Source organism: Halichoerus grypus, chromosome 4 (genome assembly GCF_964656455.1).
Source record: "Halichoerus grypus chromosome 4, mHalGry1.hap1.1, whole genome shotgun sequence".
NCBI classification, from domain to species: domain Eukaryota; kingdom Metazoa; phylum Chordata; class Mammalia; order Carnivora; family Phocidae; genus Halichoerus; species Halichoerus grypus.
The window spans coordinates 51,091,521-51,157,634 of record NC_135715.1 but is presented as its reverse complement, the minus strand read 5'-3'; the positions used below and the strand labels follow the sequence as shown (position 1 = coordinate 51,157,634).

General features: G+C 45.4%; 1 protein-coding gene across 4 annotated transcripts; it reads right to left on the bottom strand.

The window, feature by feature from the left end:
- Positions 1–6,742: 6,742 nt before the first annotated feature.
- Positions 6,743–32,357, bottom strand: CNMD (chondromodulin). Of its 4 annotated transcripts, XM_078070287.1 has the most exons (8): positions 32,301–32,357; positions 31,394–31,522; positions 30,855–30,995; positions 25,982–26,122; positions 18,912–19,025; positions 14,603–14,756; positions 10,659–10,825; positions 6,743–7,281 (listed from the first exon to the last, which is right to left on the bottom strand). In XM_078070287.1, exons 2-8 carry the CDS (start codon positions 31,463–31,465, stop codon positions 7,066–7,068), a joined length of 1,005 nt encoding a protein of 334 aa, XP_077926413.1. In that variant the 5' UTR covers positions 31,466–31,522; positions 32,301–32,357; the 3' UTR covers positions 6,743–7,065. The 4 variants fall into 4 exon arrangements, with proteins under 4 accessions (XP_077926413.1, XP_077926411.1, XP_077926412.1 ...); XM_078070285.1 differs by lacking the exon at positions 32,301–32,357 and having other exon boundaries at positions 31,394–31,612; XM_078070286.1 differs by lacking the exon at positions 32,301–32,357 and having other exon boundaries at positions 6,743–7,278; positions 31,394–31,612.
- Positions 32,358–66,114: the final 33,757 nt, after the last annotated feature.

The following is a 66,114-nucleotide window of genomic DNA, read 5'->3' as shown; positions in this document are numbered from 1 at the left end:
GGAAATTGATCACTTATTCATCAATATAGATAGAATAGTAATTTTTCAGTAGGTTTTTAACTCATGGCCATGAGAACTAAATCTAATTTGTTTTTATCTACATTACTAGAGGGAATAGCAGTTATTATGTAAGTAATCAAAACCAAAGTGATATCCATGTGTTTTTTGTTTTGTTAATTAATTTTTAGATTTCTTTTTCTTTTGTCCTAATTGTTTAAAACCAAAATGTATATGTTTTCTTAAAGATGGGACTGAAGTTTACTTTCTAACTGGGTTAGTCATTCTTCCAGAATGACTCAAGAGCCCAGGGAACTTGGGTAGAGTTAAAGAGGCAGAGAGGCCAGAGATTTATAAACCCAGGCATGGAATTGGTTTGGGCATATGGAAAGGTCTGGAAACCAAGAGCGAGTCAAGCAGTTTCATTTATAAACATACCAATTTCTGGATACAAAAATTTGAACTACTTGTATATTTTTTTTCTCAAAAACCTCCAAAGAAATTTTGAGATATTAAATACCATGTGACCCTCTTTGATGGGGGTTGCATACTTTATTTTTTAACAGTGTGAACACCTTTGAGATCTTTCTGTCAAAAGCTATGTATTTTTTAAGTGGGTTTTCACTTTAATACAGGTATTAGAAAAATATAGGTACGTGAAAAATATATAATTCAAGATATACCCATTCATTAATTCGTTGAATGCCAAGTATGTGCCAGACACTGTTCTAAGCACTAGGGATGCACTGGGGAGGAACCCAAAATTCCCTGCCTTTCATGGATCTTTGCTCATTAGAGAAATAATCAAAATGTGTGTTAAATGATGTTATGCTAAGGAAGACTAAATGTTTGAAGAGGACAAACTGGAGATAGAAGATCAAGTAAGAACCCAGCAGGTGACATTTGAACACAGACTTGAAGGAAGCAAAGGAGGGAGCTGTGCAGATCCTTGAGAAAGCGTACTCCCTGCAGAAGGAATGGCAGATGAGAAGGCCCTGATGCAGGAGTGAACCAGGGGCTGAGATTCCTGAGGGGGGGAGAAGGTAGAGTGGGGAGGTCTGGATCTGGTAAGGCCCTGCACAAGGGAGTACAGATGAGACGGTGGTTGCCAAGCCAGGGCTTGTTCTAGCTGATTATAAAATCCTGTTGTCCTCACTCAAAATTCTATCAGTTGTCATTCTTTTTGAAAATGTTCTTATTTTTACCAAGTGTGCATACAGTCAAGTTAAATTTACTTTATAACTCTAATAGGGATTGTTGTGGAGTTTTACTCTGAATATCTGGAAGTATTGATGTGAATGGATTTCAGTTTTGGTATATGACTTTATGGGTATATGGTCAGTCTCCATACTCACCTGCCCTTTCCTCTTCACATGTTAAATTACAGTAATATCCCATTTTAGTGTAATCTGTGTTTAGCAAAGCTATTTCTTATCTGGAATGTAAGTATAGTTTATAGCAGAATAGATATGGAGTCAAAATTGAATTAAATAAAATGACTGGTTATGAACAGGGACTTAGGAATAAGTGTGGTATGGAGTTTTATGTGTAATAGAATTGTAAAAATCAGATCAGCAGGGCATGTTTTTATGGCCCATCTACCAAGACTAGAAATAGCTTTGGTACCTATTACTCCCTTAAACATGTATTTGCATTTCATCCCCTGTCAATACGAGGAGACAAAACAAATAAAAACGAAATCAGAAATTTAGAGCTGGAATGAATCTTAAATACTATCTAGTCCAAACCTTTGGTTTTACAAGAGCATTTTTTCCAGAGTGCACTCATAATACTGTTTTTTTTTTTTCCCATAACAGTTCATTAACACAGCTCACACACATAGTTGGTGATAGAATCAGAATCTAACTCACTTAAAACTTTATTTCTCCTGGGCGCCTGGGTGGCTCAGTCGTTAAGCGTCTGCCTTCGGCTCAGGTCATGATCCCAGGGTCCTGGGATCAAGTCCCACATCGGGCTCCCTGCTTGGCAGGAAGCCTGCTTCTCCCTCTCCCACTCCCCCTGCTTGTGTTCCTGCTCTCGCTATCTCTCTCTCTGTCAAATAAATAAATAAAATCTTTAAAAACATGTACTGGCTTTCTGACAGTTGCCCCAAATATCAGGCAACTCAAAATTAGAGCATTAGTCAGATATTCTGTATAATATATAGCATAGTGGTTCTCAATGGTGAATAACCCTCACCTGGGAAGCTTGTTTTCTCGGGTTCCCTCCTGAGATTTTGCATCTGTAGGTTTGGAATAGGGCTGGGAAAAATCCATGTTTTTAATGACCTGGTGATTTTGAAGTGTGAAGGGCAGTGCCCTTAAAAAACACTGATTTCAAGGTGGTAGAGGAGAGACCATAGAAGTGATGTTAGCACTTAATGTTCTCTAATGCCTTATTTCCTATAAATTTCAGCTGCTTGGGTGCTTGTTCCTTTGTAGGATTTGTTTCCCTCTTATATGGATGTAAAGGCAGAGGAGAGACAGTCAATGATTATTTTTATTCCTCTGTCATTAGAACCTTAGGGTCATTATGATAAACTCATTGAATCCATATAACTGTGTGGTGTTGTACATGATGAAAGGAAATCTGTTTCAAAGTGAAACAAATTGAGAATAGTTGGACAAGATGCTAGCTTGTCACTGCTGAGATATTATTAAAGTCAAGCAGAGAATATTAGAAAACTCAATATTCATGGAGAGCCATGGCATAGTACTGGTGTATAATGAGGCACTATTTCTTCTTTAGCAACTGGAATGTTCTCAGATGCTGCCTGTCTGATTATGCATAGGTGCTAAGTGAATATTAAAAATTACGGGGCTGGTTGAGTAGGTCGAGTACCATGTGTTTTAGGTTGAGTATCATATATCCTGTGGAGATCTTTTAGCTAACTCAGTAACTAACAGGCAGGAATATGATTTTAATTGAAAAGAAAACACTTGCCTTTAAAAGCATTATGTTCTGCTAAAGGAAAGTTCATGCTTGACTAGTTTATTCCAGGTCTTTGGCTATGTCAGTATAAAGTGAATTCATTATATAAAAATGGATAATAGTCTGGGTTAATGGAATAGAACAGTTGAAAAGAGAACTTTTTACAGTGAAATAATTTACCCCTTGGAAGTCTGAAGGACAGGAAGCCACCAAAATCATGTTTGGGGTTTTTTGTGGGTTTTTTGGTTTTTGTTTTTTTAAGTAATTGTAAGTAAATTTACAAATACAATCCTAGTTTTAAAAAAGTATATAGAGGTTATTTCAAGCTGTCTCATTGATATTCAAATTTTTGTAGCCATCTGAGAAAAAAAAGGTTGAATTTTCTGGGGTTCTAACTCAATTGTAGGAATTTGATGTGAAGAGAATTTTTGTAAAGGAGCAGGCACAGAGAGAACAGGACTATGACAAGAACATCTGTAAAGTTATTACTAAGCTCATACAAGGAACTTAGTGGGGAATACCTCTTAAAACAGTTTTTAATAATTTGGTTTTTTAATCTAATGACTTATTTACAGCTTAGTGGGTATACTGTTTCTAGTCCCATTACTGATTTTTATCACTCTGATGATAACATATATCCTAATAATGACTGACTCCTATATATTTGATTTTAAAAACTATTAAGACATGGAAAAGATTCAGTAAGCCTAAAATCAGCTATTTGCTAGGTTTAGGTTATCCATGCAATAAATGTATATATAGATGTACTTATCTTTAAGAGGTAAGTACCTAAAAACTGTATGGAAGTTGATTACTTCTGAATGTAAACAGTATAAATAAAATCTGTAGCGATCCCTTTTATTGTTAAAAGTCAGACAACACTAACTTAACCTGTTTGTAAATTTGATTCTGAATACTATAGTGGGCTTTTTCCAAGTGTAACCTGTATATGCATATAGGATATGAGCATGCATATATGTCCAAAAGCCCTTCAGAAAGAGTTCACCTTCCTTTTATAAACTTCAAAACTCAACTGTGCCTGTAAAATGTTTTTGCTCACGTTTGCATCATTGACTCAAATTTACACCTTCATGTTTGAGATCTGCTACTAGGACTATCTATGCATGTAGACTTTTGTCAGCTCCCTCTTCCACCCCTCAATAAGGCAGTTAACTCTAAAAAATATTGTGACCCTTTCTATAAAATGTTCATAAAAATCAGCATATTCAGCTTATACAGAAATTAATTCATCCCCTACACACAAGGAATTTCTATTTTGTAAGAATGTAGCTTGTATATCAGAGCGCAATAAAATCTGGTGTGAGAAACAAACTGTTGAGTGGGTTAAGTGGTTATTCTGAATGTATTTACTTTTCTAGTGTCATTTATTTGAGGTGGTGGTGGAAGGAGGCATAAGGCGGAGGTTTTGACACGTTTTTAAAATTGCAGTGGACGTATGTTGGCATATTTTAGTGAGATATGTTAATGTAACAAACTACTGGAACCCAGCATGACCATTCATTTTCTTTGTGCTTATGCAGCAGCAACTATGACATCTAAGGCTGTACTAGCCCTGCCAGTCGAAGTGAGGACTTTGAAAATTAACCTCTGATGGCCAGAGGATTTGTTTACAACATTGCTGAAAATTAAATGAGTACCCATAAAATAATATCACATATCATAGATATAACATATACATACACAGTGCACACACACAGTTAAAATTCAGCACAGCAAACTGGGCTACATTTGCAGCTTTTAGATTGGCCTGGTTAAAGGTAATCCGGGGATTAGTACCAATTTGTGAAAAGTTTATATTCTGCAGTGTCTTCTTTTACTAAGTGTTCTTCCTTTGTACACTTGATTCTTCTCTTTCAGAGTAGGCCTTTCATTTTCTTCCTTGAACATAATTTGAGTCTGTCATTTCTACCCTTAATCCAACCTTGAATCTCCCCTCTGCCCTTAAAACATCAGTATTTTTTTTTCTATTAAGTTGACTTCCTTGGGTATTTCGTGGCTTTTCATAACACAGCATAACTCTTACTAATTATGAAGTAGACTATTCACTTCCCATATTTCTGTTTAATTATGGTACTTTGAAAAGGGAGTACCTTTTCAAGAGACAGCCTTCCTTCTCAAGACATGCTTTGCTCCTTACTAAGTCTGGCACCTGCTTCGTTCTGTCAAGGAAAGCTACCAAGTTTGGTCCATCTAAAAATGGAGACTTAACCAGCTCCCTCCGTGCCAGCAACCTTTATTGGTTTCCTGTTCCTTATCCACCAAATAAATAAATTCAAAGTTAACATGCAATGTAAGATATCTTCTGTCTACATTTCCATCTTAATATGTTCTACCTCAACCAGAATGCTCCGTTTGCCTGATTATATCATGCATCTTCACACCTCTGACTTTACTGAACTCCCTCTGCCTGGAATGCCCCTCCTCTGTCACCTTTACCTGGCTAACTCCTGCTCATCCTTGAAGACCTAGCAAAGGCATTCTCTTCCTCCAAGAAGCCCAGTGCTCCCATCTTTGTCAAGGCTTTTTGTGTACTAAGTCCCAATTATCCTCTGTCTCTCATGAGACCACAAGCTCTTCTGGGCTGGGATCACTGAGTCTTTTTGGTGGTGGTGTGTTTTTTTTTTTTTTTCCCTTTTTATTTAGTTCTAGAATCAAGTACAGGTTGCTGGACAGTGAGGTTGGAGATGGTAGGCAGAACCATTGACACATATTTGCTTAGTTAATAGAGTAACAACCGTTTTAAAGACTAAACATGTAAAATTCCTATCTGTGCCAGAAGTAGCTGCTGCCTGAGAACAGTGTGACCATTAGACATATAATTCTGCATGTATCTTTCCTTTATATCTTTTTCATGCAGAGACCTAATTTACTGTATATGTTCCATTAAATGCAGACATACAAATGTTCATCTGATAACCAGGTTTGAGAAATTTTAAGATTTTACCAACTTAATTTGGCAGACACTAGATGTACAATAATAAGGTTTATTTAGAATAAGTGAGATCATGGTATCAAGACCTTTCTGTCATCTCTGAATCAATGTATTGTTTTGGAAAACTTTTTTATTTTCCTTGAGAAGGTTCTTTGTCTCTCAAACTGTGGGATTCAAAACTAAAATGTCAAAAATACGAAATACCTGCTCATTTTCCTGATCTAATATTTCAGTTTCTAAAGTTTCTAAAGACAGTCCTTGTTCCTAAGAGACTTTATGTCATTATAAATAAGCCATTCCTCTCAGCCAGATCTGCCAAGCAGCACTGTCAGTCCTATTACTATGAGAGTAACTTAACTGGTAATTGGACTACATCACCAGCCTGATTTGTACTACAAAGGTAGCTATCACTCTGCTTCATGCCCAGTGACCACTTCCTGAACAGATTGAAAAGGATGTGAAGACCTGCTTTTCAGAATGTCAATGGAAGTCCTTTCCCACAAGTCAGATTTATCTTTGACTTCATTTTCCCACTTTATACTAATGCTCTTTTCCATGGGGTGACTCCTGACATAGGGCAGCCACCTGTTAATCACATGCCAGCACAAACTGTAAATTATAGATTTCCTGTGAGCTACCACCTTGAAGTTTATAGTGCTTGCTCTCGGGTAAATTCCATTATATGTCCCCTTTTACTTTTTTGTTTGTGTTTTTATGTGGGAACTTTGGAGCACATATGCAAGACTGGGAAGAACAATAAAGGTTAAGACCAATGGAGGAATTCTGTATAAATAACAACCAAAACCAATTTAATTACTTCAGTGACTTGATTAAAAAGAACTCAAGTGTACAACTGAGATCTTTGACATTGTGATTTTTCATGTTTATTTCAAAGTAGCTTGGGAAGTTAGTCTTATAAGTAGGCCTTATTGGCAAAGCAAAGCAAATAAAAAATAGCAAGTAATAAAAGGATGGTTATGGCATTTGAGAGTTAAACTACCCTTTCAGTACATTTGCACCTTCTGGATAAAAGTTCTACAAAGCAATTGAGAGCTTTTGTTAAAAGTATCTCGAATAACATGGCATAAAATACTTTGTGGTTCCTTCAGCATCAAGATGCCTCGTACTCTGGTTGTCTCTTGAGCTAGTTTTTATGGTGCGAGCACCTGGTAGATGAAGTGATTTCACACCATGCCCAAGATGCGGGCCACCCACCAGCTACATGGCATGACGACTCTGCACGCTGAACGGCAACCCTGATAATTATAAGGCCATGGGTAGTAGCCCCCCAGGGGTTCACAGATCTTCTGGCAATGAGTGTAGCTCCGTCTGCATTCTATACAGCAGATGCCTTCGTGGTCCAGTCTCGGGTCAAATGTCATGCCTTCCCCCTCCTGCTGCTGTCAAATAAAAGGTAGTTATTTGTGTTTTCTTCATAATGAGAATTAGGTAGCATGCACATTATTTTAAAATAAGATCCTGAATGTTACAGTGGTATAAGAAATGAGCATAATTCTCTGTAAGAGGTTTTCAATCTTGATTATAACCTTATAATTCAGAATTCCTTCTAAAACATCAAGGAACCTCCATCTGTCACTGGCAGGAAGTTGGTTTTTTTGTTTTTAATATTACGAAGTTTCTCTATGCTTTTAATGAGCCATGATTCCCACTCAGTAGTGACTCAGCTTGTCTTAAGTTAGGCAAACAAAAAGGAAACATTCAAAAGTAGCATTTCTGCCACTACTAACTGAGTGAGTGGAACACTGGTGCCATTTTGTACTGGTGGCCTCCAGGGCTCTGGGAGCACCTTTTGAAAAGTCCTTGATCTAGGCTAACAGATTGCTGTTATAACTGCACTGGCTGAGAACACTGACATCATTTAGATTCTGCCGTCATTTCAGCCTGAAGGTGTCTGTAACACTCAGGAAAAGGCTCCATATAATGTCTAAAAATTCAAGACCACAAACTTTATTTTCTAGTTTCTATGTGCCATTATTACTACATAAACAAAATCATGGAGTAAAAATCACCTACACAATCCCTATTTTCACTGCCGGAGATACCACAGAACTGGAAGGAACTTGCCCTCTGGCAAATCTATGTATCTGGTTTTCCCTTTCATAGGTTCCTAGGGGTTTAGATTCTGCATTCTCTTTAATATGTTATTGAGTTATATTGCCAAGAAGCCCTTAATGTGTATTCTTTATTCACTTGAAGTCTCTCTCCTTGAGGGACTTGAACCTGGGGAGATGTAGCACCAGACATAGGTCAGGCTTGAACAAAGTGAACCTTGCAACCCTATCACCTTTGCTGGTACACAAACAAGTCTTAACCTTTTTGGGGGGGTGCTTTTTATTATTTGGAATATCAAACACTGGAAAGTGGAGAGTGTACTGAACATCATCTAGTTTTGATAGTTGCTAACCTTTTGTCAAATGTGCTTGACCTTTTCTGAAGTATTTTAGATTTGAAGTGACTTTAAAGAGAATTGAAGGTACTGTGACATTTCACCCATAAATACATTAGAGTGCACCTCTAAAACAGTATTTTGCCTACACAACTACAATGCCATTATCATATCTAACAAAATTGGTAATTGCTTAACACCATCTGATAGAGCTTATGTTCAGATTTTATCGTCAAAATATTTGCCTTACTCTCTCAAACCATTTTTTTCTTTATTCTTCAGACTTTCCATTTTTTCCCCCTTATCTCTTGAACTAGGTTCATCTGGGACAGCAAAAAGAAAACCACCTCATTCACTGATTGTAGCTGACTCTTCCAGGGTAGGGGGAGTCAAAAACCTGTCGGTTGAGACATTGCCTCATCTGAGGGTTCAACAAAGGTTTGTTAGGATTTGAAAGTTGGGAGGAAATCTCAGGTTATTGCCCCAGGATATTTCCTTAAAAGGAACATGTGAAGGACTGAGATCATGGGGAGATGTTTCTTAAAGCTGAGCATGAAATAAAGGAAAAACTGATAGAATTGGGAGTTTTTCAGAGAAAATGGATCATTCAAATCTGAAAGCAAGGCAAAGTCACATCCTGCCCTTCTGTGAAGGGGCTGATGCCCTCTCCCTTGAACCAGATTTAGCTAGCCCAGCTACCTAGGGAATAAACTATATTAAATTTTCTGTTTGCCTATTCAGATTTGTTTATTTTTTTACGTCCTGAATTTTCCAGTAAGCCTTGGGTCATTTAAAAAATACTTTTTGCTCTAAATCTTTCTAAAATATGTTAGTCTAAAATGATAACCTAGAAAATTAAATTGGTAACACATGAAACAGTATAGGACTGAATAGGGTATACAGGAAAAAATATGCAAATGAATTGGCCTATAAAAAGATGCTCAACCTTACACATAAAGACAGGCAAGATGAAACAAGAAGAGGATACACTTTAGACTGGTAAAGATTTTTTTTTTTTGAGGTTTGATAATAAATGAGTCCCTTTCATTACCATTGAAGACCTGTAGCTGGTTTAATTCCTTGGGAGATAATTTGGCATCCTCCATTAAATAATGTAAAATTCCCATCTCCTTTGACCCAGTAGACCCATACATCCGTATTTATGCTAAAAAAAAAAAAAAAAAATTCCGACACGTGTACAAGAGGTATAATAAGACTAATAGTTAATACCAAGCAAGGTCATGCCTACATTGTACCAAGCTGTGCTAAGAGCTTTGCCTGCGTTACCTCATTTACTCCATCCCATGACCGTGTGGGGCATGTACAATGTTGTATACTATTAACAGTATTTTATAGGAGCAAAAGATAGGGTAATAATCTACATGTCCACCAAAGTAGAACTAGTTAAATTTCCGTACATCTATCTGCACAATGGTATATGATGTGGCCATTAAAATGAATGAGGTAGATGTATGGAGGAGATACAGAACAATCTCCAAAATATTGTAACTGGAAAGAAAGCGTATAGAAGTGTTGTATGCTCTTTTGTGTTAAAAATGTATTTGTGTGGTACACTTTCTTGTGCAAAGAAAACTGGGCAAATAGCTATTATTAATGTATTGCTCTGGGGAAAGTGAGGTGGAAGGGAAACACATTTAATTGTATACCCTTTTTTACTTTAAGAAAATATATGCATGTATTATTTTTTCCTTTAAAACAGTAGTTACAAAAATTTACGTATTCTTTTGCTCCCTTCGCTTATGGTAAATATTTTTTGAGGATTTGAGAAGTTTTTAGCACGTTAATGCCATCCTTATAAACACCAGTGCCCAGTGTTTCAGTCTAAATTGTTTTATCTGTGTATATGAATCTGTCTCCCCCCTGGACTGAGAGCCTCCAAGTGCAGAAGTTAACTCCTGTCTGTGTGCACAGGGCCTGGGAAAGAGCAGGTTCTCAGCAAATGTCTGTTGAATGGGTGAATAAAGTGGATATAAAGGGAGAGAAAGAATACTTTCATTCCATGTCTTGTCCCCAGGGCACATTCTTGGAAACATTTTTTGAATAATCAAATTCCTGATATGAATTTGTCTTTACAGATTTGCCTGTGACTCAATAAAGGGAGAGCACAGAAAACAAGTTTGAATAAGGGTTACAACCAAACTGGATTTCACACTACAGAGACCATACTTAAGTGTCTTACCCTCATTTTGTAAACTCTGTGACAAATTCAGATGCATTTTTTTAAATAATTGAGTAAAAATCTAAGTTGACTATTAAGTGCTCATTTGAAGCCTCAAGTAGAAATAACCACCACTTCAATGTTACGTTCAAGGGATTCGTCTGAGCAGTCATGAAAACATCAGTACATACATGGTAAGGGTTGTCTGGATTGAAGGGTTCTGAATCCTCTTGAACACTGGGTCTGGTTTTGTTATTTGGTCCTCCGGGGCCTGGGTTGCCCCGTGGTCCACTGTGTGGTCTTCTTGTGGTAGTTGTAACAATTTTTCTTACCAATTCTCTTCTTTCTCTCTGGATTTCTTATTAAAAAAAAAAAAATTGCTCTAAGTTAATTCATTTATTTGGATAACTAAGGAAGTACTATGATTATATGGGTAAAAGCATAAAGGGGTATCAAAACACATTCTTGTCTAATTATTAAAATTTGTATTGAGGATTTTTAAAATAATAAATGGGTTAACATACAGATAACCAAGATTTGGTTTTATAGTCCCAACTGAGGCATTTTATATTGTGAGCTATCTAACAAAAATCCATTCTCAATCCTTTTTCCTTACCTGCCTCTCCTATAGGGGCTGAGGAAGTAAAATACCACTTGTTTCCCTAGCCTCCCTTCCAATTAAGAGAGACCAGATGGAACATTTCTGGCCAGTGAGATATAAGCAGAATATATTGGTTCAGTTTCTGGGAAAGCTTTTGCTTTCTTGGTAAAAGAGGACTGAAACAGTTTTCTCTGTCTTGTCTTCTTTTCTTGAACATAGACATACCTGGGTTATGAGAGCCAATTTGTGACCAGAGGGATAGGCACAAGGATGATAAACCAATATGGTATGGGTAGCAAAACATTAGGCTAGAAAAAGCCCTGGTGATATCGCTGAGTAGCTACTAATGCCAGAAACCAACCTCCAGACTTCTGACAAAAACCTTTATTTATTGAAACCACTGATGATCAGGTATTCAAGGCTACTTGAAGGTTTGAGCATTCTTGTCTTTTTTTAGTAAACTCCACACCCAACCTGGGGCTTGAACTCACAACCCTGAGATCAAGAGTCACATGCTTTACCAGCTGAGCCAATGAGGCACCCCAGCCCTGAGTGCTTTCTTAATGGATTGGCTGTATATGTATGAAGCTTTATAATTTTCAGGAGATTTGTTATCTTGGTTGAGTCTTTTAAAATGCTATGGGCGGGATAGAAAAAGCAGATACTTTTATACACAAGGGCATCAAGGCTTAGAAAGACCAAGAGACTTGGCCAAGATCACAGAATGGGTGGCAGAAACAGGAGGCAAACGTGAACTTCTCTGGCTCCCAGCCCAGTGCTCTAGTCCCATCACACCACCACAGGGGGCCTGCGGCATGACCCACGGCTGCCGAATAACACACATGGGAAGTACCACACGGCACTGGCTTTGGTGTCTCTGAGTCTCACTTTCTTCATCTGTAAAATGGAGATAATATATCCAATTCACAGAGTACTGATAGAGGATAGAGCTGTGTCTGAGGGTTTTAGCATAACATTTGGCATATAATAAGCACTCAAATGTTAGGTGGTGATGATTATATCATGCTGTGTTATTTCTGAGAACTTAGATGGGCTTTACAGCCATGGGGAGCTTCCACGGATAACTCCTAGGTTTCTGAGTTCATGGTTGGAGAGGCATCAGGGAGCCCTGGATTCAAATCCGAACACCACCACTTTATTGAACTGAATGACCTCAGGCAAGTTATTAAATCTCCATGAACCTTGGTTTCTTCATCTATGGGAATATTTGTAGTTACCTGGACAGTTGTTGCTAAAGAGTGGGGACAAAACCTAAAACTCTAGCACAGTGACTGGTAGCTGGCATGCAGCCAGAGCTCAGCAGCCACCAGCTGTCACCCTTCCCTCTGACCTTGTCCAGCTGCCACTGTCTCTGATAATACAGCTACATGATGCTGATGACCAGCCAGCTTACGGACCCAGCAGAGGTTGCTGGACCCTGGAGTTGGGGAGTTTTTATTAGAATTAGGTGTTAGGGACCAGGCATCTTCAGAGGGGATTTTATTTTCTTGATTTTATCGTTAAATGTGACTGCATTTATGAGAGACTGAAAAAAAAAAACCAAACCATCTTTAATGTGTGTAATATTCCACCCTATGGCTAACCCAACAGTTATTTAACCCTTTCCAACTTGGGGCATTTAGGTGGTTTCCACTTTTCTGGTGTTGTACGTAACATGTCATTCTGGGGTGGGTGTTGTGATGATTGAACACTTAAGCTGTGGTCATGCTGTGGGCGGTGAGGGGCCAGGCTACATCTCCGAAGTAGGGAGCACACTCCCAAAGGGTAAAGGTACTCATCCTATCAGTCAGACTAGCACCGGCTTCACGTCTTCACCCCCACCCTCTTTGCCCTGCTCTGTTATTTTTCCATAGCACCTTGTATCCTACCATACGATTTTCTTATTTTAATTTAGTGTGTGTTTACTGTTTCCCCTTGCTACAGTGTAAACTCCCTGAGGGCAGGGATTCTTGTCCCTTCTGCACCAATGCATCCCAATTACCGAGAGCATGCAAATGGCACGTAATAAGCCTTCAAAAAAGTGTGTTGAATAAATGAACTGGATAAGAGGCTTGTCTTCAAACAAAGTGATTACAGAGAGCTCTACATAGTAGCAGAGTCAGAGGCTTTTGTCCTTGAGTGGACAAGGTGACAAGTATTGGAGTAGTTCCTGGGAGGTGGAAAGCAAGAAGGCTTGTTCCATGTGGAGGCAGGTGAGGAATCAGAAGCCCCCACTTGGCAAAAGGCCATAGAATTGTGAGTTGCGAGCACACACTGCAGCAAGAGCAGGGATGGCAAAGTGACAGTCCCGTTTGGCAGCCCTCTCCAGCCCCTGCAGAGGGGACACACTGCTCATGCCACTCCTTACTGAGCCTGCGTGTGGCCTCAGGATCCTTCTCAACCCTCTCCTCCAAGAGGCCACTGCCAGTGGCTTATAAATTGGATCCTATTGGCTTTGCCTGGGTCAGAAAGTAACCATCTTATCCAAGCTTTGGGACATAAGGAGACTTGTGACCTGTAGGAATAAATTAGCGGTGACAGAATCAGAAGCCTGGACTTTCTAAGCCTGGTGAGATTTTTTTAATTGTGGTAAAATATAAAATTTACCATTTTGACCATTTTTAGTTGTACAGTTGAGGGGCATTCCGTGCATTCACATTGCTGTGCAGCCGTCTATCTCCATAACTTCTTTCATCTGGCGAAACTGTAACTGCTCTCTCTCTATAATCACTGCCCGCTGCCCCTCCTGAGCTTGGTGGTTTTAATGCCTGTATTTGATTTCCGTGCTGCTCTGTGTCCAATAAAATCTTTCAGAAGACAGAGTATATATCTCAGCTGCGCTGGGAGAAAGGCCTTCTACACTTGAGCCGTAGCTACAAAGTAGGCCTTTGGGGGATGGGTGCAGTGGGGCGACTGGTGGTGAGGAGTGAAAGGACCCCTGGGGACAGAGAAACTCGGGAAAGAGTTGGCCCTCAGGGCTCACTTGCCCTTCACCACCCACAGATAGCTCAAGGGTGTGTTCCAGGCTAGCTCTGAACCCCAGGGGCCCTTCATTTCTTTTCAACGGACCTGGAAGCCAATGCTCAAGCCTTGAACTTGAAGAATCTCAACCTATACCCAAAGCAGCTTTTGGCTGTCCCATAATTCTAGGTTTGAACATAATAAAGATTCAGCAGTATGACAGCTTCTTAGTCCCTTGATTCCCTGCCGTAGGAATAAAAAAAATGTAAAATTGAAAGTGCAAACAACTTAGATTAAGGGGCAGAGCAGAAAGAAGGGGGGAGTGTCATAAAAATGGCAGATAACGCAGTGGTATTCTGTCTCCCTGACCCACTTCCTGTTAACCCTGCTGCTCGTCCCTAAAACATTCATGACAGTCAACCTCCTTCTCTTTGATCTCTTTTGCCAATTACTGAGACACTGTGGCACGCATCCTGATGTGTCTTCCTTGTTACAGGCTCAGGCCTGCCGAAGGGCTCACAGGAAACACACAAACAGAATTCCCAGCAGCATTAAGAGGATTTAAAATGTTACCTTTTGGATATGTTGGCTTAAGCCAGAAAATAGGAAGGTCGCCACAGAGTTCTAAAACTTTAGAACTCAAGAAGCTGTTGTCCTTCACAGGCTGGTCTACAGCCACCCAGATAAGAGAATTTTCTTCATATTTAACTGGCATGATCTTGCCTTCCTGCAAGTAAGTAAAAATGAAATGCATTGAGCAAAGAGGACAGTGAAACATGCTGTGTATTAAGAGTCACGTGCTGGTAGATTATTTCACCTAATAACTTAATGAGAACTGTGTGTGTGTGTTGGGGGGATTTGTGTGTATGGGGGGGTATGGTATATGTGGGGGGAATGTAGAGTGTGGGGTGGGTGTGGGGGTGTGTATGTGTAGGGGGATATGTGGGGATATGGGGTGTGTATGTGGTGTGGGGATGTGGGGTGTGTGTGGGGGGGTGTGTGTAGGGGGTATGTGTATGGGGTGTGTGTGTGGTGTGGGGATATGGGGTGTGTGTAGTATGTGCTGTGTGGGGATTTATGGCATGTATGGGGGGGTATGGTATATGTGGGGGGTATGTAGAGTGTATGGGGTGGGTGTGGGGGTGTGTATGTGTAGGGGGTTATGTGTGGGGTTGCGGGGTATGTATAGTGTGTGTGGTGTGTGTGGGGTGTGGTGTATGTGGGGAGGTATGTAGGGTGTGTGGGATGGGTGTGTGGGTGTATATGTGTAGGGGGTATGGGGTTGGGTATGTATGTGGTGAGTGTGGGGATTTGGGGTGTGTGGTGTGTGGGGGTGTGGTGTATGTGGGGGGCATGTAGGGTGTGTGGTGTGTGTGTGGGGTGTGTATGTGTAGGGGGTATATATGGGGTTGTGGGGTGTGTATGTGGTATGTGTGTGGTGAGGGGATTTGCGGTGTGTAGTGTGGGGTATGTAGGGTGTGTGGGATGGGTGTGGGGGTGTGTGTGTAGGGGGTATGTGTGGGGTTGTGGGTTTTGTGTGTGGTGTGTAGTGGGGGGTTGGGGGGGTGGTGTGGTGTGTGTCTTTTGTCTTTGTAACTCTCTTCACAGTATTGTCTTTGCCCCTCTTGTCGCCCTGCCTTTGGATAACTGAAATGTGTGAATATTGAGTGTCCTGAGTGGAAGTGAAAATTACTTGATACCAACTTTGAGACTTAGGTTAATCTGATGTTTTTAATCAAAGATTTTTTTGAGGAAAAGCAATTGAACGGACTCTGAAATCCTATAAAGGATAGAGGAGCCCTTCATTTGAAGTGAAAATCCTTTGGGGTTTTGTTCTGCAGCTTCTGAACAACAATGGAAAAAGCAAGTGATTGGTTCTTTAATGTCTTCAGTTCAAAGTATTATTTAACATAAACCATTTCTACATTTCCCAGCTATAAAAAACACATTTCAGATGTTCCTTGCATCAAGCATACCACTGAGATTTCAAAGCTAAATCCTGGATTTTCTTCTACAGTGAGATGCTGAGAACCATCTGATAACCCAGGAGACAAATTTATTTTGCCAGGTTGTTCCTTTTATATATTTATTAGTTTGCAATAGGTTGGAGAAATTAAAATGTTTTCTTCATATTTTTAGCTAAAAGCAGCACTTCATTTATACTTTCTCGACCCCCAGGCTTATGGTTGCATTAAAACAACTTAAAAGTTATTGGAGGAAGCTAACACTCAGGTAATCCAGTTATTTACCTTAAATTAAATGGCTCCATCCAGGAAATGAATGCTCTTTGGGTATAGCAGCTTTTAAAGTTATACAAAACTGATGAAAAATGTATGAGATCAAGTGGTGCATAAATCTACCCCATCATAACCTAAAGTGTGCGGGGGAGAGAGTGGGGTGGTAGGGGTAATGCAGACCTATGCATCTTACAAGCTGGCAATGTGCAATCAACTTGGGGCACACGGCCTCAGCTGCCTGCCCCATCTCTCCTCTCCCTGCCCCTGCCACACAGTCCTGCTTTTGTGTGAGGTGGCAGTGTCCCCGCCCCCAGGAGAGACGCCAGCAGCTAGGGGTGCCCGCGTGACCAGTTCTAGACTATGCAGGTCACACTGAAGCATGCTGGGGGTGCTGCGAAGCCTTCTACTTTTCCTGATGAGGGGAAGTCATGGTTGACACTGCTCAACCTCTTCCTGACTTCCTTACTTGAATGCATGGTTGACGGTTGGAGCAGGGACGGAAAGGCCACAAACAGCAGTGCCGGCCCCCAAGCCGACGCCGGCAGCCCACTCCCTCCACATGGCCCACTATGGAGGAAAACAAATCCTTTTGTGTTTAAGTCACTCTGTAGTTTTCTGCTACTGACAGCTGGACACATTCCTAATTCACGCAAACATGTTGCCTGAATTTGGCTTTGTCCACCAGAGGATCCACCAAGCACAATAGAAACAACGCAAACACAGGAAAAATCAGCCTCTGGTCTGAGAAAAGAATCAGATGCAGACAAAGCTGCAAAATGCTAAACCGTTCATCACCGTGAATTATTTCTATATTCAAGTAATTATTTTGAATTGTTATTTGAAAGAGTGAAAAACTGAAGATGGCTGAAGTATTCAAGAACAAAAGACTTTCAAATTATAACCATCTGAATATGTAATATATCCATTATAATCTACATTTTAGAAGAACTAAAGTGAGGGTAATAAGAATGTAGAGCAATATAACTTCAATTATGAAAAGAATATCACACACCCGCACACGACAATAATTCACCAAAACATTAACATTAGTATTAACATGAACATCTGTGGAATTAAGCGACTGTGGGTGATTTTCTTCTCTATTCTTTTATGTATTTCCCAAATTTTCTGTAGTGACCAAGTATTGTTTTTAAAAAGGAAAAACAACAAAAAACACTTGCTTTTAAAAGGCCCTGGAAAAGTACTGCAAACTTAGGATTAGATATCGGTCAGCTGTGGCTAGAGAGCTGGCTCTTTTGGAAGGCAGGGGACGAGAACTGCTTCTAGGTCCGTTGATGGAGAACACGAGTAAAGGATTCCGCATTGCAGAAATTGAGTAATAGGACTATAACAAAATGGTAATGCACTAAGAGAAGCTCAAGGCTTAGAACGAAGGCGGGCTGGGTATCATTTTTACAATTTGTACTATAACGGCCAGCTTTAAAAACTCACCGGTTTGTTGTAGCTTGTGTTTTGTTTTGTTCTCAGACACCTGAGGCTGCTCTCTATGACAGCAAACAATCAGGCAGTTTCCAGGCACCTTTGCTTACCCTTATTTTTCTTCCTTTGCCTTAAGGGACCTGATGCTTTACCTCCCTCTCAGGGATGCAGGGAGAACCAAAGCTGATCATAATGGAATTAGTAATTTATAGCAGCAACTGAGTAGTCATTATCCAGTGGGTTCTAAGCCCCGGGGACAGGAGGCAGACCCTTAGTTTGTAGATGACAAAACTGAGGCGCAAAGAATTGAAGCCACATCCATAGCGAGCGTCAGAGCTGGGATTTGAACCCACATTTTTCTAACTCCACAAAGTCTATTTTCTTCCCACTACACCCCGCCACAACGCAAATGGAGGACAATAATGCATGTGACCGCTTCGTAAGCCCTAAAGCGTCGGATAAACTTTAAGGTATTAGATGTGTCTTTAGAACTCTGCGCAATTCTTAAAGTAAATTTTTATAAAATCAAGCTCAGAGGCAAGTTGTTCATAATAAATGGAAGAATTATGCTTAAAAAACCTCACGAGTCTGAGACGTAGGAAAGGAATTAATACATGTTAAGAAGCTTCACTGGGCTGCACTCGAGCCAAGGGGAAGAAACTGTAGGGGAGCCAGCTCAGCTCAGAGTAGGCACAAGGGTTTGAACTCCGCGCCCCCCCCCACTCCCCCGGCAAGTTGTCTGGCGCCCAGGGAAGGGGGCCCTGTCGCTGCTTTCCAGCACAGGTGTGGTGATCAGCCGCTGGAGATTTTCAGGAGGAATTCCCACACTGAGTGGAACTGAGGCTAGAAAGCTCCTGAGGCCCCTTTACTGAAGAGTCTGTCATGAGAAGTCCTTTATATTGTTTTCATCACTAATCAGACAGTCCCCCCCCAAAAATTAGGCAAACAAGGGCCATGTGAAGACTGAGCCCCTTTATGCGCTTTAAAATATGGTTTACCGAAACCTTTAAGGATACTACATCATATAAGTATGATCTCTGGGGATCAACAAGTAGGACCAAAATAGTTTTAATTTCTTCAGCAGAGAAGGAATAGAACTTATGTTCTGGTCATGAAGCTATCCAGGAACCAGAGACAGAAAGGGCCGTGGAGTCAAACGATGTCTGTCAGACCCCCTTGCTGTCACGCATGCCGAGGGTACCCACCAGTTCGGAGGAGATGCTCTGTTTGGTCACGGTGCCCACCTCTGGAACGCGAGCCTTCACCTGTGCTTTGATGTAGCACTTCTCTCCTCCAGCGAAACGGATTCCAGTGATGCCCTAGGAAAGAAAAGTTTATCCACCTATCCATTCGTTCATTTATTCACCAGGTATAAGGATGACCAGAACAGACGGGATGTCAGTACTCATGGAGCTTACCTCGTAGCGTTATTTACCAAAAATAAAGAACAGAGGCGAAGTCAGGTGGTGGTAAGTGCCACGGAGAAAAATAAAGCAGAGTGTGAGGCAGGAACGACAGGATGGTACTTTTGACAGTGTGGTCGGGGAGACCCCTGCCAGGGGCATGTGAGCTGGGACGGAGTGTGTTAGTTGCCTCATCAACCCTGGCAGGCTCCAGTGAAAGGCTGCCTTGTCCAGGCAGCCTCCTCAGATCCTCCCAGGCGAAGAAGCGGGCTCCTCCTCCCCCTGACTTCTGCAAACCTCCAGCCTTCAGTCCCTCATCTGGCGCTTAGCTCTCCGTGCCTGTGTGGCCACTTCTTGTCGAGGTTCTGTCCCCACTCAGTTATAAGCCTCTTGACATTAGTATCCGAATCTTTTTCTTTTTGGGGATCCCATAAAGGTTCTCGGAAGAGGTGGGCCCAATTCATTAATTCCATGAATTCAGATTTTTTTCCTAAGTCACCGAGCCAGGGAAATAGTAAAGCTTCCTACACCACCAGGAGCTGACCTTTGTTCCTAGACCTTCCCGGAGGGACTTGGATGCTTTGTTTTGTCCCCTGTGAGACTCAAACAATGTCTCCTCCTTGTCAGCCTAGCGACCAGCCTCAAGGGAAACGTCAGCTGCAGGGCTCCAGGCTGGGCTGACCGCTCAGCCCCCATACTACGGCAGGTGCACAGAGCCTGACAGTACATTCTGTCCCAAGAGTGTTTACTTCCACCCTGGTGGAAAGCTGGTGGATTTCGTGATGAGTGAGTGGCCAGAAACAGTGGTAAGGGCCTACAGATTTTATGCAGCAGACACCCACAGAAATCCAAACATCTCAACTTGTTGATCTTCCGTTCAGTTGAGACAAATGTCAGGAAGATACGGGACTTGTTCCAGTGTCAGTGCAGCAGAGTGGGGGGAAGAAAAGCATCAGAAATGTCGGGGTCCTGGCTCAGGACTCAGCCCCGTTCCGTGAAGAACAGAGGACATTCACGGCAAGTTCTACCCTATGTAATCTGAGAGCCAGCAGCCCTACAAGGGCTGAGCCCCAGGGGGCGTGCCGGAGCGTGGAGGAGGAAAGGCTCCTTCTTCCTAAAGCTCCTCATGCTCCGCCTTGTGGCCTAACGGGCCGTGTTCACATATGTGACACATGAGTCCTAGCATCACCTCTCACCAGGGAGAGGGGCTAGCCATATCCTTGCCCACTCCAGGAGGAGGGACTCCCTGCACCAAAACCACCTGGAGAGATTTAAAACCATCGATGCCTGGGGCTCTCGGCAGAGACTCCCATTTAATTGGCCTGGGGCAGTGCCCAGACAGCAGTGGGCTTCAAAGCTCCCCACGTGGTTCTAAGGTATAGCCAGGGTGACCGACCACCAGTTTAGGGAGAAAAGAACTTATTCAGGGTAACAAAGTTGTTAAATGACTGAAATAGCCTGCTACAGACTGAATGTTTTTGTACCCTCACCCAAATTCCTATGTTGAAACTCACTCCCCCGCAATGGGATGGTATTTGGAGGTAGGGCCTTTGGGAGGTGATCGGGTCATAAAGGCAGAGCCCTCGCGAATGGGATTAGTGCCCTCCTAAAAGGGACCCCAGAGAGCTCCCTCATGCCTTTGGCCCGTGAGGACACAGAAGATGGGCCCACTGTGAACCAGAAAGCCGGCCCACAAGAAACACTCATCTGCTGTGCCTTAATCTCGCACTGCCCGGCCTCCAGAACCGTGAGAGATTTCTGGTGTTCCGAAATCACCCAGGCGCTGGGCGTTTGTTACAGCAGCTTGAACGGGCTAAGATACAGCCTTCGAATCCAAGTTTCTTCTGTACCATCAGCTCACAAACTTCCCCTTGCATCAGAATCACCTGGAGGACTTGATCAATAAAACAGTGTTGGACCCCACCCCCGGAGTTTCTGACGCGGTCGGTCTGAATAGGGGCGACACTCCGCATTTCCAGCAAGCTCTTCGGTGCTGCTGCGGCCACTGGTGGCCCAGGGAACACATCTGAGAATCACTGCTCCCTGCTCTCTGCTGAACACCTGCTGCTCTTATTCTGCATGTAAATCTAGGGCTCACAGTTTGAAAAACAGAACGCAGTGGCGGGAGGTGACGCGCTGTGTTCTCTTCACTTGCAGCCCTCATATCCTCTGAATGTGAGCTGCAAGGGAGGAAACACCATGTCACCATTACCATATCCCCAAAGGACTGAGCTGGTTCTGTTGAAGGATTCACAGCCCCGAATGTGAATCTAGTATTGAGTTAGTCCTGACGGTCTACATGCTGCAAAGAGAACTGAAATCCCACAGGGATGGGTCCTGTGGGACGGAATTCACACATATTAACCACCTTGTCTGGTTATAGATCCATATCAAGCAGCCAGATATATTAAGAGATTAAACAGAGGGAATGGGAAAGCACAGGAAAGCCAAGCAAACCTCGTGTTTCTGCAAACAAACAAGGCCTTAGAAGCTGGTGATAATGAAGAAATTTGCTACGAAAGATAATGAGTGCAGAGTCCAATGCTCTAGCATTTTTTTTTTTAAGTAAGAGTCAGGCGATCTCATTTTAGCTGCCCGTTTTTTCTGTCTAGAGGATCTCATGGATTTCTGTGGCTTAGACCAGAAGGTTCCAAGAAGGGCTCCTTCCCCCAAGAAGGCACTTTGGAAATCTTCCAGGGAGTTTTTGGTTGTCACAAAGACGGGGGCTCTCCTGGCCTTCCGTGGGCAGGGCCCGGGGCAGGGGGCCGGGTCGCACAGAGCCCAGGGAAGTCCTGAAGAACTGCGCGCCCCGGGGCCTGGCTGGAAAACCAGGTTAGAAGGATCTGTGCCTAGAATCTAACACACTTTTACGTATCAACGCAACGTGACTTCTGGCACAGTCTCAACGCACGAGGGCATTCTGAAGAATGCAGTTACTATGAAAATGGAGACAAAACGGTAGTTTGTTCCCTGTTTGAGAAAATAGCCTGGTATTTAATTTGCCAGCACACACTTCAGTCGGGCTGCATTTTCGGCTGTGGCACTGACAGTAATGTACCTACCGGAGCAAGCCCATGACGTCATGATGTTTCTGAGTTACATCAGGCTGAGCATTCGCATCCGGAAGTCCGAGCTCTGGTATAAATTACTTCTGTTTTCTTTTTCTTTGGTGTTATAGTTGGGGCCATATTGATTTTTTAAACTTTTTTTTGAGTATAGCTGACACACAATGTTACCTTAGTGTCAGGTGTGCAAGATAGCGGTTCAACAAGGTATGCGTGATGCTGTGCTCCCCACGAGTGTAGCCGCCCTCTGTCACCGCACAACCTATCACATACACAGTATATTCCCTGTGCTCTGCCTTTCGCCTCCGTGACTTACTCATTCTGTAACCAGAAGCCTGTTCTCCCTCTCTCCTTCACCCATTTTGCCCATCCCCTCATCCCTCTCCCCTTTGGCAACCATCAGTTTGTTCTTTGTATTTATAGGTCGGATTCTGTTTTGGGTTTTTTTTTTTTTTTTTGGTTTGTTTATTCATTTGTTTTTTAGATTCTACATTGTAAGTGAAATCATACGGTATTTGTCTTTCTCTGACTTATTTCACTTAGCATAACTCTGTCTAGGTCCATCTATGTTGCTGCAAATAGCAAGATCTCATCTTTTTTTATGGCTGAGTAATATTCCACTATATATATACCACATCTTCTTTATTAACTTATCGATGGACACTTGGTTTGCTTCCATATCTTGGCTATTGTAAAAAATGTTGCAATAAACATAGGGGTGTATATATCTTTTTGAATTAATGTTTTCATATTCTTTGGGTAAATACCTAGTACTAGAATTATTGCACCAAATGGTATTTCTATTTTTAATTTTTTGAGGAAGGGTTATATTGATTTTTGAAATCACTAACCTATCTACCAGGTAGTTTACATTATTCTTTTTTTTTTTTTTTATCTTTTTTTTCTCCAGCTTTTTAAATTCAAATTTTCAAATATACACAATTAAAAGAATTGGGTAGTGAACACTTGTATATAATTTCTAACCAGGTTTTATGTTATATAAATGAGTCATTATGCCAGATGGGTTGGCTTAAACCAACAGCATTGACGCTTCTGAGGGTAAAACTTTTTAGAATGCAACTCATACACTCTGAACAAACCTCTTTTTGTATTCCTTGGGGTACTAACAAAGACCCTCCTTGACCCACCTCTAGTCAGTCTCCTCTGAGTCTTCCTTTTGACTAGGCCCCAACCATGGGCTCTGCCTTGGCCAGTTTATTCCAGTTTTAGCAAGAATCCTGCTGAGTTGGCCTTGGTCTGACCACGCTTGATATCTGATCACCCTGGCTTGCCTTTAGCAAAAATCCTGTTGGTTCAGTTTAGTAAAGAACCACTCTATCTCTTAGTAATTTTCTATCCACCAATACCCCTACTCTACTCCTTGGCTATAAATTCCCACCTTTCCTTATCGTATTCAGAGTTGAACCCAATCTCTCTCTCCTACTGTAAAACCCCACTGTAGTAGCTCCCTTTGAATATGATCTGCCTTCCCTTTTTTAACAAGTGGACTGAATAATTTTTTCTTTCACAGTGTACAGCCTGGAGCCCTTTGTTCAGGGCTATTCCCTCTCAGGAGGGTTTTTTTTTTTTTTCCCCATTGGCTCTACTAGAATCTTGGTGGGGTCCTAGGTTAGCAGGGGAGACTGTTCACGGTTCACAATTTAGAGCCTTTCCTAATCTGCCCCCACCCCTCTTCTCCCCTTCCCCACCTTCCACCACACTAGGCTACTTAGAACTCAAGAGTGGGGCTGTGCATTTGTATTCAGCACTCCTCTCTGGGTCTGGAAAGCCCTGCTCCTACGTCTCTGCTAGTTGAAATCCTAATCATTCTTCAAGACCTGATTCAGCTGTCATCACCTCTGTAAAACCTCGGCTCCAACCCCCTAGTTACCAGCAGCTAGCTCCCCGCAACCATCAGTTTGTTCTTTGTATTTATAAGTCTGATTCTGTTTTGGGTTTTTTTTTATCACCCCCCCCCCAAGTGTGGCGGACCTGAAGTCACTTCTGCATGGCAGGTCTGCCTCCTGGCCTAGACTGTAAGGTCCTTGAGGGAGGGACCAAGTGTCAGTCATTTTTGCATCCCCCGTGCTTAGCACGGTCCCCTGCACACCGTAGGCCTTGATAAACACCTCTTGAATCTGATGGGTGGTTTAAAATATAAGAGAAAGTAATAGTGCGGGTACCGTCGTGGCTGACTCATGTTTTCAAAAGCCCAGGCTTGTTTAAACCCCTAACTGGTTCTATCCATCAGAAAAATGTCCTACTCACCAGTTCTGACTTAGAGAAATGTGGAAGCTATCAAAGAGAATTGATCAGTTTATAAAATATTTGTGGTCCTGTTGGCCTATGAGAACAAAACACAATCAATACCATTATTAGAACCGAAGGATTATAAAACAGAAATATAGGTTTGGGATTAAAATATTTTAAAAGTGTATTCCTGATTCATGCACGTTTGAGAGAGATGGATCTTTTCTTATTCATCTGTGTAACTCCCTTTGCATATCTTGATCTTGTGACACATCATAGGTATTTAGTTCTGTTCTGGATTGAATGATGTGTGTGTGGGAGCCACATTTTGTCATCTTTCGTTGAGCAGTACAAAGAAAAAATGCTTTTACCTTGTCCTGGATCTAGCAGTAAAAGCCTTTAACAGGTCCAGAGAAATTATCTTTGTGTACTGACCAGAACCATTTGCAAAGCTCCGACTAACAGGTCACATCCAGTGCTGCAGAGCCCACCCCTCCCCCCTCCCCGCCAAGCAGAGCCCACTCTGAAACACAGCCAGTCCTTGCCATCAGCAAGGAATACCTAACATCACCTATCACCGGACCTCGAAGGTTAGCATCTGTTTGGTATTCAACAGGACTTGTGAACTGCGTTTTGGCATCAGCAAGGGGAGTTCTTTCATTCAACTGAAAAGCATCTCTAGTTTTTCTCATCAATTGGAGCAAGGTGGGTCGATGAGATGTTTGTAGGCCAATAAACTATCAGAAGAGTCATTATTTTCAAGTGCCTTTTTTCATTATCGAGTCTCACCTACTCCATCTGCAGGTGTAACAGAACACAGTGATGCCTTTTCCTCATCTTTGAACATGAAGAGAATAAGACATTTACGTGGGCCAACAGGAGAGAGGCCCCGAGTGCCACAGTGTTGCGGACGTATGCCGAGGCACCAAAGCGCCGTCACAGAGCTTGACGTCTCAAACTGTCTGTAAGCTGAACTTCGGAAAACAAATGTGTTTGCCCCTTTCAAAGGAGACTCGAATGTTTTATCTGTAATTGGCCATGGTCAGAAAACATAGGATTATGACAGGGAATTTCTCCATGCTAGTTTTCTGGATTAAATGGGAAATCTGAAGAATGGAGAGAAGTATGTAAGTGGATCCCACCTGTTGTTGATGAGACTGTAGGGTCATTACAATTTCCCTCCTCTCTGCAGGTTCACATTTCAGACCTTGGAACATTCTGGGATGCTTTGAGCATTTTATTCACTGTGTTACAGAAAGCTGCTTGGAAAGAAATAGCTCTTTCCAGTCCTTCTGCCAAGACTTTTTATAGAGTTCCAAGTACCTGTTCTTTTCAGTGCCAGGGTGTTGTTTTTTTCATTTTGAAACTATAAAGGACAAAGAGTGGTCCTTTCTCAGAGACAATATGCTGCATAATGTATGTGAATTAGTGGCGCCATGACTGCCATAAAGGACAGTTACCATTTGGTTGTGTGTGAGAGATGTTGCTTCTCCCTGGGTTGGGAAAGCCTTCCAGGCTTGCCTGGTTAAACTCTCTAAATGCATGAAATATACTTACATTCTGGAAATCATTAACTTCAATTGCTTCTTCAGCTCCACTTCCCATTTTAAAGGTCTCCAGGTTGTTCCCAGTATCTATTTCCATTGACCCGTCTTGTAATTTCCCATTGATACTCATGGTATAATGGACATTGTAAATCTGGAAGTGAACACAGGAGTCAGGGATGCTTCCCTTTTAGAGCAATTCAGGGCTTGTCTTTAGACCTGCAGTACGTGAGGTAGCTTTCACACTGGTGAGAGATACACCGAATCATCGTTAATAGTAATATATTTATATATGAGGGCTTCATCCATACACCAATCACTTAATACAATAATTTCTTTAAGAAATACCTTAAAAGTAAAAGCTTTGGTAGTCTCCGATACTTATTCAAATAGCTCAGTGATTTGCGATCCTGGCCGCGCATACAGGTATCTGAGTAGAATCTCCAGCTACCGCGCATGCGTGTCCCGCCTGGATGAATCAAATCAGACCCTGTGGGGATGGGGTTTGGACATAGATCTTTCTTTTCCTAGGTCAATTCTACTTTGCAGTCTGAGTTGAGAGCCATCGATGGATACATGGTTAACTGAGCTGTTAACCGAACAAGTCTGCAGTGGCACCTCAATTTGAAAGGTTTTTAAAAATCCTCTGGCTAAGACTCGACCCGGGGTATGGCATATAGTGAGGACTACAGACAGGGCTGGGATATGCCTGAGAGAGAGCAACATTTGTGGACAGCAAGGTCAATGTGCACATCTGTTTCAGCTCAAAGTGGGAGTTAGTCATTTTAATGACTGTGGGACAGGCATCTGGTGTTGGAGGGCATATTGTTAGGAGGCGTGTGGGGGAAGAAGGGAGGGAGACTTGGCATCAGAGAAGAGCACTGGTCCACGAATCAGAAAAACGAGTGGCCACACCACTTATCCCTGGGTCTTGGGAGTTGCTTTGGGTGTAAAGTGAAGAAGCTGGGCCTCAGAGATGGTTTTCATTTACGTCCTTCGAGCTCTAAGGTTTCACAGAGGTGGCCCAGAGGTGATGGTGGCAGAGCAGGTGGGACTGTGAGGGTCGTCCTTTCTCTCCTGTCCACCTACAACTTAGCCAGAGCGGCTCTACTTGTTATCTGTGTTATGTGTTGGATTTCTGAGTAAAATCTTAAGAAAAATAACTCCATGAAATAGTTGTTTTTTTAGTTTACCACTGAATTAGATCATCCAAAGGGCTCTCTTAGTTTAGACATCTTGTTAGTACACTAACTTACAAAATAATTCACAGACTGCTCCTGCTCAGTGTGTTGCTGCCCTGCTAGAACTTTCTCTGTGTTGTGGGGTAGTAGGTGGGTCTTCCCTTCCCTTGCCTTCCCTCTTCTTTTTTCTGACTTAGAAGCATATGTGTGTGTGTGTATCTCTCTATATCTTATATAACATATAAGATATAAAATCTTTACGGGCCCCTGGGTGGCTCAGTCGGTTAAGTGTCTGCCTTTGGCTCAGGTCATGATCCCAGGGTCCTGGGGTCGAGCCCCGCATCAGGCTCCCTGCTCTGCGGAGAGTCTGCTTCTCCCTCTCCCTCTGCCTGCCTCTCTGCCTGCTTGTGCTCTCTCTCTCTCTGTCATATTTAAATCTCTGTCATAAATAAAATCTTTTAAAAAAATAAAATAAAATCTTTAAAGAGGAAGGACTGAGAACTGATGAGAGACACTTGCTACTTAGTGTCAGGTCAGTAGGTCAGAACTGCCAATAGCTCAGATTCAATTCAAGTCTGATTTTCTCCTCATTATAAAGAAAGACTGCTACATGGACAGACACTGGAAGAAGTATCTTATTACCAGATCATTACTTGTGGAAAACTCATTATCACGAGACCCACAGAGCACAGTTTTATTTTACCAGCAGAGATGTAGAAATGGCTTTGCAAGCCAGTTCCCTTCCGGGCAACAGCCTTCATTCAGCAGTACAGAAAATACTGGCACGCTATTTCAGCCGGCCCATCTCTCCGTGCCCTTCCCTCCCCCCTGCACTTGGATCCCTGCGGTATGTTCTCCCCCACACTGGCCTGATCATAAGAACCACTTCTAGCGATTCTGATTTAGCGGAATTGGAGCAGAGCCCACCAGTCTGTTTGCACTTTGCATCTCAGGAGGTCCTCGTGATCAGCCCAGTTTGGGAAACCTGTTTTCTTTGGCTGAGCTGGTGCTTTCTGCAGGTAAGGTTTAGAAAGCGGGCTCTGTTCTGTCCCTGGGCTCTCTGAGCAGCCACTCTTCACATGGGCTGAGTATGACCGTCAAAAGGAGTATGGCAGACAACATTTGTGTGAGTTCCTGCTGCAACAAACGTCCTTCGCTCATGCAGTTTAGAGGCTTTGTGTGTGTGTGTGTGTGTGTGTGTGTGTGAGAGAGAGAGAGAGAGAGAGAGAGAGAGAGAAAGCACTGCATGTAAGCTTTTACTAGTAAGGCAATGCAAAATTTCAGAAATGAACCGTTCCCAAGTTCTTCGCAAAATTAAGGAGACAAAATTATAACACTAGAGGGGTGGTTTGTGGTCCTAATTTTACTTTCCTCCACCACCGCCCCTGCCACCTTTGCACGACAGAAGCTCCCTGACCAGCCATAGGACTCGCGTCACTTGTCACCTAGCCTTAGCCCATCCTATAGAAGGAGCGTGCTGTGCACGGGGCAGCAGTGAGAGGTCTGTGCCCTCGTGAAGTGAATGGTGGGAGGGCCCACAGTCCAAAGCTATTTCCAAAGTACTGGGCCCTGAGCTCAGGAGGCTGGGCTAGAAGAGGAGTAATCACATTGTCTGCTCTGAGCCCACGGAGCTGTTGGTACCTCAGGCGAGTCTCTAAATACAGTGAAGTTTATTATTTGCCAAAATTCTGCCCAGCACGGTGCCTTTTACGGTCAGGAATATTTGCTAGTGAGTTTCTAAGGAAGCCTGGGTTCTGTAAGATTAATGACATAATGTTTGGGACACTATCTAGAAAAATCAGTCTGAGAATAAAGGCCTCAAGCACTGATCTCATCCCCTCCTCCCACAGGGCAGGGTTGTCACCTCTCTCTTATTGGTGGGGCTTTCCCCATATTTCAGTACCTGTAAGTAATCTAGAGCAGCACCAAATATTTTGGGATTTGTAAAAAAAACAAAAACAAAAAACCATGATTTTCTTCATTCTTGTGCCTGTACAGGAAATAGAAATAACTTTGATTGTTGGCAATAAAATGTGATTCACTATTGCTCTGTAGTCTTAGAATTTAATACTGCTCTCTTGAACCAGATTCTTGTGCTGAAGTACGAGATGAAGAAAGGGAGCCCCACTTAGGATGATCATTCAGTCTCTCCTTTTAGAAGCTTGTCAGTTAGTTGTATTTGCCTTGAATAATTAAATGCCAAATGGTATTCATTTTAATATACATCATGTCTAAAATCTCTACCATCCCCAAAACAAAGCAAAGCTATTTTTATCTCCAAATGACCTAGGCCACTGAGGTTTTGTCATCTAAAAGACAGCATTTACATGCGAATACCATACAATTTCCCAAGGGATGACAATCTCAACCCTGCTATTAATGGAGATGTAGATCTTGAAATTGTTCTCCTGTTCAGATTTGCTGCTTTCAAACATCTGGCCTAACTTCTATATTTAAAATACAAATACATTAAGGCACTTTTCAAATATACACAAAATACTGTGCAATTCTGATCTTACAAATCGATGCTTGTAAATTTGATATAGTCTCCAAAACAGACTCAGTGCTAAATGGCATGATTATCTACAGTAGGCATTTGAGTTAAAAATACAAATTATGCAGTGACTGCAGAAGATGTGATGTGTAAAATGGATGAATTGCTTTCAGCACCATTTTCTCTAAGTACTGGAATTCGTTCATGCTTTGAATTTCATGGTTGGGGGGGTGACAAACACCAGTCACAGATCCTCTGAGGGCAGTGATTAAGAAAAAGCCCTTTGTGTGCATCCTGGAGATGGAATTCTTTTCTATTAGTCGAAATAAGCTTATACCAGGCCTGGCAATGGTCATCAAGATAAAATGCCCCCCTTTACATAGGTGAACAAAACTCAGGGTACGTAGAAAACACCCTGGAATTCTGCCCAGTCAAGTTAGAAGCGCTTTGTATACTCGTTGAGAGCTGGTGGAGCTTTAAAATAAACAGTTACATACAAAGACAGGAGGACAGCCATCAGTGAATCATGTACCATTACATCACACGTGACTAGGCCAGAACTGATTTTTAAAGAGATTTGCCACCTTTAACGAAGTGAGCCCATTTCTTTCCTCAGGGCAAGAGAGAAGGGAGCATTCATGGACAGGTCACACGCAATAACAAAAACTCCCCAAAACTCTTTAAAGGTCAAATTCATCCCCAGTACTGGGTCTGAATATTCCCTAGGACTATCTTTGTCCTAGGTTCTTAAATTCGCACTTTCTTGGCTGGGAAAGGCCTCGGAGATGATTTAGCTCCATTTCTTACCTAAGGCTGAGGCCAGAGAGGTGAGGTGCCTCCCCACAGTCTCAGGACTGCTCGCTGCCCGCGCCAGGCTGAGATGCGCAGAAAAGGGCCTTCCTCCAACCGTCCACTGCATTCTCCCGCTACTCTACGTTTTAGTATTCTCCCTTAAAGCTCCGGCTTGCTTTTCTACGAAGCCGCCAAGAGCAGAAAGCAGCGTGGTGGTGGCGCAGGGAAGAAGGGAGAAGGTGCCCCGGGGGACCTAGAGGAAAGCCTCAGCAGGGGCGACAGGGCCCCCGCGGCCCAGCGCTCTGGCTCCACCTAGGGGGGACATGCGGGTGACCTGAGGGCCCCTTCGCCCCGCGCACCTCCCCGGCCCGCGCACCCGGACTCGGGTCCTCACCCCGCGCGCCGCCCTCTGGACTTACGTGATTGTCGCTCCCCTTCCAGAAGTAGAAGGCCCCGATGGCCCCGAAGAGCAGCAGCACCGCCCCCGAAATGAGGACCACAGCTCCGACCTTGAGCAGCCGCGCGGGGCTGGAGGGCTTCACGGTCACCGTGGCGTACGCCTGCGGGCCGGGGCCGGGGAGGGTCGGGGAGGGGGGACCGGTCACGTCTGCGCCGCACGCACCCCGGCACCTCGCCGCCCTCTCTCCCGAAGGCCCCTTGTACTCAGGCGTGGATGTGCAATAAGCAAACTTTCGGCGGAGCAGGGCCACGGCCCCCTGGCTGTGCACGCTCCGCCAGCCACAGGACGCCCCCTCCTGAATCCCGTCCCGCCCTCCCCTTCGCGCCCGTCTGGGGTCCCGAGCCCCCTGCACACGCGCAGGGTTGGGCACCCGCCTCCCACATTCGGGGGCGCAAATCCCTGACTCCGGGCAGTGCGCTCGGACACCCGCGGCAAGCCGGGGCCCTGCGTGTTTCCACTGACCCGGCAGCGGGACTGGGGATCCCGAGCCCTACTCACCGGGGGACTGCAAAACTCGACGTCGTCAGGCCCCACCAGGGCGATGGGAACTTTGTCGGAGTTTTCTGTCATGGCTGTGGCCGGAGGAGCGAGACACTGGGAGGCTCCGCGCACGCCCTGGGCTCTGTCCTGCTGCCCCGACGGGCCGGGCATTTCAACGCCGCGCACACGCGCGTGCACTCACAGTGCCGCGTCCCGCCCGGGCCAGCCCAGCGGTCCCCGCCCCTTCCAGGGCCTCACCTCTCTCCTCCCTTCCCTCTCCCGCCCCAGCAGCCCTGTGAGCTCGTCTGGCGTTCTGGACGCTCCCCCTTCCCGCCCTCTCCTGTCTACTGCTCCCCCTCCCCCAGAGCACCCTGAGTGTGTCACGGTGGGGACGGAGATGGGGAGGGATGGGTAGGCCGAGGATGCTGAGAGCTGCGATCCTCAAAATGTGAAAATGCCAGGACTCTTTCTACCATCCAAGGATCTCTTCAAATGTCAGAGGACTCTGCTGTGACAGCTGGCTGGAGGCCCATTTCCTGACTTTGTGTGTGGGGTGGAAGCTGGTGGAACCCGACAGAGTTTGGCATTGCTGGAGGGCCCCTGGGACCAGAGCATGGAGTAGGGCCCAGAGATGGCCCTTGCCACCCATGTCTCTAGAAGGTCTAGGAGGAGGGTAGAGCACTAGCAAAAGTGAAAGCCAAGCAGAGGGGGCTGGAGGGAAGGAGTTGGGGAGACCAGAAGAAGAGTGCATTCTGTTTGGTTAAGTGAGTTAAACAAACAAATCAACAATGGCAACACACACGCACCTCAAAAACATTATGTCCAAAGGAATACCTGAAACATCTATTTTTTAAAAAAGCAGAACGGGGAGGGTGTTTTTTCACTTTCGGAAATGCCATCTGTCAGTACCAGGATGACATAGTACCTCATTTGCAGCCGGGCTCCATTAATCCATACTGAGTTCTAGCTCCATGCAGAGGCCTCTGCTGGGGAGTCACCGTGTGCGAGGGTCTGCAGGAGGAAGGCAGGTTTCCCGAGCGAAGGGAGATTGGACGGGCGGGGCTGCAGCTGGCGGAAGTGTTCCATTCTGGGATGCTGGAGAGGGAGGCCATGTGACAAGCATGGTGCAGTGGGGCCGGGAAAGGAGGCAAGAATGGAATGGGCGCCCACAGAAGATATCTGTAGGACTTGGCAGCTGCTGGGCTGGGGAGATGGAGGGCCTCCCATCTATTGTTGTGGGTGGTTGAACTGGTACAACCCTTATGGAAAGTAATTTAATTCCAAAATGCAAAATACAATTTCATTTCTGTGGATTTATCCCACAGATGCACTCACGAGGGGGAAAAATCCTATCTATGCAAGGATATTCATTGCAGCATCTTCATTAGAGCAAAGGACTGGAAACATCTTGGGTGTCCACAGCAGAGAATTTTTGGTACATCCTCACAGAGGGTTCTTGGCAGCGATTTCAAAGAAGGGAGCAGCTTTGTATTTCCTGATGTAGAACACTCCCTCACATATTTTACGTGAAAAAAGCAAAGGATGGGAAATGGGCATAAATGCCTTCATTTGTATAAAAAAATGCAAACAAGAATATGTACGCATATGCTCTCAGGAAAGATACACAAGATACTGACAGCAGGGGTTGCCTCTGAGGAGAGCCCTGTGGCTTGGGGACACCATGGAACGAAGATACTTCACCATGTGCCTTCTGGAATGTTTTGAATTCTGTATTGTGAACACTTACTAACTTCAAAAAATGAGTGACTACAATAATAAATAACAGTGAGGTGGGGAGGAAGTGCATGCAGCACATGGAGACAGTTCTTTCAAGAACTTTGGCACTGAGGGGAAAAAGAAAGTAAGGAGGCTAGATTAAGGGAGTTGGAGGATCAAGGAAGTTCTCCCTGACACTTCATACCCCTCCCATCCCCCTGGTCGTCATGGTCTGGAAAGACCTTTGAAGGCCACAGGGAAAGGGGCAGAGATAACAGAAAGATGGGGAAGGGGGGGCTGGGGCCAAAGCAAGCAGGAAGATAAAGCTTGAGGAGAGAGGGACTGGTAGGAGTAGGTGACGGTAGGGATGCTTTGGGGACACATGGGCTCTGAGGAGAGGCACACTGAGGGAAGGGTGAGGAGTGGGGGAGAAATCAGGTTTCTATTTCATTCATACTGTTACGGAACCTGGGCTGCATCGCCCGACGGAAGAACCAAGCGGCACCCAGAGATTTTGGAGGATAGGAGGTTTATTTAACGCTGGTGGGCTCAGAGGAGAGTGGTCTCCAAAGGCCTGAGCCTGAGCACAAAAAAGGGGGTAATTTGTACACTTCTACTTCCGCACATTTGGCACTTTTGGCGCGTGCGCGAAGCAGGGCAGGGAGAAGACCCCGGATTGGTGCGCGCGGGAAGCAGAGCCGGGAGAAGAACCCGGAAGAGCCCCGGGGCAAGGACTGGGACTCTCGCTGGCTCGGTCGGCCATCTTAGGACACAGATTTTCCTTATCGTTACCCCCTTTGATGCCCCTTGTGGAAAGCTAAACACCTACTTTAGAGGGCACCATCTTCATCTTCTAAGGGACGATATAGTGAGTAAGGAGTAACTGGGGTCTGATTTTAGCAATTTGAGCAGGGATAAACCTAGTAAGGGCATTAAGAATACAAGGACCAAATGCCACTATGAGGAGAAGCAATAGGAGGGGGCCGACGAGGGAGGCGAACCAAGGGAACCGTTGTGAGAGGGAATCCCACCAAGTTGTCCGCTGGAGTGTTACCCACTGGCGATGTACTCGGTCCTGTAATTGGGCCAGAGTTTCTTGGACCACCCCCGACTCATTAGCATGGAAACAACATTCCTCCTGTAAGAAGAGGCAGAGGCCCCCTTGCGTGGCCGTGAGCAAGTCGAGCCTGCGCCTGTTTTGGAGGACCACTGAGGCCAGTGAATCGAGTTGGTGCTGCAGGACCAGGGCCGGCTGAGTGAGGGCTGAAAAATCCGCCGTGAGTTGTTGAGTTAGCCCCTGGTACTGAACCTGAGACATCCTGACGCCAGTGGTGCTGAGGGCAACACCTGATGCGGCCAGCAGCCTCACGATAGGAGGGATGGCCGCAGGGGAGCGTCGAAGGTAGCTAGGAGGTCCCCATATGAGTGGGGCATCGCTCCCAGGAGGACTGAAAGATCAGGTAAGAGACTGACAAGCGTGCATGATTGATCACACGGGGTGATGGAGATGTATACACCTTAATCACAAGCCAGAAAAGTGTTGTTCGGCACACAGACCCAACTGTGGCCCGTGATGGGAGAGGAAGAGTTGCCATACAGTGGTACCGGAGCCAGAAAGGGATAATCTGAGGCCCCTGGTGCTGAGGTGGGAGGTGACATGGTAGATTGGTTGAGGATGACACCTGGTATTGGACAGGACCGGGCTTTATACAGATCCAGCAGTCAGACGCTAGGGGTGGATTCAAGTGTTTAAGTGCTTGGTGGGAGGCATTAATCATACCTAACAGTTGTGCTGTAGATGCTTGCTGCCTGTGGATGGGGGACCCAGGGATGCACCAGGGTGAGTTATTTCCTGTCTGACTCTGGGGGTTGACTGTAAGGCTTGGAGTGAACATGGACTTAATCATAAATTTGGCTATGGCGTCGGTCCCCATAGGGTGATATTGGCCCAACAGGAGAATGATTCCTGTAGCCCATGATGTGGCATTGGGTTCTAAGCCTGAGAGGGTGAGCGGTATACAGTGATTGTTAGGGCAAGAGGATGGGGTGGTGTTGTGTGACAAGGAAATCCAGATGTCACTGCACTGTTTGAGGCGCCACCAGGTGGACCATCGTTCCATTCCCGGCCAAGTCGCCACCCATGACTCACATCCCCAGGCTTGCGAGCAGAACTGAGGGCAGGTGTTTGGCCGTTGAGGCGTAGGGCCCCCACAGATGTAGATATTTACCAGCTGGTAACCTGAGTGAGGGCCATGGTAGGAACACTGTCTATGAGGTTCCCAGAAGGTATCAAGAAACTGGCATCCATCAAAATGGAAGTTAACCTTCGGTGTGTGCCCATCCCAGGTGGAAGAAGTCAGTGGGGGCGCTGGTGCAGGATTGAGGGGGATAAGCTGGAAAGTCCATTTGCCAGTAATGGTGATATGAGAATTTGCCCCCCTTGCCTGGCTGGGCAAGCTAGAGGCAGTGAGGAGGAACAGCACACCAGGCAGCAGAAAACCGGGACTGACTGGGGCCAGGAAAACCATGGTGAAATGCGCTCAGGAGTAGACAGCAGAGGGCCAGTAAAAGTGGGATCTATGACCTTAGGTAGAGGGAGCCATCATGGCTAACCCATCAGCAGATGAAACCCGTGGACAAGTAAGTGCAGTAATACACCCTAGGGTCACCCAATAAGCAATGGCAATAGTAAGCCTCTGGGGGAAAGTCCAGTCAGGAGGGGCAACAGTGTAGTCTGACTCCCAAGATGAGGGAAATCATGCCGATGAGATCCAGGGACCACGGTGAGCAGGTGTCCATCAGTCGGTGGGGTCTCGTCGAAAGTGAAGCTGGAGTGGGTTCGTGAAGTCTGGCTGGACTCTCCACTTGCGTGGCTCCTTTTCCGAATGATGAGCTTTCTTCATTCTGGAGTGGTGGACCCACGGGGTGACACCTGAGACCTCTAGATCTTCAAAGGGGGTTGCTCCCATCCTCTAGACACCTGGCGGGGGCCGTGGTGCAGACCGAGCATTATTTGTAGCACATGTTATGCATCGTTCACTCGTTGCTCGGCATAGTGCTGGCAGCTGACTGATGTAGTGCTTCTTGAGAAAGGCTCTCATGCAGTTTACCCAGATGAGTGAATTGGTGGTATTCCTTGACTAGATGCCCTCCAGTTGCTGTTGGAACAAAGATGCACCCATTTGGCATCATCCACCATCCCTTTTCAGTCAGGGTGGCTCCCTCAGCCATGGCCCAATCCTTTTCCTTTTTAGTGCAACTGGGTAGAGGGACTTCTTCTGGGGCTATTAGGGCCATGGTGAGGGAAGGGGCTCTGTCCATGTCCTCACTGGCTGCAGTCTTGGCTGCCTCATCTGCCAGATGATTTCCCCATGCTATGGGGTCATCTCCTTTCTGGTCCCTTACAGTGCAGGATTGTTACTTCCTTTGGAAGCCAGACGGCTTTGAGGAGTCTCAGCATCTCCTCTTTGTTCTTGATAGCTTTTCCTGCTGCGGTTAGGAGGCCCCTTTCCTTGTAGATGTCTCCATGTATATGTACAGTAGCGAAGGCATACCGAGAGTCAGTATAGATGTTGACTTGCTTACCTTCACCGAGGGTGAGGGCTCGGACTAAGGCATATAATTCAGCCCGTTGAGCTGACCATCCAGCTGGTAATGCCTTAGCTTCTAGAACTTCAGTGGTTGTGGTTACTACATAACCTGCTTTCCGGTCACCCTCCTGTAGGTAACTGCTGCCATCCCTGAACAGCGTGAGCTCTGGATTCTTTATGGCTTGATTCCACAGATCTGGACGGCTCGCGTAGACTTCATCAGTCACCTCAGAGCGGTCGTTGTCTGGTCCCCCCTCTTCCGTGGGGAGAAAGGTTAATGTCCTTACTGTTTTGAGGGTGACTCGCGGGTTTTCGCAGAGAAGCCCTTGGTATTGTGCTAGCCGACAGCTGGAAAGGAAGCGGTGTCCCTGTGTGTTCATGAAGGACACAACTGCATGAGGGACCTTGATGTTAAGTTCTTGCCCCAGGGTAAGTTTGTCCGCCTCCTTGATGAGTAGGACTGTGGCTGCCAGCGCCCTGAGGCACGGTGGCCATCCTGCTGCCACGGGGTCCAGCTTCTTTGACAGGTAAGCAACTGGCCGTTGCCAGGGTCCAACAGTGTAGGTGAGTACCACGAGTGCTATTTTTTCCTTTTCATGCACAGAGATTGAAAGGTTTTTCTACATCTGGTAGGCCCAGGGCTGGAGCCGGCCCCAGGGCGGTCTTTATCTCTGTGAAAGTGGCTTCCGTTTCCTCAGTCCAGGCAGGGGGTTCTCGATTTGATCCCCCTAAGAGATCATAAAGGGGTCTTGCTATTGCCGAGAACCCAGGGATCCAGATGCAGCAGAATCCTGCAGGCCCCAGGAATTCTCATAGGCCCCTTTTTGTCTGGGGTTCGGGCAGGGAGATGATGACCCTTTTCCTCTCCGGCCCTAGTTCTCTTTTCCCTTGCGTGAGGAGGAAACCAAGGTATCGGACATGTTGTTGGCAGATTTGTGCCTTCTTCCATGAGGCTCGGTATCCCGAGTCTGACAGGAGATGTCGGAGGGCCTTTGTGCCTTTTGTACAGTCTTCTTGTGTGTCACTGGCGAGGAGGAGGTCATCCACATACTGGAGGAGGGTGCACCGTGTGGCCTCTCTTGGGAAGCTGATGAGGTCCACAGCCAGTGCTTCCCCAAAGAGAGTTGGTGAGTTTTTAAACCCCTGTGGGAGGTGCGTCCAAGTCAGTTGCATCTGGCGCCCTGTATCAGGTTCAGTCCATTCAAAGGCAAACAGTGGCTGGCTCTGGGGAGCTAAGCGGAGGCAGAAGGCATCCTTCAAATCTAGGCACGTGAACCATCTGGCCGACTCTGGGATTTGGCCGAGGAGGGTGTATGGATTCGGGACCACTGGGTGCAGAGAGATGGTCACCTTGTTGATGACCCGCAGGTCTTGAACTGGTCAGTATCCCCCTCCTGGCTTCTTGACTGGCAGGAGTGGGGTATTCCAGGCTGACTGGCACTCGACTAGAATACCTGCTTCTTTGAGTTTGGACAGATGTTCTTGGATGTTGATCTTAGCTTCTTGTGAAAGGGGGTATTGCCTTTGCCTCTGAGTTTGGGCTCCTGGGATCAGTTCAGCAATGATAGGGACCCAATTCCAGGCTAGTACAGGTGGGTTGTTTTCAGCCCATACTGAAGGCAAGTCTGAACTCCGGCTGGCTGCTCAGTTGGGCCTGGACACAGAATAGCCTCCATTCTTCTTCCCTTGGCATGGTAATTGCTAGTATTAGAGACCCCGTCTCCTCTTGCCTTGGGTTCAATTGAAGGCTAGTGTGTCCAGTGGGCTCAAAGGTTATCTGAGCCCTAAGCTTGGAGAGTATGTCTCAGCCCAGGAGAGGGATGGGGCAATCAGGCAGATAAAGGAATTCATGTTGGACCTTATAGCCCCTGAGTTCACACTGGCGAGCCTGGCAAAAGGCTATTGTATCGCCCACCTCTCGGTAGCCCCGAGGATGGTCGCAGTCCTTTTGCTGAAAGGTGTCATTGGGGAGGTGACAACAGAGTGCTTGGCCCCAGTATCAAACATAAAAGTCATTGGTTGGCGCCCCACCTTCATTTTGACCATGGGTTCATGGGGGCCAAGGAGGAAAGAGCCCAGTCATCCTCAGTCTGAGTCCATTCCCTCAAGGCCTATGAAGTCCTCCTCTCGGTGTTCTTCCTTATAGTGGCTGGGCTTTTGAGCCTTTCCCTGGTTGGGACATTCGTTTTTCCAATGCCCTTTCTCTTTACAGTGGGCACATTGATCCCTTGCCAAGGGGGTTCTGGGTTTCCCCCCTTTTGGTGGTTGAGGTCTCCCTGTCTTTGTGTTGTCCTTTTCTTTCAGGGTGGCGGCGAGGAGGCTGACTTTCTTTTTCATCTTTTTTTGGCTTCCCATTCGGCTGCGACCTCCCTGTTCATATAGACCTTATTGGCAATCTCTATTAGTTGGGTGATGTTCATCCCGGCAAAACCCTCTAGTTTCTGAAGTTTTTTTCTGATGTCTGGGGTGGCCTGAGCCACGAAGGAGGTGTTTACCATCTGTTGGTTTTCCTGTGCCTCGGGGTCAAATGGAGTGTATATCCTGTAGGCTTCACATAGTCTTTCATAGTAGTCCCTGGGGGACTCCCCTGGTTGTTGAGTGACCAAGGATACCTTAGTCATGTGTATGGGTTTCTTAGCTCCTGCCCGGATTCCCCAGAGGAGGGCTTCCTGGTACTGGCGGATGTGGGCCTGTCCCTTGGTTGTGGTGAAGTCCCATGCTGGGTACTCCTCGGGTGCGGCTGTATTAGCCCAGGCAGCAGGGTCGATGACTCCCGCTGGTGCGTGCTCTTCCAGGTACTGCCGTGCACCTTTCATTATTCTCCTTCTTTGCTCTGTGTTAACCAGGGTGTGGAGTAACTGTTGGCAGTCTTCCCAGGTTGGCTGATGAGTCTGGAAGAGGGACCTATGAGGTCTATCATAGCCTGTGGTTTTTCAGAGTAGGATGGGGTGTTTCCCGTTGAAGAGGTCTGTGGTGGAGAAGGGCTGATAATACATCATGGAATGGCCGGGTTGGACTGTCCTGTCTTCATCGTGCCTCTCGGGTTCCCGCGTCTCTCATACTGGCATTTGGAGGGTGCTTGTGCCCGGCCTGGGGTGCAGCCTGACTGCTGGTCCTGGAGAAAGTGGATCTTTGGGGCCAGGGGGCGCCGGTGGATCCTCTGGGCCTGGGGACGCCGGTGAGACCGATGACGGTGGGGTGTCTGGAGCTGAAGGGCCAGGTGTAGATGGTCTTGGGGGTATGTACGGTGGGGGCAGGGTCGGTTCATCCTCGGGATCTCTGGCTAGGATTTGTGGAGACTGGGGCTTTTGCTGATTTCCTTAGGTCACTTGGATGAGGAAATTAAGACCCTGGCCTGACCCTGCCTATTGCAAGTGAATCACACCCGGGTGGAAGGGTCTGAGCAATTCCTAGCCAGGAGTCAATGTACAGAAACTGGTCAGGGTGTCCTGGTTCTCCTGTTATGACTTGCCATACTTGACGAATCATTGGGATATCCAATGTCCCTTCTGAAGGCCACCCGACATCAAAGGTGGGCCATTCCAATTCACATAGGGTTCTCAACTTGCCAAGGTTCATCCTGACTCCATAGTCTCCTGAAAACCCCTTCTTGAAATTTTTGATCATGGTCTCTAGAACCATAGGTTTACTCTGCCCTGACCCCATGGTGATGTCTCCGTGTGTGGTGGCACAGAGACAGACAAAGAGAGGGTTGCCTCCTGAGATGTGGGGACCAATCAGAGATGCCCGGCTGGCCGTGTCCCAAAGGAGCTTAGGTGAGGCTTAGCCGTAGAGGTCTCAGTGTTGTGACTTACGATCGGAAACTATTCCAATGCCGCCATAGACCGTATGCAGTTCACCACGGAATTGCAGACGGGCCCACTCAGACTCTAGGCTTCTGGGGACCTTAAGGGTGCCCGCTTGTGGAGTCACAGAATCAGTCCGCTTGAGCAAGCCAGGTCGGACTGCACATTCACTCACACATTCACACTCCAGGAGTTATTACATTCCCTCCCTGGAAATCCCTACCTGTGAGACCTCTAAGAGGTCTCTGGGAGGTGATCAGGCTCCTCTTCCATCCCAATGGGGGTGGGCCTGTCTGGGTCCTGGGGCCCTAGGCCTTACCGGAATCTGACGTTGGGAACAGGTCCTCACCTGCCAAGTCTCCTCAAGTCCAGCGGGAACAATGGGGCAGGGTCCGAGGCGACTGGGGTGGAAGATTGCCAAAAATTAGGCAGGGTGCGCCTTCTCCGTTAAGATCCCTCGATCCGTCACCGCCTTGCTGTTGCCCCCAAACTGGTGGCAACAATGGGCCAGCAAGTTTGGGTTTCCCAGTCAGGGAACCAAATGTTACGGAACCTGGACTGGATCGCCCGACGGAAGAACCAAGTGGCACCCGGAGATCTTGGAGGATAGGAGGTTTATTTAATGCTGGTGGGCTCAGCGGAGAGTGGTCTCCAAAGGTCTGAGCCCTGAGCACAAACAAAGGGGGTAATTTATACACTTCTAGTTCCACATACTGGGCACTTTTGGCGTGTGTGTGAAGTGGGGCAGGGAGAAGAACCTGGAAGAGCCCTGGGGCAAGGACTGGGACTCTCTCGGCAGCTCGGTGGGCCATCTTAGGACACAGATTTTTCTTATCAATACAACAGATGGGGGTGAGCGGTTGGCAGGGAGACCAGTTGGGCACATTCTGTTGAAGTGACGTATTTTCAACAATTTTAAAGTAATATGTTTACATGAAGATGGTCAACAGCGATGAGAAGCTGGGAGAAGGAGCAGCACAGCGGGAGGCCTGTGGAGAAGGGGATCAAAGGGTGCCCATTTCATAGACTTGCTCCCCTCCGTCCCTTTCCTGATGGACCTGATTCATAGGCTCGTTCCTTGGAGATGAAAAGCAACTCAGCCCTGTATCAGGCACTATGCCAGGTCTGGGGACACAACAATGAGCAAATGAGACAGGGTCCCAACTCTTGAGCTGCTTCTAGGGGAGTGGAAAAGACAGTCATTAAGCAGATAATCACAAAATAATGGTGTCATTGCATTTGTGATAAACAATGTGAGAGAAAAGCACAGGGTACCTAAGACAAAACAACATCTAATCTACACTGGGTGAGGAAGGTGGGCAGCATCTGAGGAAATGAGATTTAAGCTGAGAACTGAAAGACAAATAGGAATTTTCCAGGGGGAGATGGGTGTAGAGGTGTGGGAGATGTGGCGAGACAGCATGTTACCATGAGGTGGTGAAGAGTTTGCCATTGGAAAGAAGGAAAGAAGTGTGGATTGCAGAGAATGAAAGAATGGCAGGCTCCAGAGAGCAAACGTGGTCTGCTAGGGCGTGTTAAGGATTTTAAATGTTTTCCTCTTAGTATTGGGAAGTCTTTTTTTTTTTAAAGATTTATTTATTCATTTTGAGAGGGGTGGGGGCAGAGGGAGAGGGAGAGTCTTTTTTTTTTTTTTTAAGATTTTATTTATTTACTTGACAGAGAGAGATTGAGAGAGAGAGAGGCAGAGGGAGAGGGAGAAGCAGGCTCCCTGCTGAGCAGGGAGCCCAATGCGGGGCTCGATCCCAGGACCCTGGGATCATGACCTGAGCTGAAGGCAGATGCTTACCTGACTGAGCCACCCAGGTGCCCCCATTTTTTAAAAGATTTTATTTATTTATTTGACAGAGAGAGGTACAGCGAGAGAGGGAACACAAGCAGGGGGAGTGGGAGAGGGAGAAGCAGGCTTCCCACCGAGCAGGGAGCCCAATGTGGGGCTCCATCCCAGGACCCTGAGATCATGACCCGAGCCGAAGGCAGACGCTTAATGACTGAGCCATCCAGGCGACCCCCAAGGAGAGAGACTCTTAAGCAGACTCAGTGCTGAGCGCAGAGCCCCATGTGGGGCTGGATCTCACCACCCTGAGATCATGATCTGAGCCGAAACCAAGAGTCAGATGCTCAATGGACTGTGTCACCCGGGCACCCCAGGTTTGGATTTTAAAAGCATCATTTGGGCATCCAAGTGAGATGATGGTGGCCAGAACTAAAACAGTCATAAATGATGGAGTTGGAGAAGAACAGACTTGAGATTTGTTTAATAGGTAGACTCAACAAACTCTGGAGATTGATGAGTGTGAGGTGCACGGGAGAGGGAGATGTCAAGATGACCCTCACATTTCAAGCACAAACAACTAGGTAGATGTAGGAAGCACTGGCTAGGTTTGGGGCCCATCAAGTTTGAGAGCTATGAAAATTCAAGGGGAGATGTTGTACTTAGTGTCAGTAAAGAGGCAGAGAGGACCATCTGCTGAGATGGAAAGGTGGGGGACCGAGCAGGACTTGTAAAGTATGGGAGAAATTGATAGCATTTGTATGAGAAATACAATACAGAGTTTACAAAAGCAATGATCCTTTGGGGCTGGAGAACAAGACTCTCCATTGGTACCGAACGAACTCAGAGCAAGAGAGAGGATGATGGATGATGTTGGGGGAAATTAGGTGTATTAGCCAGGGTTCTCCGAGAAACAGAACCAATAAGATAGCTATAGGTATACAGCAAGAGATCATTATGAGGAATTGGTTCACACCATTATGGAGGCTGAGAATTGCCTCTATCTTCTGTCTACAAACTGGAGGCCCAGGAAAGCAGGTAGAGAACCCTGAGTGCAGATGTCCAAGGGCGGGAGAAGATGAGTGTCTCAGTTCAAGTTGCATTCACCTGTTCTATTTGGGCCTCACCAGATTGGATGATGCCCACCCACATTGGTGAGGGTGGATCTTTACTCAGTCTACCTGTTCAAATGCTAATCTCTTACATAAATGCCTGCACAGACACAGGCAGAAATGTTTACCAGCCCCTTGGACATCCCTAAGCTCAGTCAAGTTGACACATAAAATTATCCATCACAACATGTTAATGAACTAGATGGGGTAGGGGTGATCCTTTCACAATGTATATGTGTATCAAATCACCACAATGTACGCTTTATTTTTTACTTATTTATTTTTCACAATGTACACTTGAAATATTCTACAGTTTTATAGGTCCACTATACCTCAGCAAAGCTGAAAAAAAAATTAACCATCACCTTGGGTGTTGAAGATGGTCTTAGGAAGGGCAGAAGGTCAGGGGCTGGGTGTCATAGGGTGTGGGCTGGGAGGGGAGGTTGGTGAAGTAGGGACAGTCTGATAACTGGGAGGAGAGGGGAGAACTGGCATGATGGCAGTGGCCTGAGGGTCAGGAGAAGGAAGAGCTCTAGAGATAACCAGAGAGGGAGAACTCAGTCTTTGAGGTCTTAGAGGTAGACCTGTTCTGCATGGGAACATGGTCTAACGTGTAGGCCTGGTGACCAAGGGGGGTGGGAGTGATGGCTTCCAGGATTTGAGGCTACTGCGGCTGGGGTATTATCAGAGTCATTGTGGGTTTTGAGGTTGCAAGGAGGCCCAGTAGGGACGTGGCAAAGGAAAACTGTGAGGGAATCGCAGAGGTGGTTAAGGAAAATAGGAGAGCATTCCACATGGAGCTCCCCAGCCAGAGGTGAGGCCATGATGAAGGTGGTATGAATGGATGTGGGAACTCCAGGAGGAAAGACTGTGCCAAGAACGTGGTGAGACGAAGTCCTGGAATGGACAGGAGAGAACAAGAAACCTCTCTCAGCTGTGGGGAATGGAGGCCTCAGAGCCTCCCTCTTGCAGGAGAGGCATGGAGAGGGGCACAGAGCTCCGATATCAGGACTATTACTGTAGCTGCTTTTACACACAGCTTTCTGCCACTACTTTTTAAAAAAAATTAAATTCAATTAATTAACATCTAGTGTATTATTAGTTTCAGAGGTAGAGTTCAGTGATTCATCAGTACTATATAACACCCAGTGCTCATCACATCACGTGACCTCCTTAATGCCCATCACCCAGTGACTCCATCCCCCCACCCCCTTCCCCTCCAGCAACCCTCAGTTTGTTTCCTGAGATGAAGAGTCTCTTATGGTTTGTCTCCCTCTCTGGTTTCGTCTTATTTTATTTTTTCCTCTCTTCCCCTATGATCCTCTGCCTTGTTTCTTAAATTCCACATATGAATGAGATCATATGATAATCATCTTTCTCTGACTTATTTTGCTTAGCATCATACCCTCTAGTTCTGCCACAACTTCTTTGTGTACACTCTGGCATTTAGGAGGAGAAGGTGGGCAGCTTAGGGACAAGTCGTCAAAGATAAAAGAGGAGATCCCACAGAGCCACTAACACAGAATTACTCCACACAGGCAGCAGGAGTCTCTCTAGAATTTTCTGGTGGTGACACTCCCCAACTTAGAGAGACGAAGAGGACATTGATGTAAAGCTATCATGGACGGTTAACTTTTTGTGCATTATTCCAGAGTCCCCGCATCCCTGTGCTCATGAACTGATGGGCTCATGGGTCCTATTTGCTTCTCCTTTCTCATTTTCTGCTATCTGGCAGGTTTGGAGTTAATATAGCAAATATTTCCATATTGGCATAATAAAGAACATTGCATTGATGGTAGATACACTGCAGAAAAAAAAAAAAGTCCTCTTCCAATGCTAAATACCAGGGATTATTTGCCTTTGGGGATTATCAAAGTAGGGTTCCTTCCCTTCAATTTAGCCAATTTTGAGCCTTTCAAATTTGTGTCAGTCCACATAGATAGGTTAATTTTCAAGTTATCTTTAATCGCTCATCCCTATGCTGCTGCCTCCTCCTCAGCTAAATGCCAAAGTATAGAGAAAGGGCACAGAGCATAGTGATACAGAACTGTGTATAAGGAACTGAAGTGAAAGCCTGCTCCTGCTTCCCGCCAAGGGGCTATTTCTTGGCTTGTTGGCTCCACCTCGGCCTTCCACTCTCATGAGTGGAAATCCCTCTTGATGGCCCTTTATGTGGCAGTCATCCCTGGGAGGACATGAGAACGTCCTCCCTGTCCGCCTGCCTCCCTCCGACGCTGCCCGCTTCCATCTCTTGGTACTGTCTCGGGATCAGCTCTTCTAAAGTGTGACTCATATTCCTTCACACCTCTGCCTAGGAGGTCCCCACGGGGACTGGTAGCGCCATCAGAGTCAAGTCTAAACTCCTTGAATGCATGGGTGACACTCTGGCCATTTCCTCAATGACATTGTTGCCTTTTTTTTTTTTTGTTCTGTTATCTTCGCTCAACTGTCACATAAGCTTCTGAGAGGTCAGGACTGTGTCTTATTCACCGTTGTTCATTCAACAGGTGCACAGTTAATTAATAAATGAAAAGAAAAGCAGTGCATGGGCCATCGAAAACATTTGCCAAGTCATGGTTCAGAAAATCTTGCCGAAAAGGCTCATGCTCCTCATTAATTGCTTGTTGCAGATTTATGAATGGTTAGTCACCTTATACCATAAGGTGTGTTCGGTGACCATCTTTTTTAGCTAAAAATCAGAGGAGTTTTGCCTTGCTTCCAGATAGAAGAGGCAGTCTGAGGAATGTAGCTTGGGTTCTGACTTTTGGAGTACCTCGAAGATTTAGGGGGGATAACAACCTAGAACATGAACTATCAGAACTAGCCCAGAAAATCTGGGACCTATGATCACAGGTCCCAAGAATCACAGAATAGTTGGCAGGTGAACTCTATGACCAAGGGTGGTGGTTATTTTGTGAATTCCTAATTGCTCTTCTAAGACAGCAAGTTTCTGGCTTGCTAGGGACTGTCTCATATGTCTTTGGACCCTTCCAATGTTTAGTATGGTGTGTTGGACACAGTAGGTCATTGATAAAAGTTTATTGAATGGCTAAATAAGGACTAAGTTAGTCATCTCCCCTGTGTTACACATGATTGCTCAGGGGAATGGAGACAAAATATTCAGGAACTTCTAGACTGTTCACAACAGAGCCAATTACCACTTGAGCCCACTGGGATTTGCCCTGGGGTCCTCCTAGAGAATGGCTCATCCAATTAACAGTTTATTCAATGTGACCATGACTTTAACGTATCTTGCCTTGGAATCACTAAGGAATATGGGCCAAGCTGATAATTTTCAAGTCCCATCTGTATGGATCTTTATGTTTTTTTTTCCATCCATACTCATCCAGATACCTTTTTCTGTCAATTGTGGGAAATTCTTTCTAAGAACAGGGGCTGAGAAAATAGATAGGGAAAGCCAATTGCATTCTCTTTGCTGAAAGTCATAAAAATAGGAATGGAGAGAAATGAAGATGGGGGCATTCCGAAGGGTCATTAGGTCGGCCTCCTCTTTATCATTGCTGAACAGCTATTGCGTGTCAACCCACGGCGGGCACAGTACGTGGGTAGGATCCCTGCACAGGAAGTTAATCCATATGCAAACACAGTGACCCCAATTGCTTTGCAATAGAGAGCCACATGGCCCGTGCCCTTAAAATACATCATTTGGGCAGCTGCCAGTGGGCTGATTTATCCCAGCTGGTCAGAAGCAGCCCTGAGATCATCAGCGCCTTTGTTAATTGGGAGAGAGGGGCAGAGGAATCAAGATATTCCTGGGCACCAAGCATTCATTAGCCACCTGGCCTTCCTAAATTATGATCCTGCCATGATTTTCCCAGTGCTTCAACTAAAATTTTAATATTTGGAATGTATTAATAACTCAGAACATGTCATTTCCTAAATAAGCAATGCCCTTCTGGACTCAGTGGAGAAGGGAGCCCAGAGAATGGATGCTTATTGGCTACCCAGTGGAGTGAGTGGTGTGGGGGTGACCCTGCAAGTTCTATCCATGACAGCAAATACAGAGGGGAATGTACAAATGGACCTCTGGGATAATGCCCCTGATTTCTACTCATATAGCATCTTCACAGAACCAACCCTGGCAAAAATGATGAAACATGATAATAGAAGCTAACAGTTCTAGAGCACTTATTCGGACAACTGCCGTGCCATGCAGATTACACCAGGAACCCCTCAGAGCACCCCCATGGGACCCCCACGGGACCTCAGAGCACTCCCACCCCCCATGGTGATGGGTGCTTCACAAGGGCAGGGACTTGTTCACCTTTTAATCCTCAGCACCTAGGTCAGTGTCTGGAACAGAGTAGCTACTCAATAAAATATTTGGTGAAGGAACGAGTCTTCATTTTAGATGAGGTGGTTGAGGTGTGACAAAGTTAGTAACCTGTCCATGTCGTGGAGCTCTAGAAAGTGACAGAGCTGGGACTCAACCCTCATTCACCATCCTCAGGCATCCTCTTGTTCTGGGTTCTCTGAGTTCCATCAGCCTCCTGTGTGGGTCTGTTCTTGTCAGTGCTGTGTTCTCCATTGTTATGGACTGAATGTTGTGCCCCCTCACATTCAGATATTGAAGCCCTGACCCCCCCACCCCCAATGTGATGGCATTTGGAAGTAGGGGCTTGGGGAGGTAATTAGGTTTGGATAAAGTCATGAGGGTGGGGCTCCCGTGTTGGGATTAGTGCCCTTGTAGGAAGAGGAAGAGACACCAAAGCTCACTCTCTCCACCTTATGAGGACACAACAAAAGGTGGCTGTCTGCAAGGAAGAGATGGGACCCTCACCAGGAACTGAATCTGCCAGCAACTTGATCTTGGATTTTCCAGCCTCTAGAACTTTCAGAAATAAATGTCTGTTGTTTAAACAACCTAGTCTGTGGTATTTTGTTATGGCAGCCCAAGCAGACAAAGACAGCCCTTCAGGCACACTCACCAAAATTTACTATCCCATGTCCCACTCATTTAAGGCTTTGCTTTCTACCAGTCAGCAACAACTGGTGATGTGATCAACTTCTTGCCTCCTGTTTCTACTACCCAACCCATCCAACATCTGTGCAGTACATCAGAGTTTACAAAGGGATTCATATACATGATTTCACATGATACTCAAAAACATCTTGTGAAGCAGGTAGGACCGTCCTCATTATCCCCATTTTACAGCTAAGTAAACTGAGGCTTGGCAAGATCAAGTGACTTACCCTGACCACATAACAAGGACTAGGACTCAGGTCTCTGACTCCTTAGCCCAGTGCCCTGTCCTCACCACATTGTGGAAAATGTCACAGCATGTCATTCATTCAGGAGTAGGTTGCTTTGTAACTGGAGGCTGATGGAGAGGCAGGATGTCACCTTCAACGAATGACTTTCTCTTGAGGCGTTTTGGGCAGGTGAGCTCAGAGATTCTGGAGTGCTTCAAATGGCTCCGAGTTGGCAGGGATCTATCTTTCCTACACCTGAGCCTGGGGCACGATCATTCTTCTGAAAATCTCCAGAGAGCTGGTCAACAGGTGCACTTGTCTAATCCACACACCTAACTGACCTTCAAGTCCTGACCATTCTAGGAAGTGTCACCTGCATTTGCCCCTTTCTGGCCATCGCCACTCCACCTACCATGCCTACCTTGGAGCCTCATGCTGTCCTGCCTGGCCTACTGCTGGGGTCTCCCAACCGGACCACTGCTGGCCTCTACTCTGTCTAGGCCACCTCTCATGTGGGGGACAAAGTGATCTGCTTGAATAACAAATCCCCAACCTCCTGCTTAAAAACCCATTTTTTAAAAAGATTTTATTTATTTATTTGATAGAACACGTGAGTGCAAGTAGGCAGAGCAGCAGGCAGAGGGAGAGGAGAAGCAGGTTCCCTGCTGAGCAAGGAGCCTGATGATGATGATGATGATGATGATGATGATGATGTTGTTGCTGATGCCGATGCGGGGCTCGATCCCAGGACCCTGGGATCATGACCTGAGCCCAAGGCAGACACCTAACCGACTGAGCCACCCAGGCGCCCCAAAATTCATGTTTGAAGAGTGTAGGAGGTGAATGTGGCAGATTTAAAAAGGGAAAGATAACAAAAATTTTAAGAAAAACTTTCTTTGGGGGGAGGACTTGAAAATTAATTTTACTCTTCTTAAAAAAGTTCTCTTTCTGGGCGCCTGGGTGGCTCAGTTGGTTAAGCGACTGCCTTCGGCTCAGGTCATGATCCTGGAGTCCTGGGATCGAGTCCCACATCGGACTCCCTGCTCAGCAGGGAGTCTGCTTCTCCCTCTGATCCTCCCCCGTCTCGTGCTCTCTCTCTGTCTCATTCTCTCTCTCAAATAAATAAATAAAATTTAAAAATAAAGTTCTCTTTCTATTTTCTTTTAGAAAGTACGCTCATGGGGTGCAGAATTTTATCTATTTATGACACAAAGTTGTTAGACACCTAAATATTAATACATGAAAGAACAGCCACACCTGATGTTAATTCTACTAAGGACCTGGATCTTTTTGCATGTCATGAAATTCAAAACAGAGGCCATTCACACTGACTTTGTTTTTTAAACAGTATGCTAATTTTTTACTCCAAGGAAATAATCCAAAAGAAGGGGAAAAGGCAATAAAAATCAAGATGATCATCGTGGAGTAATTTATAATATAGAAAAACTAGAAACAAGAGTAGTTAAGTAAATTATGTTGTGTCAATTTGATGGACTATCGTACAGTTACTAAAAATTATAATTACGCAGACTGTGTAGCAACAGAAAATGCCTATGATATAATGTCAAGCACGCAAAGCAGAAGAGCAAATTGCACATATACTTGATTACAACTCTAAACATCATATTTACATGTGGGCAAGGACTAGCAGGAAGCAAGAAGAATGAAAACAGATTAGTTCGGCTGGTGGGATTGTGAGGGATTCCTCCTCTTTTGGAGTTGGTGTTTTTCAGTCATTTGTGCCATTTTGAAAGGATGCTGTTTAGCCCTTTCGGGGACCACTTTCGAGAGCGTTGGTCCTGGGAAGGCACATAAACAGTGATAAGGACCGCACTTCCTGATCATGCCTCACTGCCGGGTCTCTCCTGGGTGCCTGGCTCTGCTGGTGGGAATACTCTGATCCAACCTGAGCACAGCTGTTTGCACAATTGTTCCCAAGTGCAACGTTGCTGCGGAAACTCAACCACTGGATGAATATTGATATATAAATGGGATCATATCCACAGCGATTCACCACTTTTTTTTTTTTTCATTTAAAAACAATGCAAGCACAAGGCTGGGAAACTGTTTACCTGGACTGTTGCAGAGGGAATTGCTGATTGGGGTAGAAGTTTGAACTGGATGATCTCAAAGACCTGCTGAGTCTATGAGTCTCACCCATGATCGGTGTGACCTTTCTATAGACCTTGTCTAGCCTCTTAGATATTCATGTGCTGTTTCCTGCTCTAGGAATGATGTGGCACATCATTTAAAATAGAGCACCTTGGAATGGATGGGCCAGGCTCTGCAGTCAGTAGCCCCAGGGTCAAATCCCACTTTTCCCACCGATAAGCTCTATGACTGTAGATGAGTTACTTGTCATCTCTCTGGACCTCAGTTTGGTCATCTGCAAAATCGGGACATCAGAACGTATCCCTGAAGGTTGTGGAGAGCTGGGAGATGAGCGGGCATGTAGGAGGTGCTGAATTAAATGGGAAGGAACTGGAGACACACGATAGTGACAGACTGAAGCAAGCTGATGGGCCTTAACACACGGGAGCTCAGGAAAAGTGAGTTTTAAGTAGGGATTTAAAGGATCAGATCCGGTGCAGGCGAAACAGAAAACTGTTGATAACATATGCTGCAGCATAAAAAAAAGCTGGGAGTTACTGCCAATTTACAGATGGCGAAAATACCGTTTCTCCAGGGAGCAGCTGTAACAGAAGCAAACGTGAGCAATCAAGAGGCTCCTACAATTTGATTTAATTGCAAAAAAAAAAAAAAATCAAATGCATAATCTGAGAATCACCATAGGCACCTGCTCTACCTTCTCTCTCCGAAGTCAAGATCTCCCTCTTAACTAGATCAGCTTTTCATGCTGCGATTCAAAGAGAAGCTTCCCTAATAAGCTGGCTTTTCAGATTTATGCCAGCCACATGTATCATGTGCACTATTTTCTGTTTTAAAGCCCCAGCAATTCTCTTGGGACCAAGATTTCCACTGACATTGAGACTCAGCGTTAATTCAAAGACTACTTTCTTAGTTACATCAGAATTCGATAAACTAAAACAGAAAAACTTTGGATTTTTGCAAACCAGTGTTAAGTTTTTCTTTTCTTTCTTTTTGTCTTCACTTTGTTTAGGAAAGTAGAAATGTTGAAAGGAGAAGTAGTACTTAGTATTTATACAAAACTTAAAAAGCCATAAGCCATTTTGATTTCACAAAAGTGCACCCTGAGCACACAAGAAACTTCTAATATTTCAGGAATGTGGAAACTGAGCTAATGAGCATGTCGCGTGGAAAGATTAAATACAGTGTATGGTATTTTTGGAGTCAACACAAAACCCACGGGGCATTTATGGCATCTGAAGACTGGTTTTATGAAATCCACTGAGCCAAGTTTTGCGCTGAAGCTGGAGCTGGACAGACATACTAATCACAGCACTCGGGGATTTGTGTGGAAACAGCTCACAGGTTTTCTGACAACCTTGTCTTTCAACTCGGATGAATGAAGCACTATTGTTTGGTCATGAGGAACTTCCATAAAAAAAAGTTGTCACCGAAGCAGTTTCTCACCGGGGGCAAGCGGTGTAGAAATGGCAGTCTTTAAGTTTTGCTTGAAAAATGAAAATATATTAGACACCCAAATCAGTGCCAGATTAAGGTTAGCTTTGAATGAAAAAATAAGGAAAACAACCAAATGCCAAGTGAAGACTAATAACCTTTGGGCTTTGTTAGTAGACCCACTCTTGTCTCCCACATGGACCCTGACTGAGATCACTGTGAAGGGGGGGGCTGTCTGGGGCACACAGACAGCTGGACATTTTGTAGGTGGCCACTTGATATAGCGTGGTTTGATATTATTACCTCACCTACGCTTTTTCAAGTACATTGGCTTGGTTCAGGGCTTAGCAATGGCACGCCAAGACACACTTAGCTCTTCTAAAGCCATGGCCTTTCTTGACTGGATCTAAAATGCCAAATATTGTGCTATCCATGGACATGTTAAGACTTCTACAAGTTCTCAGGAATCCTCTATTTGTAAATCGGTTTACACTGACTGTCAGGTAGACTATTGCTGAAAGAATCAACATAGGGCCCAAGGACGCAAAGGCTTTCAAAGCATCTGGCTCAACAACAGCCAGTCAAGGAGGAGAAGGATTTATTTCTTTATCTTCTTCAAGGGCAGAGGACTTACCAGAAAGCGCAATTGCCTTGTGGTCAATAGACCTGGGTTTGAGTTCAAGTGGGAAGAGGGTGAGATTGGGATTTGGGATCTGGGTCTTTATGGACAATGTTGACACCCGTGAACACTTTCACCTCTCAGAGCCTCCATTGGCTTGAGAAATGAGCCTACTAGTAACATTATTCTCACAGGACTGTTGGGAGGCTTCCATGGGGTCTGATGTTTTCAAAGGTGCTTTGTGTCTTATAAAGCACTGTACTGAGTTAGGCATTATTCCTGCTAATTGTGGGACCTTGGACAACCTCTTAGCTATCCTGAGCCTTAGTTTCTTTCTTTGTAAACTGGGGAGAGTAATGGCATTCCATATTCACTCCCTAAAGGTATTGTAAAGCTCAAAATGGAACGATGTGAGAAAAACTAGGCATATGGCAAAAGACTGATATTTTAGCAATTTAGAATAATTAATTTAAAAATATTCAAGTGAAATGCCTTGAGTATTATCCGCTTTGGGATGATATAATGATTTCTATTGCTTGTTGAATGTTGCCGTTTGTTTCATTCGGTCTACAGGTGGTTTCTAATATTCTAATAATCTCTTAGGTGGTTTATGGCATAAATACAATTTGGTGGCTTAAGAAAATATTGTTCTCATGTTACCATGGAGGTGTTTTCAACTACTTCCCAGGACAGCTGCCTCATGAGCGCTAGCACATCATTGTACCTGTCTTTTCTCCTTTGGGTAGTTATGTCCCCCTGCTTCCTGATCTCTCTATTGTCTGCTTCAGCGACATACGAGTGGCACACATTGGCCTGGAGCCCACCCTCATTCCCTCGGATTCTCCTCCTCTGTAAGAGCTGATCTCTGCTAGAAGTTGGGCATTAGTGGCTCAGGACCTCTGCAGAATGGGAGGGGAGCCTCTGAGACACTATGGAAACCAACATGTTGAGAACATGTAGATGGACAGATAGAACTTAAGAAATCACATAAATCTGCATCTTTGAAGAAAATCCTCTTCTTGCTGTGCAGCAACATTGTACCCTTTGAGGGACGTTTTATAAATGCTTTCTGAGGCTTTTCAGTGCCACCGTGTGATAGGCACTGTTCACCTAAGAGCCAACGTGTCTTGAAAGTTTCTGTCATTGCCTTTATTCGGAGAGGGTTGGCTCAGCCCTGCTGAATATATACCGTTTCTTTAGAAAAAGCCCAAAGACAGACACTGTTGACATTATCTTTGCAATTTCAAATAAAACATTCCTTGGTGAGAGGCAGTCTTGTTCCTATCCTAAGATCTATCAATATTGGCTCCCAAGCTGGTCTTCGCATTACACAGAGGCGGCAAGGTACCCGCGTTTGTGCTTGTCTGTATTCCTGCAGAGCCTTCCCGAGCAGGTCCTTACCTAGTCAAACAGGGACAAAAGACGATATTTCTCTTCCAGGGGATTTTGACTTCCAAAGAATGACAGGAGGTTAAAGGGCCATATGAACGCATATGGCAGACTCAAAGATTGACCTATTTTTCACATTTCTGTGTGCAAAGCTCCCAAATGAAAAGCAGAAAATGGTCAATTTATTTGAAAATTGAGACTGTGAAGTGGCAGAAAGAACAAAGTCTTTCTGAAAAGTAAATTAACAACTAAAAAAAAAAAAAAAGCAGATAGTGAAACTTGTTAGTAGCCACCCAAGAAGTGAGAGGAAGGGATGGTACAGGTAAAAATCTCTATGTGTGTGCATGCGTGTGCTTGTAAATAATGCAGTAGCTTTCTTCTATTCCCCTGCATTGTCTTTATTTCTTCCAGGTTTCCTTGTCTTGTGTATTACTTCTGGTCTCTCTTTCTCTGTAGTGGTTTTCCTCACTTGTCTGGGATCCTTGGCTGTCATTGATACTTAAGTGTGAGGCCCTGAAAAGCTAAATGAAAGCTCTCTGTGTGTGGGCAGGACTGCAAACTGGTATGGTCAACAAATGGGGACTTGGCTGTTTGTTGGGAATATACAAATATTTTTTCTGTGCATCCTTCCCTGGATCCTAGCAGTTTTCTCATAAAGGAACGCTCTCCCTACTCTTGTCTTCAGAGTTTCAATTAAGTTCAAGGAGCAAGAAGAAAAGGGGGCAGAACGTTCTCCATTCAGCCTGTTGTATTTTCTTTATTTTTAATTTAATTAAATTAATTAATTTTTTTTTTTTTTTTTAGAGAGAGAGAGAACGTGCTGGGGGGAGATGGGGGGTGCAGAGGAAGAGAGGGAGAGAGAATCTCAAGCAGACTCCATGCTGAGTGCGGAGTACAGTCAGGGCTTGATCCCATGGCCCTGAGATCATGACCCAAATGGAAACCAAGAGTGGAATGCTCAGCCGACTGAGCCACCCAGGCATCCTATTTTAATTCATATTGCAGTATAATTGACATACAGTATTATTTGAGTTTCATGTGTACAACATAGAAATGATCACCATGGTCAGTCCAGTTACCATCTGTCACCAGACATGATTTTTGCAGTATTATTGACTCTATTCCCTGTGTTGTGCATTACATCCCCATATCTTATTTATATTATAACTGGAAGATTGTACCTCTTAATCCCCTTTGCCTTCTTTGCCCCTCCCCCACCCCCTCCCCTCTGACAACCACCAGTTTGTTCTCTGCATCTATGGGTCTCTGCAGTATTTTCTTTAATTCTTATTTTCTTGGATGCAGCTCATCTTGCCTTCACCTGTGCCTATGCCCCAGACTCCAGCACCTGGCTTACTGATCCTCTCCGAGTGAACCTCATCTTCTGCCTGGCAGGGTAAGGGCTGCTGTCTGGCTACCTAGGTGGGGCAGGCACCTGGGACACAGACCTCCTCATGTGGACCTGTCAGCCTTCCTCTTTTCAGTCCTGCTTTGTGCCTCTCTGCCTTCAGGAGAACCTAGTATTATGAGTTCCTGAGCTTTTTGGGGCCCTGGGGTATAAATAGGTTTACCTCTGGTTGCCTTCCCCTGCAGGCACTTGGATTCAGCTTTCTTTGTTGCCTTTCCCATACAGTTTCCACATTACAAGATGTTATTGACATTTCTCATCTGTATAGTCTTCTCCTGTTTGTTGTTTGTTTGTATATTTTTAGCTCTTTAATTCTTTTGCTGTCATTTTATCAGGTTTTGGGAGGAAGTAGAGATAAACACCTGTGTTTGTTTAATCAGAAGTCCAATAATGGAATTTTCACAATATACAGTCACTGAGGCCCCATCCCTAAAGATTCTCATTAAGGGGTGTAGGGTGGGATCTGGGCATTCCTATATTTTAGGGGCTCCCAGAAGGGTGATGAGGTGAGCTGACTTCACGGCCCACTGAGCCCCAATGGGGTGTGGCTTTGAATACATTCCTCATGCATAGTTGACTTATATCCTTCTTGTTAGAAGCACAACAATGGGCAACAGCTACGTGTGAAAAGCATTTATTGGGTGCTTTCTATGTCCTTGGAATTGTGTTAAATATTCTTTTGGTAGCAGATGATTGAATTAAACAGCTTTGGCAGTGAATTTTTGGCCAATATAAATAATGATGGAACAAGCAGGTACTAAACACCAGATGGGCTTCCCCGGTCTTGCACCAATTCTTTTCTCTGTGTGCTGGCTTCATTCTTTATGAGGCTAGAACCATTTCCATGGTCCGATTTGATCTTCCATCTTTACAGACTCAAGTCTAGAGAAGAAGGGTCTTTCCCTTAGGTCCACTATTCTCATCCCGGCTCAAGTATGAACAACACCGGGGAAGGCCTTGGAGTGGCTAGCCTGGGCCAAGTTTTTATCTCCTGATCAATCATGATAGTGAAGTCGGGTATTATACGCCCTTGGCTATTCAGTACCTGGGTGTGCATGTGCACCATCTGTGCAAAACCACAAAATACATCCACCTGTGCAAAACCACAAACATGCTTTTTTCCTTAGCATTCTGAAATGTTCCAAAGTCATGTTCACTCCTATACATCATTCCTTTTCATTAGTTCTAGATGTAGCTTCTTTTTTTTTTTTTTTAAGATTTATTTATTTTAGTGAGATGGAAAGAAAGAGTAAGCATGAACGGGAGGAGGGGCAGAGAGGGAGGGAGACAGACAGACTCCCTGAGATCATGACCTGAGCCGAAATCAAGAGTCAGACACTCAACTGACTGAGCCACCCAGGCGCCCTAGATGTAGCTTCTTATGATTCTGAAATTTATAGGCAATATGAACAGTTAATCTTTCTCAACTTACCCAAGCCCCTAGAGCTCTGGTCTCAGGGGCTGAGTCCCCAGACCTGGCAGATAATCGTGCAACAAACAGCTTAACTGACTCTTATGAAGATCTCTATCAGAGTGAGGGGATGCTGATTGCCTTCCGTTTGTTGTTCTGGTTATCTGTTGCTGCACAACAAACCACCTCAGTTTTCAATGGTGACAGCAATAACAGTCATTTATTTTGCTCAGGGTTCTGGAGGTTGAGCTCAGCTGGGTAATTCTCAACCATGGTCTTAGACAATAGCTGGGCCTGGGGTCCTCTCAAAGGCTTCTTCATCCCACAAAGGTTGCCTGGCTGGGAAGATCCCAATGGCTGGGCTCCTCCGGCAACTCTTTCTCCTCAAGGTATCCCCATCTGGTGGCCTCAGGGCTCTGGACTCCGTACATGGCAGTTGAAGGCTCCCAGGATGAGTGTCCCAAGATAAATTGGCAGGAGCTCCATGGCTCTTTCTATCCTAACCTCGGAAATCATAGTGTCATCCCTGCCCCACTCTGTTCATTGAGGCAGTCACCAAGTCCGGCCCAGTTTCAAGGGGAGGGGACAGATTTTGCAAACATATGTCAAAACCACTCTCCTGACCTTCACTTAGCCAGTGCCCCTTTTTAGTGTCTGTCACTTTAAACATCCCACTTCTGTTTTTTTTAATAGGATTCTTTGGTTGCACATGACATGATTTGAATTAGATGAGCACTGGGTGTTATACACAACTAGTGACTCATCGAACACTACATCAAAAACTGATGTACTATGCAGTGACTAACTGAACATAATAATAATAATAATAAAAGAATTAGCATAGAGCTAAACCAAAGAAGGGCAGGGAGACTGGAGCCAGGGACTTCAACATCTATACTCCCTGTTCCTTTTGAAGAGTCCCGGTGACTTGCTTGAGGACACACCCCCTCTCTGGACCAATGACTGTAGTTGTAGGGTGTCTTCTAGGCTTGGCATATCTGAAAAAGGGTGATTGCCTCTCCATCAGTTACTGCGGTGCAGGTTGTGTTAAAAGTAGCAACTCCCATGTGGCCACCAGAGTGAAGTGTCGGGAAAGGCATTTCCCGGAAAGAGGAGGGATGCTTTTCCCAGGGGAGGTGGGGGTGATGGGCTGACTGGGCAGTGAAATCCTGCCCAGTTTTTACATAGAGTATCTCATTGAATTCCAGCAACAACGTGCCCTGAGGTAGGTACTAATGTTATTCCCTTTTAACAAATGAAAACACTGAATCTTAGAGATATTCAATATCCTGTCCAGGATCACTCAGCCAAGTCTGGCAGAGTGAGTCGCTGAGCCCATTCTGTCCAAATGCAAGTCCCTGATCTAAACACCTCTCTTTCCCCAGTCCGCAGCTGCACTCTCCAGCGCAGCCAATGGAGGTGAGAGACCAGAGCAGGTAAAGGGGGAAGGGAGGTGTCCCCAGGAGGACAGGTCTCTGACCTCCAGCCCCCACATTTCGTTTTTCTCTCCTACCCACTTGCCCTGCCTCTACCTCAGCTGCCGCCATGGCCGCCACTCCTCCAAGTGGCCAAGCAGTGGCCCGATTGCCCTTGGGTACATTGGTCCAGCAGCCTGCACCCTCTCCTCCCTTTGTTCAGCTGAAGTGAGGATGGACTGTCCCCCAAACAATCTTATGAGGAAATGCATGGGATAGGAATCCAAAGCAAACAACACAGAAATACAAGAGTTGAAGAGGTGCATGTGATCACAGAGTGGATTCCTTATCTTAGTTTCAGTAAAGGTCTGCCCCCCACCAGACTTTTCATTTCTTTCCCAGCCTGTGGCTGAAAGCGCTTCCCAGAGGTGCTTTCACCAGCTCATTCTGGAGGCGGGTCCCACCTCTGCGGTTTCCATTTCACTGGCCCCGAAAGACTGAGGCTCACCAGGCCACGTGATCCCCCGGGGAGGGCATCCTTGATGAAGGCCCCCTGTCACCTGAAGAAGATTGGCAGGGCCCTTACCTTCCACAGTCCAAGATTATGTGAGATCGCTTCAGAAGTTCCTGAGTAGCTTCCATTGAGCTCATCTGCAGGACCAAGATCATGGACATGACCACAGCCCAGTAGAGGTCAAGGCTTTTTCCTGAACATGTGTGTGTGGGGGGTGGGGTGGGGGCAGAATTCTGATTGTTATAACTTCTCAATTTCAAAATGCCTCACACGTATGTAATGATGATCCACATATAGTCAGCGGAGGGAGGGGACCACAAGTGATTTCTCTCCCTGGACCTCTGTAGACCCCCATTATTACACGAGACCCCCTTGTTTGTGCAAGAGAGAAGCAGAAGGACCTGAGACCGGTGTTGTTTCCAAGCTGAGGGCTCCAGGGCTGGGGAGGGAACAGTATTTTTTTTTTTTTTAAACAGCTGAGAGCAAGATAAAAGAAAATTACAACAGTTTGACAGCATAATTTTAATAAGTTTTGTTTTTTTCCTGGCACAGAGATTCATCAAATCGTGGCTTGAAGCAATAGAGAGATGGGGGCGGGGGGACAGTGTTGAGACAAGCAGTCACTGCGGTGGCCGCCTGGAATGTTATTGGGTTGTGAGTGTCGTTCACACTGTTGCTATTCCCAAATGCTTTACCGACTCAAATTAAAAGATGATTATTTAATGTATTCAGTTGTTCTGTCTACTCCTGAGAGTGCGACGGCTATGGCCTTCCAAGTCGGCAGGGCGGGGCTGCATTGGATTCTTGTCTCCGCAAGCGACCTCTCCCAGCCCTGTCTCCTGCTCCCTGCTTCTGCTCTCCCCTGTGGTGGGGGCCATGCTCTGCTGCCCATCAGCCTGCAGCGGAAGCCATGGGAAGCTCAGTTTTTTGGGGGTACTTCAGAAGAGGAGGGGGGGCTGCCAGGATGCCAGTGGAAGGAGAGGGGTGGCAGCTGTGGGGGCCTCTGCAGTAGGGTTGGACATTCTAGAATGTTCTACCTAATGCATTCAGTTATTGGGCATCTATGTGTATGCTGGCTGTATGCCGGGTACTGGGGGTGCCGGTGAGAAACAGGCAGACTCACTCACTGTCCTCTAAAACTTCTGTGTACTCTGTCCCTGCCCTGAGCCCTGGGGCTGCTCCCAGGGGGCTCTATGAAGCAGGCTTGTCTCTGAGTGCAATGCAGCCCAACTGGACCCCTGGACAACTCAGGAATGCAGTGATAGTTTGGGTACCTACTGGGCTGTTCCACTTTGGGAGGTGTTGGGGGTATAGGAGCCTGATGTGATCCCAGGCATTGCACTGAGCTGGTGGCTGGCCCTGGAAATGCCCGGCCCTGTGATATTCCCCCGCTGCACCCCCCCACCCCCCGTAAGCGCTGGGCCTGTGAGTGTCCAACAACCTGCTTTCCATGGGGATAAAATCTGTCTCACTTCTTAGCATCGATGACAGATGGTCTAAATCTTGACTACCCTAAGTAACACCAAATAAGAACAATACACACTTTTGTGAAAGATTTCATGCTTACAGTTGTCAAATCCTGTCAGTTTCTACCTCTGCCATATGCCTTCCGTCCATCAACCCCCTCCTTCCCGTTCCCACTGTCCTAATTCAATCCCTCATTATCTGCCGCCTAAGATGATTTCCTCGGCTTTCTTACTAGTTTCTCTGCCCGCGTTCTCTCTGCCTTTGAAATCATCCCACATAATGCCGCTGGATTAATCTTAAAGTGTAGCTCAGATCGCATCATTCTTTGGCTCAGAAACATTTTGTGACTTCTTCCGGTTGTTTATTAAATTAAAAGAACACTGTCTTGGCTTCGCACAAGGTAGGCTCCTGCACAGGGCAGCCACAGCTTCCCTACCTGCATTTGGTTGCTCTTCTGCTTTCACATCTAGTCCTCTGGCTGGAATGTTCCTCTTTGGGATCTTGGCCGGCTGGGACTCTCGCCATCCTTCAGTACCCAGCGAAGGTGGCTCCTCTTTCACAAGCCTTTCCCCTGGCCCCACATGGGTTGTTACTGTTCCTATCCTGAACCATCATGGCAAGGGGTTTGCCCTTCTTTTATGACAGTTGTCAAAATTAGTGATGAGTGCCTCTTTGGATAGAAAACTCATGGGGGCAGTGACTTGTATCAGGAACTCAAAATGTCAGCTGCTTCTCCTGAATGGACATGGTATCCATCTGTGCATTCCTGGCATGTAGTACATAGCAGAGCAGCCGTATTTTGTGGAAAAATAGAACTGAGGCCCCTTAGATGTTCTACCAATGCGATTATAAAGGATTAGAAGTTTATATATTTGTATGCATGTTCATTGATTATTATATGTGTGAACAGAAATGCAAAGCAATCCAGCTTAGTCAAAAAAGGGGTTTATTGGAAGGACACGGGTTTGCAGAACTGAGGAGGAAGATGAACTATCCAGGGTAGTTCCAAGGACCTCAGGGACAGGGATGGACAGCTCTGTCTGTGGTGCAGACCCTATTTGCATCTCATTTTGTTTCTCTCTGGGAGTCAACTTTAAGGTAAGGTGGGAGGAGGACTCGCTGCGGCAGCACATATAAGGGAATGTGGGCGGATAAGGAGTGAGGAGGATGAAGGGATGGACTCATCTGGGTCACGCATGATCACAGAAGATGATTAAGTAGATGACAGAGCTCCGTCCTATTTCTTTTGACCCACGCTGGATTTATGACAATCCCTAATTGTGTCAAGGGACACAGCTGTGTCAAAGCAAACCCCTTCCCCAGGCAGGAAGAGCCTGCCCCTTTCTTTTCCAGATGGGGGGAAGAGTAGGAGCTTTAGAAGGAGCAAGGAGCAGACAGGTGAGGGTTGGGGCTGGAGGGGCTGCTGGTGGCACTGCAAGTGGGGAGTGGGGTGGGCCAAGGACCAAGCTGAAGAATTCCAGACGAATTCTGGCTCTAGGCACAGAACACTGGAAGCTAAGCCTTTTAATTAACAGGAGTTGATAAAAATGTCCTGGCTGCTGAAGCAATTAGATGACTTGAAAGAGCTTAAAAGAATAACTAAAGAAGCAGGTAATGAGAGATACATGCAGCTGTGGGGCCGTGACTGATGATATGGAGCATCTGCCTACCAGCGGTAACCTGAATATTTAACGTTGTGAATCTATAAATATTTAACTACATTCAAATATTTAGCTACTGCAATTGCCTCTCTGAAAAAATGAGTTTTTTTTTCCTGAATACAGGGCCATTTTTCTCAAAGCACAATGTCGTCTAAGCTATTCATTTAAAAAATCGTTTTTGACAATTTCCCATCGATTACAGAATACAGCCCATCGTGTGACAGGATCCCTTCTGATAACACAGATTGGGTGGAGTGTAATGGGAGCTCTGACCTGTCTATCGTTCACCACACACGGGAGGTTAGGACACCTCTCCCAGTTTCCTGACATTTACCAATCGTATCCTTTTCTTGCTATCCCCATGAGAATCTTATGAGACTCCCCTCTGGGCAAAATCATGCCCCAGTATAGAAAATCTATGCATTTAGGGAATGGTCAACAACCACAACGAAATAATAGCTAAAAATCGGGGGTGGGTGTCTGTTAAAGAAAAGGTGGGGAAGGAAAACCTCCAGGACATTTGGCCACAGGCATGTTCCCGGGAATATTAATTCTAGGAGAGATTTTGCATGGAAATGGAGCATGTAGAACTTAATTCCCTCTGAACCATTTGTGCCCACATACCCTTTGGAAAGCCTTTGTATAACCCTGGGCTCAGGTTCTCTCATTTAAAGATTGCTGCTCTCCACGTATGCTTTGTCTCTCAAATCCTCTGCTTCTGAGGGCATTCCCTTCTCTCTCAACACCTGCTCTCCCTTCAGATTTAAGGGAAGACCCTTTATACAGCCTCCAAGCAAAAGGAAGGTAAGCTTCCATCTGTCTCTGTTAATTCTATCATTATTGTCTATAGCTCTTGTATTAGTCAGGATTCTCCAGAGAAACAACACGGGTATGGTAGAGATATAGATATAGGTAGATAGATATAAAAGGATATTTATTATAAGAATAGGCTCATGAAATTATGGAGGCTGAGAAGTCCACAGTCTGCCCTGTGTGAGCTGGAGAACCAGGAAAGCTGATGGTGTAAGTCCAAGTCCAAGAATCCTGGTCTGAGTCCAAAAGTCTGATGAACCAGAAGCACCAATGTCCAGTGTCCAAAGGCAGGAGAAGATGTTATGTCTCAGCTCAAGAAGAGAGAGCAAAATCACCTTTCTTCCATCTTTTCTTTCTATTCAAGCTCTGGGATTGGATGGTATCAACCTACATTGGAGAAGGTGATCTCTTTACTCTGTGTACCAATTCAAATGCTAATCTCTTCTGGAGATACCCTTACAGACACACCCAGAAACAGCTATCTGTTTCATCAGCTATCGGGATATCCCTTAGCCCAGTCAAGTTGACACCTAAAATTAACCATCATGGAATATAGCAGCCCATCACTGCTGCTCCTATCACTGCCTCCATGCTCTTGCCCACCTCAAACACTTCCTGCTCTATGCTTGATCAGTAGCATCACATACAGACTTTGGTTCTGTCTACCACCTTCAAGAGGCTCAGGGAATTAATAATGCCCCTTGAAGACCAAGGAGACACGTGCACACCAGTGTGTCCTTGGCACTTCTGATAACATCAGCAGTAATAATATTACCACCTGATCGCTACTGAGTTCCAGCTGGGTGCAAGGTTCCTCACATAACTCCCTGGAATCTCGCAACAAGCCTGAAGGTAGACAGTGTTACCTCTCTTTTACATCTGAGGCCACTGGATGCTGAAGCCCATGCTCTTCCCTTCCCCACACACTGAGAGGTGTCAGATCACCGTCATTGGAAAGGAGAGGGGCTGAAGATGATCTGCCACAGAATCATCATCCCAGGAACTGACAGTCCAGGAGCTCTTGTATGTGCCAGGCCCTCTTCTGATGGCTTTGTAGGCACAACCTCATGTTATCCTCATGGCAACACCATGGGGTGTAAGGCTACTATTATCTTCACTTATCAGTTGAGACACAGGGGAGGTAAAGGGCTGACCTGATGTCCCACTGGGAGTACCAGAGCTGGATTCAAGCCCTGGCCATCTGGTGCTGGATGGGCGGCCAAGGGCCAGTGCTCAGGTAGCTCAGAATTAGGTGGAGGGATGGGGAAGTCCCCCTCCTCCTGACTTGCCCTTAAGTAGAGAGACACTGCTTCACACAGGGCCAGAGCCACAGCCTTTGTCCTTAGCACCAGCACGGCTTGGTCACCTATAGCAATGATGGGTGTGAGTTTGAGAAAAAAATCACAGGGACGGAAACTAAGACGTAATGAGGTGCCGTGGCTGCCTGGTCCTTCCAAGCACAGTCAGCCCCCAAACTACATTTTGGTCTCATCTGCCAGTGCCCTAAATTGTAGGTTACAGGGATCAACGTGTGGCTTACTCTTGCAGCTCTTCGCCCTTTCTCAGGTTCTGCCTTCAGTCTGAAAACCCTAGCCCCCCTTTCCTCCTGGTCCTCAAGGCCAATTTAGAATTCATTTCCTCTAATCTGACAATGTTTGTTAGCTGTAAAAGGTTTGTATCTTTTGATTTAATGGTTCCACTTTTAGGGTTTTAAGCTAGAAAACACTGATTTTAAGGATTCAACGATCTAAGTTCACGGATGTTCACTGCAACCGTGTTTGAAATGTCAAAAAGTGGAAGCAACCTGATTGTCCGTTCACGAGGGAGAGTGAAATAAATTACAGTACCTCACAATGGAATACCATGCAGCAGTTTGAAGAGAATGAGATGGATACAGCACAGAAAGATGTTCAAGATATATAGTTAAGTGAAAAAAAAAACAAACAAACAACTTGTAAAACAATACGGGTTGTATGAACAAATTTTCTTACAAAATAAATAGAAGAAATAGAAGCATACGCATTGGGAAAGTCTAGAAATACACTAAACTATTGATAATGTAAATTATCTTTGGAGGGTAGCACTATGAGGGACTTTTTCATTTTTCTGATACTTGTGTAATATTTAATTTAATTTAATTGATTTTTAGAAAAGATTTTATTTATTTATTTTTAAAGATTTTATTTATTTATTTGAGAGAGAGAATGAGAGAGAGCACATGAGAGGGGTTAGGGTCAGAGGGAGAAGCAGACTCCCTCCCGATGCAGGACTCGATCCAGGGACTCCAGGATCATCACCTAAGCCAAAGTCAGTCGCTTAACCAACTGAGCCACCCAGGCGCCCAGATTTTATTTATTTATTTGAGAGAGAGAGAGAGAGAGAGAGAGCATGAGCCAGGGGAGAGGGGCAGAAGAAGTGGGAGAGGAAGAAGCAGACTCCCTGCTGAGCACAGAGCCCAACGTGGGGCTCAACCCCAGGACCCCAGGATCATGACCTGAGCCCAAGTCAGACACTTAACCGACTGAGGTGCCCCTATTTTATTTTATTTATTTTTATTTATTTTTAAAGATTTTTCTTTATTTTTGACAGTGAGAGAGAGTGTACAAGCAGGGGAAGCAGAGGGAGAGGGAGAAGCAGGCTCCCTGCTCAGCAGGAAGCCCAATATGGTGCTCTATCCCAGGACCCCGGGATCATGACCTGAGCCGAAGACGCACGCTTAACCGTCTGAGCCACCCTGGCGCCCCTATTTTATTTTTTATAAGAGGCTGGAACTCTACTTCCTTGGGGCATCTCTCTGCTCACCCCCATCAGCCCCTTAACACATTGCTTGTACCTTTTTAAGTCCTTGTTTCAATCTTGGTTGTTTAACATCTTTTTTTTTTTTTAAAGATTTTATTTATTTATTTGACAGAGACAGCGAGAGCAGGAACACAAGCAGGGGGAGTGGGAGAGGGAGAAGCAGGATTCCCGCTGAGCAGGGAGCCTGATGTGGGACTCGATCCCAGGACTCCGGGATCATGACCTGAGCCGAAGGCAGCCGCTTAACGACTGAGCCACCCAGGCGCCCGGTTGTTTAACATCTTAATCATTCCTCCTGAACCCTAAAGCCCTTGAACCCAGGGTTTGTGTCATTCATTTTTGTATGAGGTTGAATCAGATTCAAATACCAATATCTGACCCTATTTTGTCTGCAGAACTGGCAGATCCACAGTGTTGGGTCTACTTTGTCCTCAGCATGGTGCCCGGCTCATGGCTGGATTGACTTGAAT

What these genes read in the sequence shown, in the direction of transcription:
- CNMD (XM_078070285.1), bottom strand. Translation starts at nt 31,546, where the DNA reads ATGCCCGGCCCGTCGGGGCAGCAGGACAGAGCCCAGGGCGTGCGCGGA. An exon ending in AGAGCATCTCCTCCGAACTG is followed by an intron (nt 14,757 to 18,911) that starts GTGGGTACCCTC and finishes ACTTACTTGCAG; the next exon opens with GAAGGCAAGATCATGCCAGT. An exon ending in ATCCAGACAACCCTTACCAT is followed by an intron (nt 7,282 to 10,658) that starts GTATGTACTGAT and finishes TTTATTTGACAG; the next exon opens with CAGCAGGAGGGGGAAGGCAT.